Source organism: Pimephales promelas, chromosome 11 (assembly GCF_988280905.1).
Source record: "Pimephales promelas chromosome 11, fPimPro1.hap1.1, whole genome shotgun sequence".
NCBI lineage: Eukaryota > Metazoa > Chordata > Actinopteri > Cypriniformes > Leuciscidae > Pimephales > Pimephales promelas.
Window position 1 is genome coordinate 8,365,315 of NC_142779.1, and position 72,089 is coordinate 8,437,403.

General features: G+C 37.2%; 2 protein-coding genes across 2 annotated transcripts; both read left to right on the plus strand.

Annotated features, from left to right (window-relative positions):
• Positions 1–17,114: 17,114 nt before the first annotated feature.
• Positions 17,115–25,428, plus strand: cdc25b (cell division cycle 25B). Its single transcript, XM_039672569.2, has 15 exons — positions 17,115–17,648; positions 17,877–17,959; positions 19,147–19,198; positions 20,449–20,490; positions 20,583–20,616; positions 21,510–21,620; positions 22,108–22,221; positions 22,305–22,436; positions 22,516–22,599; positions 22,707–22,892; positions 22,978–23,064; positions 23,533–23,595; positions 23,758–23,856; positions 23,954–24,205; positions 24,333–25,428. The coding sequence occupies exons 1-15, from the start codon at positions 17,431–17,433 to the stop codon at positions 24,471–24,473; spliced, it is 1,698 nt and encodes a 565-aa protein (XP_039528503.2). The 5' UTR covers positions 17,115–17,430; the 3' UTR covers positions 24,474–25,428.
• Positions 25,429–28,012: 2,584 nt separating this feature from the next.
• Positions 28,013–31,617, plus strand: ap5s1 (adaptor related protein complex 5 subunit sigma 1). The gene is made up of 3 exons (XM_039672712.2): positions 28,013–28,312; positions 29,034–29,325; positions 31,046–31,617. The coding sequence occupies exons 1-3, from the start codon at positions 28,143–28,145 to the stop codon at positions 31,172–31,174; spliced, it is 591 nt and encodes a 196-aa protein (XP_039528646.1). The 5' UTR covers positions 28,013–28,142; the 3' UTR covers positions 31,175–31,617.
• The last annotated feature ends 40,472 nt before the right edge of the window (positions 31,618–72,089 follow it).

Consider the following 72,089-nt stretch of genomic DNA (forward strand, 5'->3'; position numbering starts at 1 on the left):
GCATCAACCAAAATCAAGGATGAGTTCTGGTTTGTGTATTGGAGCCAGACAGAGAATACACTGGTGGGCTTTTTTTGTGTTGGAGCTCTTTTCATAGTCAAAGCGAAGAACAGTGGCTGCATGCCCCTCCTTCAACAACATCCAAGACTGAAACTCCACGCACCACCCGAAGCTGTCATATCTAACCTTTCATCAAAATCATTATCTGACATAAAAACACGGATGTGCGGAACAAGACCATTTTCTTTGAATCTTATTCTGTTTCATTATTTGGATCGATCTAATATAGGAACGATTCCAGCAAAAAGTCAGTTGAGATGAAACATCCTATATTAGAGGACTTTAAGCTTTTCATTTTTTTTCAACTTTTGAAATATCACCAGTTAATGCATCTACTTAAAGGGATACTCCACTTTTTTTTTTTTTTTTTTGCAAATAGGCTCATTTTACAACTCCCTCAGGGTTAACATTTGAGGAATATCGGTAGCCAGACAGTTTTTGGTCTCATTGACTTCCATAGTATATATATTTTTTCCTACTATGGAAGTCAATGAGACCAGAAAATGTCTGGCTACTGATATTCTTCTAAATATCTTAAAATCGGCTGAATGGATGTGAAAACTATAAAACCCAACTGTTTAACTCTGGGGGAGTTGTAAAATGAGCCTATTTCCTGTATCCCTTTAAGGTTCATAGACTACAATATGAGTTCAGCCTGTTACCATGATGCTTCTGTCTTCACATAAAAGGTTTTGATATAATGCTAAGTGTTTTATTTTGCTTTGTAACAGAGGCAAGTGATATTATTATTACCTCAGACGTGAAAACTGAGCAATTCTCTCCCCTGATTATCTCACCTCAGTCAATAGGCTTGGAGATATCTTCTCTACACAGGAGTTACACAATGCTGCAGAATGGACCATCCAGTTTCTTTTCTTTTACTCTGGTAGGAACCATCAGGGTCATCAAGGAGAAAAAAGGCAAATTAGACAATCTAGCTGCCGTTTCAAGCAGTTTAACTGGACGGCCCATGCGTCTAGCTTCAATACACATTTCAGCCCTGTCATGATGTATATGTGCTTCATTTGAATTGATTTTATTCAGTCATATGATTGTTTTTGAATTCAAGCATTCAAACATATTGTCTAACGTCAGTCGATCTAGTAATGACATCAAGTTGCCACTTTGAATTTGAAACTTACTTTCTTGATGCTGTCATTTTGGACTGTATATGTATTCCCTTTGGTCATTTGATTGTACCTTATAAATCCTCTTTTATTAGACATGTTTCGATGATTTATAGGCCTAACTTAAAACAATTGAGAGTGAGACCAAAGTCATGATGGTTTATTGTCATTTCTCTACACCATCTAATATGATATAGCGTCAACAAGCTTGAGACCACATTCTATATTTCCCAGTGTAAAAACTGCAGAAAGGTTAGCATGACATGAGGTAAATGTCTTGCCCCTGGAGAGAGTGATATTGTGTGTGTGTGTGTGTGTGTGTGTGTATTGAGGCTGTCTGGCACTGTTTGACCCCACCTTGACTTGATGGTCCAGCATTTTCAGTGGGACCAATTGTCATTTCGGAAGCTTGATTTCTCTTTCTAGAGCTGCCGTTCCTACACTGGGCCGTTGTCCCAATCGTTCTGGCCATGCAACTAATGTCCCATTATCCTTCCACCTCTTTGTCTCATTCTCGTCTGCTCATCAGGAGCAACAATAGAACATGGATGGAGCTGAGGACTAATGAGGTTACTTGATTGCTTTTTTTTTTTGAACAGTGATTGCTTAGAAACCAAAATCAGATCATTGGTTAAAAGACTTCATATATATATATTATATATATTCTTGTCTTTTTAATTATGTATTGGTCTGAGGAATATTTCTAATGTATATATCAAATATGTGAGTAGAACCAGACTTAATTGTGCAGCTTCAATGTATTGACTTAAATGTAAAAATGTTATGTCCAAAGGGGAAATTGGTTTTTAATGAGCCTGCAAGTTTGATTAAACCATCACAATACATAAATATTTTAAACATTTTGAATATTTTAAATATTTTTGTTTCTTTGTAATATTTCATTACTTCTCTCTTGTTTTTGCATGTGTTCATTATTTCTTTGTCAGACATCCTGGCCAAAAAATGATGTTCTCACAATTCTGCATGTTTCAAAACAACTGACTCCAAGCACAACTATACGCAACAACATTTTGAACAAATTGAAATAAAGGGTTAAGATGTCAATCTTACATTGGTCAGACATCACTTTTGGCCACATTTAAATATATTTAATTTAGCAGAATTATTACACGAGACCATGAATGATTGACATTCTCATCCTCAATTCACAATCAACCACAAAAATATTACACTTAGCATCACAGTATATAATAAATACCAGAGTTTGATTTAACAACCAAAATAACCTGTACTCATAAAGACAAAACATATATATATATACCTGAAAAATGAGTCTGATCTGATCATGTTTGTTGGTTTATTGCCATTACCGGCTTCAACACAAGAGTTAATGTTGTTATATGTCACAGCCTCTGTTACACTTGGCTACATGCCTTTTTACACAGTGGTGTAAGACGGTGTGAAATTTTCACTTGAGGTGAACATTGTGGCAACAGAATGTGATGTTTGGTGTAATCTCAATAAATCAATAATGGAATGTGTGATCTATCGATAGCTTGTTTCCAAGCAGCACGCAGGTGGTCTTGAGGAGCAGCGGCCGCTTTATGGTGGTGTTTTAGAGGGGGTGCTGGAATTATATGGGGCATTTTAGGGGGGTATTTGGGAAAGTTATGCATGGTGACACTCTTTAATGGAGGTGAGAATTGGTGGGTTGGACTTTGACACTTGATCAGTGTTTACACTTCCTGTCACAGAGAGTGAGAGGGAGACAGAGAAAAGAGAGTAAATAGTGTCAGAATAGTACTGAGATCAACCCTGGACTATAAGGAAGGTCACGGATGTATTTTTGTAAACAACCTGCTAGAGAGACTTAGACAACACTGCTTAAAGGAACAGTTCACCCCAAAAAAGGGCCATTTTGTCATTTACTCACCCTCATGTCATTCCAATAAGTTTATTTCTTCTGCTAAAAACAAAAGAAGATATTTTAAAGAATTGTTGGGAACCGGAAAGGCATACTTTGGAAGTCAATGAGGCCCATAATCTGTCCAAACATTCTTTAAGATATCTTCTTTTGTGTTCAGCAGCAGAAGAAAGAAACTCATACAGGTTTGAAACAACATGAGGGTGTAAACGATGACAATGATTTTCATTTTTTTGGGTGAATTATCCATTTAAAATATAAGTGCTTATTGCACACAATGACACAATGGACAAAAATCTCAGAAACCGTCACAAATAATAACATTTTTAGATTAAATCTAGATCTAGATGTTATATCAAGGACCTTTTATGTACCATGGGGTCGGTAAGATGATTTTTAAATATCATTAATATCTCACCATTATATTAATCTTATTTAAGATTAAGATTTTAGGCTTATTTAATCAAAAATATAACAATATTGTGAAATGATATTTCAATTAAAAAATTACTGTTTTCTATTTTAAAATGCCTTAAAATGTTGGCCTAATTTTTTCCTGTGATAGCAAAGCTATTTTTTCAGCATCATTACTCCAGTCTTCAGTGTCACATTTTCTGCTGAAGAAACATTCTTACTATTATCGAAGTTTTGCTGCTCAATATTTTTTGTGGAAAATGTGATACATTTATTTAGGATTCTTTGATGAATAGAAAGTATTTATTCGAAATAGAAATCTTCATATAAATGTTTTAATTATTTTTTTATTAATTTAATGCACCCTTGCGCGATACATTTTTTACATTTCTTTCGAAATAAATAAATTAATACAATTGAAATAATTTAAATTCACTTAAAATAGTTAACTTATACAATGTAGCCTAATTTATTAAAATAAATATTTTATTTTTTAATCATTTGGAATTTTCTCTTGTTTTATTTTACTCTCTGAAAAGAGAATGATCTTTAAAAATGATTGATAGTAGCCTACATTAATTTCAGTCTTAACTTATAAACTTGGCAGGTAGCCTATAATATAGCCCAATGTAGCCAATTGTTATTTTTTTATAATGAAATAAAATCATGTATATTTTTGACTCATTTTATAGTGAATGTGGATTTTTAATTTATTTATTTTAATTTTTTTTTTTTTAGAGAAGGTCCACCAGGTCATCTAAGGTGAAAAATGTTCCTCAAGCAGCCATAATAAATCATTGCTCATGTTTGTCTTGTAAAATCCCACGGCAGTCAGTATACTACAATCTGGAGCTGGTTGCTATCAAACACACTTCCACACAGCCTATCACAATAACAGATAAAATCAGTCTTGTTTAGCCTGTATTTGCAGCCAACCCGTACTTGACGCAATGCAACCTTCCATAGAGAACAAAGCCACTATGTGAATGCTGTTTTTACTGGTGTCCCTCATAAGAGGACAAGATCAAAGGACTGTAACCATGGAGATCACTCACACAAAGACACACATGTGGTCCTGGGAAAGTGGAGTAGTTTTCTGTGTTACAGCTTATTTTATAATAGTTGACTGTGTTCCTCAGTGCTCATAGTGAGGCCCTTCAGGCAAACTAAAATAACACTCGCCTCTATACTGGCCTCTAGTGGTCCCTTAGAAGAGGAGAGTGCGCTCAGATATGCCATTTTCTATTTAGGTTGTCCTGATTTTGTTCAAACTAATACACACAATTATATTAGAATACGTTAATACGCGTCATGTTAATTTCACATAGCAATATGATCCAAGTGGCACAAATTCACTGCATTATATAAGAAGATGGGGCACATTTTTAACTCTTATGAAGCGATTATGAACTTCACTTGAATGGTTGAGGGAGTTTAAGTTTGGTCTCATTTTAAAGAAGACCCATGGCAGAATTTTTGTTGAAGTGAAACAAGTTTTAAAAAGTAAAAAAAAAAAAAAAAAGTTCAGGTAAAAGTTAGGTAATGCAAATGATTATATTTTTATATAAAATATATTTTATGAAACATTTTGAACTCACAAACTGCTACCGCAACCAGTGGCGGTTCTACTTTGAATTACACCCAGGGCGAGACCCCCTTCGAGCGCCCCCCCCCCTCTCTAAGAAAAAAAAAACTTTGCATATTATAGGCTACTGTAAAAACTCATAATTAAAGTTGATTTTAGTTGATCATTATGAAAAGTATTAGATAATATGGTATATCACATACACAGAATCGTGTTCAAAAAGCCTATACATAGTGAAATCAATTCACCAAGTTAATAACATTAAAGATTTGTTTTAAAGGAGTGTCTTTCATTTTACCTACTAAACTTAAAAAAAGGTTAACACACAAAAAAAGGGTTTTATATAAAGATAAACCTCATATTTCAGCATTTAAATCATCTCTATAAAAAGAATGAGTCAATAAAGATACATTCCTGACATTTCTACCCTAACATTTATAATGCACAGTAGCTTATCTTTTATTATTAATAGTAAAATTCGTACCGATTTTCCCATGGCTGTCGTTGCTATAGAACCATGCACTCATTACACTGCGCTCTCCACAACGACAAAGGAGTTTTAGTAGCTAATGTATTTCCACCACAGAAAAACGCTTGCTGTAGCTCTGCTAAAAGATTTATTTACGGAGAAGAGAAAAAACACCCAAGTGTTTGGGTGCACGTGCACTCCCATACTGAAAAGTTTATGAGCGCGCGTCCCGTGCGCCTATTTGAAACATAGAGGATTTGAAATAACGACCTCGAGCGCGCAAAAGACGCGATACGTGAACTAATCAGGAGATCCCCTTGACATCGCTTCTGCGCACGGCACCTTCTCAGCAAGCAGGGCGCCATTGCCAATAATTGAATCGAAATAAAAAATAGAAAAACTTCGCGGCACAGAGTATTTTTTTAACTGCTCGTGCCGCCCCCCACGTGACATGAAGAAATGCCGCCCCGGGCGACTGCCCGGTTCGCCCGTGCCTAGAACCGCTACTGACCGCAACCGTTGGCGGTGCCGCCGGCGCTGGCCCTTTCACCTTTTTTTTTCTCAATATATAGATTTTTAATTGACTCCTATTTAAAGCAATCTCTAACATTATTTAATGCATTGTTATTTTTCATTGTAAACAAATTTATTGATCAAATTTACAAATTGAAAATGAAAGATAAGGCATAGGCTATATTTGATAAGACTGGGCTAGTGACCTGCAGATATTCAGCCCATTCTCACCCCCAAGGCGTCACTTAACTGACGCCTTGGGAAGCATTTGGACATGCTTCAATATCTGACGCTTTAGGCGCCCTTTAGCGTCAGTAAGATGACGCCCTAGGATCGCGTGTACCCTACCCCCACCCCACACCTAAACCTAACCGCGTCCTCTAACAGACGCTTTCCTTTAGCGTCAGTTAGATGACGCCGTAGGATCGCGTCATGTAAGTGACGCTAAAGGGCGCCTAAAACGTCAAATATTGAAGCATGGTCAAAGGGGACGCCTTGGGGTGAGAATGCGTTGAGATATTGCAATATGCAGATTTAAATATACCATTGCCCCCCACTGTCAATTTGATGTGTGTGTGTGTGTGTGTGTGTGTGTTTAATAAAATCATTTAGACACTACAATTATATTTATCTTTCTTTCTAACTAATCTTTCCTTTCTAACCAATTTCTTTCTTTCTAACTGGTCCATCTTTCTTTCCTTCTTTCTAACAAATCCATATTTCTTTCTAACTAAACTTTTTGCAATTTGATGAACTGAATGAGAAATTCAATTCTGTTGTGAACAATTCCCAAGTAGTTTGGAGGTTTGTCCGTGTTGTTTTGAGAATGTAATTTCTATTTCAAGAAATGAGTCAAACCAATGGAGAAAAACTGTAAGAGGCATTGATATTTCTTAATCTTACTACTGGAGCAAGTTTTCTAAGTAAAAAAATCAGCTGATTAAACAACAAGAATAAACTATATGCAAAAGCGGCAGCCCTTCAGGTCCAATTAGTGTCTAAATTCACTCACTCGTTTCACTCCCTCAAGTAAATAGCCTAAAATAGTGGACTAAAGTAGGGAATAGTGAATGAGGTTGTTGGACACAGCCAGGGATTCATCCCTGAACTAAATGTTTTTTTTTGGACAAATCGTTTAACAAGCAATGTCGAAGAATAATTCATACCACTTAGTAAATTTTAACATCTACAATTTTGAATGCATAAATACTGACACAAACCTCATTTGAATTTGATTATTGTGTTTAGATTGTTTTTATTTATTTAAATTATTTGAAAATTCATGGTAATAAAGATTTCTATTTAATAATCTATCTTCAAAAATGTCTGTCTTGCAACTATAGGCCTATTTGTTGCACTTTCTGGATCACACAACCAGATTAGAATGAATTGCAGTCATCTTTCAGCTAGGCCTTTTAGAAAGCTCCGCCTCCTGATCCCTAACCCTAGATATGAATCCAACTCCGCCCCCTGGATCTTGTGTACTGCAGTGAGGTGCTACTGGAGACCACTGTCACAATATGGTCACAACAAGGAAAATACTATGGTTGCACTATGGATGGCAGCAAACCTGTTGTAATATCTCTTACAAACGTCGTTATGGTTCACTGTAAGTTGCTAATACTGACGTCAGAGCTTGCTAACCTGGTACATTTAGATGGTAGCCTATATTGCATCGTACATTTTTTATTCACAAAAACAAATTTCTCAAGACTTTGCCTAGTTTTGATATCTTTATTGCTGAGATTTCCCTTATTGTAAAATCTCTTAAATTCATCAATACATCAAACAGTAAGAACTTCTTTTCACGGGCTGGTTCACAAGAATCTTGTCCTAAAGATGATCTATTTCTAGAAACAATTTTTTTTTTTTTGTGACAATAAATAACCATTTGTTTTTGTCATTTGACATTACATCTTAAATATATTTGTAAAATGTAAGGCACAGGTTAATAATATTCATGGTGTATTAAAAAGCCTTTGTTCTTAGTAAATATTTCATTTTAATAGCACTTATATAATAATAATAAGATTATGAAGACGTTAAGTTAGGAACAAATTATTTTATTACTGAAGGTCAAACTTACTCGAACACCTAATTCAGCAATACTGTCATTATTCATAAATGTTGAAATTTCATTGACTATTAAAGCAAAATTCACTTACATGAGGTAAAACTTGGTATAATATCATTAACTACTAGAGACCCAGCTAAAATGTTCATTATCAGACAATGAAAATTATAATTATTTCTAGAATCACATAAATACACAAAAACAGAAACACTTTTTTTTGGACACGCAGTAATTAAAAAAATGTGGTTGAGATCAAGGACGCCCCCTGTTGGCCACCAACCGATCTCGCTGACAGAACCCCTGAAAGACGCCCAGTGCTCGTGAAGAGATACACAGTCGGTGACGTCCAATACAGGTAAAAGTTAGGTAAAGGTGAGGTACGTGATCGACGGTGGAGTAAATATTCATATCAGTTCCTCGTGGAATTGCGGACATTTTTTTTGATGGATTTTAGTGTCAGTGGATTTTATGTCACTACACAGACTGACCAGTGTAGTGACATATCAAGTCCTTCCTCTAAATCGGGTCGCTTATGCTGGTTGGAGGTGGGATTATCCCAAATTAAATGTCGCATCAGATCCGGTGACTTCCACCTGGGTGAGTTCCAGGCGATCCGACGTGATGTCGTGTCATTCACATGTCGACCACATGATGTCGCCACAACACAACGAGAGCTTATCGTGTTTTTGTCAGTTATGGCAAAACAGAGTAAAAACTACATAAAATCGCATTAAAAATAGCTGACGAAAAGCAAAAGCCAAGTTTGGGGTTGAACGATGTACCCCGAGTTCGAATGTCCGACTTTGTGTGGCTTTCCAGACCTTATTCTTAAAAACGAGTTGGGGAAATCTAAATTCCTAGATGTCTGGAACGCAGCATCAGGCCTCAAGCGATTAGCTACTTTTAATAGGTTCTATTAGTACCTCGACGTTTCACAACTTTTCTACACCCAACCTTCTCGAAAGTACATCCTCTGTATCTATCCCTCAACTAGCCTACTTTACATTTACCACTTGCTTAAATGTTTTGTGTTTGATCCTTTCACACATCTCCACTGGCTACCAATAGCTTCTAGACACATATCAAGACAAAATGTACTGACAACTGAGTCAAACTTCACGATGTGCGAAGTTTCATGTTCTTTCATTGATTGCTGTTTATCATTTCATTCAGTCTTTGCTCCACCTCCCTTATATTCCACAATAAACACTGAGACCAGATTTACTGATAAGAATGACAACAGCTTGCTATGTGTGTCTGTTCAAACACAAGAGTGTGTTTGTTCATTCTGCTATGCCCAAAACATACCTACCTGACAACATCACATTTATGGTAACATTATTATAACATTATTAGTTTTCTAATACAGCTTTTCTGTTGTCATGATTGAGTTTGATTCATGTTGTTGTGAGTTTTCTCCTGAGATGAGTAGCTACTGTAGGCTATGTCAGATAGGCTATGTGTTCACTTCGGGAACAGTGCCCCTCCTGCAACCAAGGTGTTGAGCCTTTGTGGAAGTTAATTGTGAAAGATTATTGTTGTTTAAGCACAAACTGAAAGTTCATTGTAATTTCATTCAAGGGTGTTTATGAAACCTTCTCACCACAAAACTGCCACTCCTATTCTCTTCCTGGGTGGTAAGATCTGCCTTGAAACAAAATAAAATAAAGGTCACTCATCCCCTGATGAGTGTAGAACTTACATTTATTTTTTTTGCAAATAGACCACTTACTAGCCTATAAATATTTACTAAAATAAAAAAACAAGATCTCAAACATTCTGTTGTATGAACTAGCATGTCATTTACATGAAAACCCCACCTTTGTTTGTATTGATTTATGTATTTAACTAAATTAAGCAGTCTGCAGGAGTCTTGTTCTTAAGCCCTTCTTCACAAACTTAAGAATTATGAAAATGTTAATGTGTTTAACTATGTGTAAATAATAATGTAATAAAACATTTAAGTGTAGGCCTACAGGCCTACAGAGAATACACTTTCATGTCTATGTTTCCTAACACTTTGCAATTTGTAATGTCAAATTAAAAGGTCTTATATTTAATTATAAATATTAAAATTTAGCTGTGCTATTCAATATACATTACACAATATACGTATATTTTAAATGTAAAGATTTTATGTAAGTTTTTTATTAAAAGTTTTATGACAAACTATGATGTTGGCTTGACAAAGCCTTGTCTAAAAGTTTTAAATAACTTTGAAAAGATAATAAATAAAGTAAATAAAATCTTGTTTACATGTTTTAGCATGATTTAGGACATTAAATGTGTTTCTATTATGCATTAGCACATTGCTGTTATACATGTTTTATCATGTTTCTAGTATGATTTAACACTATTCAAATGTTTTAAAATGTGTAGCATGATGCTAGCACGTTTAACATGTTGGTAGCATGGTTTATTATGGTGCTATCATGTTAGCATTATTAAGTAGCCTATATTGATAGGATGTTAAAATGCTGCTAACACGATTAACCTCAGTGCTAGAATGTTTCTGACACGATTTAACACATTGAGAACATGCTGCTATATGTTTTAACATGTTCCTAGCTTGATCTGGCTTGCTATCACATTTCTAGCATGAGCACATTGCTGATATGTTTTAGCTTGTTGCCAGCATAGACAGTAAAAACATAGCATGATTTAGCACATTGCTAGCATAATTTAACATATTACTAACACATTTAGCATAATTTAGCACATTTCGACACATTCACATTTTGCTAGCATTATTTAGCACAATGTTAGCACGCTTTAACATGTTGCTAGCATGAATTAACACAGTATGTTTTGCATGTTGCTTGATTGATGTTTTAGCTCGAAAACTAGGAGTAGATAGGCTACTGTTTAAAACTTAGTCACAGAAGAAGATAAAGAATAATAAGAAGAAATGTCAGTATGCTGGCTTCGTCAAGCCAACATAATACATTTCAAATTTATCTTTACAAATGTGTAATTATTACAAATGAATAAATTAACACTTTACACTTTAACCATATTCCAAAGACAATAGTAATTCTGAAATTACATATGTATGGGGTCAAAATAAACTCCAAAGTTAATTGCCTTTAAAATAAACAATAATACATTTTGTTTACTTGGAATTAACATGCAATTAAGTGTCTGAAAACATTATATTCTGTTTGCACTATTAATACTCTTTTAAAAAATTGATAACTGTTAGCCTAAATCTTTAGGGGCATTAGTACAACTGGCCAGAGCAGTTAAGAGTCCAGCATCAAATGACATGCATATTGAAATATTGATCTGCAGGTGAGATATGGATTATTAATGACTGGATAAGAACTGCTGAGATCAGGATAACACACAGAGGCATTTGCAAGTCTTTATGTTTTGTGGGCCTACATTAAACATTCCTGGGCAAACACAGAGCTGTATCACAGCAGTGCTGACACTCCACTTCACACACAATTACAGGACTGGGCTGTGCCCAGCGTTTGCAAACATCCCATTTTAAATCACTACGGGTACCACTGTATGCATTTTAAATGAGGACAATCAGTGTTTATAGACCATCAATATGCGTCACATGCAGGACCCCCACAGAAGTCTTTACAAAGCGGCTTAAAATCAGCCTCACAGGCTGACTGGGGGTTTGATAAGGAAGTATCAAACTCTTTGACAAAACCATTTCCCATAATGCAGTTTATCATTAAAAGAAAACTGTTTTAAAATGTGTTTTTTAACTGTTCATTTTGGTCATCAGGAATTTTAAAATTTAGAACACTCGAAATGGATTTTAAAATCCTAAACAAATTGTGGACTGCTGCTGTGGAAACTGTGAAGGTGTGTTATCAGATCAGTAGAAGATCATTACAATATTGCCATAAACATTTCATGTTTAACATTCATCAGCTGTGTCACCTTTGAACCCCCCTCACATTCTTTCTGTTAATCTCCAGCTGTCACTGTCTTTGATCAGCTGTATAGGCCTGTCTATTTCACATCTCTTCCTCTTTCTAGCCTTGTCGTCTCCTTTCCGTCTCATGTCTGTTGGAACCCGTTGGCCTCTACGCCTCCCTCCAAACAAACCCCCTACTCTCTTTTTTCCCCGACGCTCTCCTCCCCCTTCAGTCTTTTGTCCCTGCTCCTTTTCGTATTCCCTCCAGAACGGCAGCCTAAGGCTGACTTATTTTCTCCTTTTCTCCCCGCAGGCCCATCTGTTCTCAGGAGACTCAAGGGACAGATGTTGTCGCCTGTCTCATTCTCCCCATCGACTCTGTCTCAGCGCTTTTCCCTCTTTCTCTTTCATGCTGACCTGAAAGCAGTGGTCAGCAGTGGTCACTGTGTACAGAAAAAAAATGTGTCAGAATTCTCATTTCGGGAAGGACTGAGAAATGTATGTTTGAGATACCCAAGTACACTTAATTGTATTGAATGTGCACTTCAAAACTCAAATGTAAATTTTTTAAGAAACTGTATGCATATAATATAATTACTTACTTTACAGGCTACATTTTAGATGATGTTTGGTGTCATTGTTACAGTGTAATTATATATTTAAGTACTGAGTAATAATAATCATCTACATGTACTTACCATAGGATTAGGAGTTTTGTTTCGGGTTAGTTGCATGTAATTATGCATAATTAATAGATATTACTATAGCAACTAAATGTAACATATGTAACAATGACACTGTACAATAAAGTGTTACCTAATGTTTTAATAATCTTGTGTTGTGCTTCAAAGAACACTTATTTTAATGTGTTCACATTTGATTGTGATTTCAACTGTAGTGTGTTATTCAATATTACATTTCAAGCTAATATATGGCTATATTGCAACTCTTAAAATGTGTAAATGCATGATATACACATTTAAATAAAAGTACTTTAAAAATTATTTTACTTTATCATAAAAGCTTGTCAGTACATTCAGCAGTACACATTAACCATATTTCAAAGAAAATAGAAGATGAACTTAAGTTAAGTGGGTCAAAAAACACCCTAAATTTCAGCCAGCTGCATTTAATATAAATTTCCGAAAAACAACATTTCGGAAAAGTGTCTGAAAAACATTACATTTAGTTCACACTTATAAAGAAAGCTAAAGCGTACTTCTTCTTCAAAATTGTACATTTGCTGCAAAAACTAAAATGCATTTAACATTTTTTTTTATTTCCTCTCATTGTTATTTCAAACAGTGTTTAATAGAACAAATTAGGTCAAGCTGCCTCTTTTCGTTCGCCAATTGGATCTGATTAAATGTATTCAAAAGGTTTTTGAATTCGAGATCTTTACCAAAGATCAATTAAGTACCAGTCACATTTCTTCTATCTTCAGTAAATAAGGTGTGGGTGAGGCGGTTGAGGGATTTAGGGCATTCAGTTCCTGCTCCATGCATGTGTTAATGCAAGACCCTTTGCACCATTTGGGCTTTGGGACTGTTCCTGATGGCTCAGGGTGGTAATGCTGCATGTTTCACCGCAAAGGACATTAATGACAGAGCAATACACTCCCCACATTAGAGCTATGCAAATGCTTATATTCACACTCAGTCATTCACTGAGGCAGTAGTCTCAAATGTGAAGGGTTTAGGCCAGACCACCTGTCACATCATGTGGATGTGAACAATCACTTGCACGTGAACAAGACTAAAGCTGACGTTTTAGGAGTTTCATTATTCTGTGTACATTATTTTACTTTGTGCACCAGGGTAACTATATTTTAGGTTGTGGTAAATTGGTGGCTAACTTGAATTTGAATGATCTGCTAAGCTCATGGTCACACATCATCATATGATTCACATTTTACGAATTAATAAGAAATCACCACCTCGCAAAATAGTTATGTTATCCCGTGAGATTCGTTGATAGAGTACCGTCTTCGTTTTTTTGAATGAGCCTCAGCTTTACTCTTTATCCAGGAAGTTCATTAAAGCAAACAGACATTCATAATGGGTCAACGCACATGCACAATGTATTCATAATCTATTGTGTTGCGGACCACCAGTTTAGCACTTCTTTCAGACCTTAGTGCTGTTAGGTACTTAAATATTGTGAGAAATATATCATCAGCATTCCTTTCAGGTGTAAATACTTTTATGATTCAATTCCAAGAGATTACTTGACATCTTTAATTGAGCAGCTCTCATTGGTCTTTCTTATAATGGTCTTTCTTAGACCCTGGGCAATTTAAAAAAATCCAAATGTAAAGATTATATCACTGCTGGTATAATTGTGTCTTAACTGAGGCTGACCTATCCCGCCCTGAGGAACCCCACATGTCCTTTTGTGAATCCTCACAGCAGGTGTGTTTACCTGTTAGCAAACGTCAGCTTGTAAAACTGTCTGGGCAAGTTCTCTGAGATCCTTTAAAACAAGCCTGTTTGTCCAGTTTGCTGCAGTTTAAGATGAATTTTTGAGTTTTCCATAATAGGCTCAGATCGGGCTGTCTAATATATTGTGATTTATATGCTATTTATGTATGTTCAGACTAGCTTATAGATGAAGACACACATTTAGTCTGTAGAGTGAATCAAGATGATCTCATTGTCTGATGATGTCTGCCAATGAGTGCTTTTTAAGTCTTGAGTCTTGACTCTTGTATATTTCACCCAAAATTGAAAATTCTGTCATCATTTACTTACCCTCAACTTTTTCCAAACCTGTATGAATTTATTTCTTCTGCTGGAGCCATAAGAATATATTTTGAAGGATATAAGTAACTGAACAGTTGATGGCAAAGTTCCATTTGAAATTCACACAGGTTTGGCACAACTTGAGGGTGAGTAAATGATTCACTTTTGGGTGAACTATCACTTTAAGAATATGTTAATATATTTTTAAGAATATTTTAATGTATTGTATAATATAATTTATTTGGTGGCTGAATTTTCAGCAGTATTCAGTGTCACATGCCATTGGTCCATTTTTGCAGAAACTGAAAAAAAAATCAGGAATCTTTGATGAATAAAGTTCAAAAGTATAGCATTTGTTTGATATATATATATATATATATATATGTGTGTGTGTGTGTGTGTGTGTGTGTATATTATTTAATGCATCCTTGCATTTTATACTTCATTAAAAAAACAACAACTTTTGATGGTAGTGCATGTTACAGATTTGCGAGGCAAATGAACATTACGACTAAACAAACACACAACATGAGGAATGCATTTGATTAGTTTATCTAGAAATGGCCAAAAACGTGAGATGATATTTCATAATTCTTTGATTAATCATTTTTATTACATCTCTCTTAATGATTGTGCCTGTCTTGACTAAATATATAACAGAAGAATGTAAAGAAACAAAAAATACTAAATGGCATGCATGTAAATCAAAATCAATGAGCTTTCCCAACCTATTCCCAAAGTCCCATTGTGCTAGAATTGGAGGGAAGTGGCGAGGGTGACTGGGAGGTTATCACGAGTAATAGAAACAGTCAGGTTGTTTTGTCTTTCTAATATGGCTGTCACAGTTCATCGTTTCCATGAAAGATCTAAAAAAGTAAAACATTCGACAGTTCCACAGTTTGCATTAAATTCAAATGGGAATATTGCCTATTGTGTGAAGTAGGCTACTTTTATTGTAAGAGCCCTTGTTTGGAGTGAGGGGCTAGTGTTAGAAAGTGTCTGTGTGTCTCAACAATCTCCTCAAGCAATCATAAGGCTGTATCTGCTGTCTTAGTTTGCGATGGATGTGTGAGGTGAGATATTGGATATTTTGGGTGTGGACTGAATGGTAAGTGACAACGTTTTTATCTCTTATAGCCTATATGTGGTGGGCGGCTGACTGTATTTAGTGTATATCTCACCACATAGGCAAGGGATGGGGGGTTTACATATTCCTCATTCTCATTTCTCAAATCATGTGAAATTAAATATGTCTTCTACCCTGAAAGAGGCCACTTGTTGCATAAATAATGTGTCACCACCCTTACCCCATCATCATACACAAACATAAAGTATTGGTAACGAAAATGTACTTTGCTTTTAGTTTAAGTATACCTTACCTTAACTTTTATTAGTATTTCTTAAGGAAAATACTTATAGGAAGGAACTTGTCAAATTCCTATTTTGGTAAAAAAAAAATAACACACAATATTTACAATAGACTACTACATTGCCGTGTTCAGTCAGCCCTTTTCATTTAGCCAAATGTGTCACTATCTATATTTTTCATGAAGTAAAAACTGAGAAGCTGAGAATTTCAGTCATTAACATTTTAGTAGGCTAATTTAAATGCTCACCTCACTGCCTCCATATGACAAACATTAGTTTAATTTGAAGGTTGTTATAGGCCAGGAACAGGTAAACCCAGATTAAAATGTTTCCATGAGGGAAAGTGTATACATATATTTTCATATATTTCACTTCCCATCCTTTTACATAACCCTAATTAATATGACGTAGGGAACTGCAAGCACGAAAATTGTATTTTTTTTTTTTTAGATGGACGATAATATTACACCGCTGCTGAAAAGGCAAATAATTCCATTTTAGTTATCTAGTTAAATAGTATGTGAATTACCAACAAAGTAAAACTAAATTTACCAAAAATATACATTTTATAATTTTTAAAGTCTATGCTTTTGTATTATACAAACATATTATTTATTTCTTTGTTCAGGCGATTTGAGTGGTAAGTTCCGCGCCAGGACCTTGACATATGATTGGCTTTCTTAAAAAAAGAGGGCGTTGCCAAGCTGCAGCTTGAACTGTTCCGCGGGAAATCTTTCCTTTCTCTACGGGTTTACATTTCTTTATCCCGCCCTATCTATGTAAACATAAACCCCATTGGATGCGTTTATAGCAGTGCTGTTGTTACCTTCGTTTTCATTGGATATCACATTTGCCTGTCATTCTTTGGACCACCTACGTTACCTCAGAGAACAATGCGGAAAAAAGAGGAAGCGCAGCTCATTGGAGGAATCGGATGTAACAGCGATGCTCATTGGCTACTCGGATTGCCGCTTGTGGACTGCATGTTTTGAACATAAATAAGAGCTGCGTTCAGCACTCTTCAAAAGAGTTTGGTAAGGTCAGAGAGAGTGCGCGATCTAATCGACAGCTCTCTGACAACAAAGATCTGTGAAGATGGATTTTTAACACCCCCTTTTACCGTGTCTCGTGTTACTGGCGTCGTTATTATGCAGCATTCTGCACGTTGTTTCTTTCAACCCGAAATAAGATCAATTTAAGCCCCTGTCCGTGTTGCTGAGCGTTTGCTAACTTGGCTTAACCCTTTGTCGTCTTGATCGCTCTTGACTGGATCATATTTTCTAGAAGTATCCGACGATCTGCTTCCCTTCAGAAATGGATTTTGATAGTGTTCCAGGCGACATCAGCCCTGTATGTGATCCGTTCAGCACCGGGCCCGAATCAGTCCTCCGACCTCTCCGGTTATCCTTATCGGAGCTCGGGGTGAGGGGCTCCCCCTGCTTGAATAACCTGGCCTCCCCCGGACCCATGGCAGTGCTGTCCCCCGTGACTAACCTGGCTCTAAACCTGAATAATCTCGATGTTCTTGGAGGGTGAGTGGGCTTGGGCTGTTTCTTTTGCTCGAGTAAAAATAAACAACTTCAATAGTAACGTTATTTCCTGGAAATATTCGAGGGCAGATTGCATTTATTGACGTTTTACTGTCCTTGTTATCGAGGCCGGATGTATTCGTGTTTATTTTGTGCTGAAACATACGTAATGCGGTAAGTTCAAGTTACATTTCAGTTCTCTAAACTCTTTACTTTGACTTTTTTTTGCAGGCAATGTGAGACACCAAAGCGGAAGAGAACCTTGCCCCTTCTGAAGATCCCTTCCTTCGCCTCTGATGCCTCCTCCGATGCAGGTTAGTCTGAGAAACCGGCAATATAAACTTTATAGATATAGTGACTTCTGAGAGTATGTATGGCAAGCCATTTTACCCATTATTACGTTAAACGAGCCAGTATCTATTAGTAACTTACCACTTATGCTGTTTATTACAAAGCAGCTCAGCATGACTTAGTTCTTCACCCAAAAATGTAAATTTTGTGATTTACTTGCCATCAAATTGTTCCAAACCTGTATGAATTTCTTTCTTCTGAACACAGAAGATCTTGTGAATGTTGGTAAACAAGCAGTTGATGGACCCCATTGACTTTCATAGTATGTAAAATAAATACTATTGAAGTCAATGGGGCCCATCAACTCTTTGGTTACAGACATACTTAAAAATATATATATATATATATATTGGTTCAGCAGTAGAAAAGTGCATAGCTACAAGTTTGGAATAACTTGCGGGTGTGTAAATGACAATTTTTGAGGGAACTATCCTTTAAATTAGATGGTTTGGTAGTGGTTCCATATTACTGCCACTTAATTGATTAAGCAGTTCAATGTCTTTTTTTCATTTTAGTACTAAATACACTTACGTACACTTTTTAGATATTTGCAACCATTCGAAGAGTTGCTAGTATCTATTCCAGTTGTCAGTGTAGACAGAATTGCTAATCCAGTTTCTTGAAAATTTAATGAGGTGGCAATTTTGTATGAAAATGTGTTTTGATTTTTACAGGATCTTGATTGGAGGAAAAAAAAGCATCCATCAGTTTTTCATAAACAAATCCTATGGATGTCATTTAGCCAGCACTCCCCCAAAATCGTTACAAATGGCATGAGTGTGTTGGAATGGCTACTTTCTAAATTGATTCATTAATGCATTACATATAAGAATTAAAAAAAAAGAAGGTACTTGTTACTAGCAACACCTCTTGCGTTAAAATTAGTGTCATAAATTGGTACTAGTATTAAATAAAAGCTGGAATTGGCACAAGCAAGCACCAATTTGAATGTATACTAGTTGGGCATAATTGATCATTAATAAAGTTCTACTAACAAAAGTGTTAGTTTAAAGGAATGTTAAAGTGATTTGCTGGACTGTGTGTGACAGGTGGAGTGTGAGCTGTAATCTGTATAGTGTATGCCTGCTGTATTATTAACCACTTGTGCATCATCCCCCACTCACCTGTCTCTCCTCCCCCTTCTCCTCAGGTCTTGGTTTAGATTCTCCCAGCCCTTTGGACTCTCTGGATGCTGAGCAGAAGTGAGTATAATTCTTCTGCCTGTTGGTCATCATATCTGACATGTGATCTGAAGCTTGGCTTGAGGATTATATATCTAATCTACTCTTTGCCGTTAGATGGCCCTACATCTGCTCAATGTGTCTGTTTTTGCGGATTACCTAGATTATGCTGGCTTTCATCACAAATCACAGGATATCTGAGCACGGCACTGTCATTAAAGGGATGATTCACCTAAAAATGAAATTTGAATTTAATATTTATTCATGCTTAAGTTCCAAACCAGGATGATTTTCTTTTGAGGCACAGAATATGAGATGTCATGCAGTCTGACTTTCTCTTTGACTGATTTGTACCAATTTTTTTTTGTTTCTGATTGCTGATATGAGGTGTATATATTTATTTGTAAAAGATGGTAAAAAACACTTGCGTAACAATTACTGAAGTGTAATTTATATTTGACATTTACTGAATTAGAAATGTTTTAAAAAAGGAAAATGAACAAGTAATTTTAGTTCAGATTGCAACAATTTGATTCTGCAAAAGGCAATAGGTTGGCCTTGGTGATGTATGCAAAAATATACTTTTAGGTGAACCATCCTTTAAGTTGACAGATGTTTGCAAAGTCTCTGATATCGGATATACCCAGTATGCATTGAATCTGATCATCCCGGCTCTCTGGTAATCTACAGTGTGTGACTGCGCCTTTCCCAGACATTTGGTGTCGTTGGGAATCCATTTATCTGCAGCCAGGCCTACAGCTGTTTGTGTTCCTCACACATCAGTGTGTGTTGAATGGCGTGTTGCTGAAGGGGGGGCTGGGTGAATAGTGGCACGCTTTTCATGCTCTGTGAGAGCAGGCCGAATAGAGCAGTAATATGTGTGTGTGAGGTAGCCAGGGTTACTAGAGAACCCCCTCTTTAACTCTAATTCCCCCCTCTTCCTATGCTATGAAAGAGACACACTCCTTACCTCCTCCCCCTCAAAACCAGCATTTACTCTCCCCCAGCTCCTTTCTTCCAACAAAAGAGGTTTGCAGAGGGGGGTTGTGTTGTCTGTGGGCATATGGTAAATTGGAAGGAACCCCCCCCCCCCTCCAATTCCGCTTAGGGCTGTTTTGCATACAGGTGGGCATCGCGGTGTATTTGTTATATATAGAGTAGTGAGGGGTCTAGTATGGGAGATGAATTGTCGTCTGGGCTAGTTTAGCTGGGGGTGAGAGGAGACTGAATACACTTGGAACCGTTCAACAGCATTTTCTTTTTCATCACAGGTTTGAGAAGGCCATGCAGGATGCCACACGAGCGGTTAATGAGTAAGTGGCCATTCACTACAAAGCGGAGGATGCATATGTCTGTTTTGAAAGCTGTACTTTAATTTAATTGCATGTTCTTTCTGTTTATACAGAAAAATGCCTATTCGCAGGATACACTCTTTGCCAGTAAGTTATTTCTCTTCTCTAGACTTTTTTTTTTAAATAAAGATTATTTAAGTCTTTTATGCTCACCAAGGCTTCATTTATTATTATTATTAACTGGTTCGGAACTGGTGCTGGTTCAAAATTGGTTCGGAGTTGGTTGAACTTGCGATCCCGTTCAGAACCTGTTTGTTTTTCCACTGACTAGAGCGCCCAGGGAACGACGTCGTTGTGTCACTGTGCACGTCGCTAGAAACGCTTGCAAGTACATTGCTTTGGGATTATCTCTAACTCGTGTACCAAGAAAACTTTAAAAACAATTGAAATAGCTATGTAAGTCTTTTAATCTTTTCGTTTGATATGTAACATTAATCTTTTGTGATAAGTTATGTACCCCTGTCTTGTGTCTTTTTTCTTTCCATTTATTTGTTCTATATTGTGACGGTTTTCTTCTTTGCTTATGTTTCAAATAAAAAATAAATAAATAAATAAATAAAAACGTTTGCGTGTTTCTGCAGTTTCTCCTGGCTTTGCGATGGTCAGAAAATATGTTTAGAACACATCTAAACCCGCCCCAGCCCCCGACGTAAACATGACGTGCTAAAAGAACGGTTCTAGTCCAGCAAAGAGTTGGTGCCGCTTTGGAACCAGTTTTCCCGGCCGTGAACCGGTTCTTTGGCTGTCGAAACACAAAGAACTGGTTCGCGCGCAGGCACCGCCTCCGAACCGGCTCTCAAAATGCTTTGGTGGAAAAGGGGCTCAATAGAGATGTTCCGGTACCCTTTTTCCCTTCCCAATATGATTCCAATCCCTGGACTCAGGGTATCGGCCGATACCGAGTACTGATGCGATACATAAACATTTGTTTTCTCCTCATTAAAATAACATGATCCTTTCTTCCCCCCCAATCTTTGTAGCTGCCATTTTTGGGTCACAGTCCTAATTTGAAGAGTAAAGAATTGGATCCCTCGCGCTATGGAGTGTGGACTCGTGGGCATGGCTGCGACAACAAAGAGAACCTGGCCGAGGTTGGTTTTTGCCATTTTATTTTGTAGTTTTAGAGGCAGCATATTTATCGAATTATGCTCAATTGCTTTTTGCTGTACTAAAGTATTTTAAGGTCCATGCATTTAAACTGATTTTGTTGGAAAGTCGTGGGAATTAAAGGGATATTCCACTTTTTTGGGAAATAGGCTCGTTTTACCACTCTCCCAGAGTTAAACAGTTGGCTTTTATCGTTTTCAAATCCATTCAGCCGATTTTCGGATATTTAAAAGAATATCAGTAACCAGACAGTTTCTGGTCTCATTGACTTCCATAGTATATTTTTTTCCTGCTATTGGAGTCAATGGGACCAGAAACTGCCTGGTTACTGATATTCTTCTAAATATCATAAAATCGTCTGAATACATTCGAAAACGGTAAAACTGTTTAACTCTGGGGGAGTGGTAAAATGTGGAGTATCCCTTTATAAATGTGATTTTTATTTTTCTCTTATGACAATCTTTTTAACAGGACCATTTTGAGTTCAAGAAGCCTTCCATGCCTGCGTCACGCTTCCGTACGCGGTCCACTGGGGGTGCCAAGGATGCTTTTGCCTGCCGACCCAACTCTGCTCCTGCTTTAATGGTACGACATGTATCCCTGGAAGAGGTCATAGATGGAATGTGGTTCTTAAGTTGTAACGATTAAAAGCTTTGTTCTGTTTCCAGCTTTCCCCTACATCATCCTTTCAGCCTGACTCTTCAGATGAGAGCAGTCCCTTTATATTGCGTCGCCCCTCTCTCTCCTGTCTACACGATGATGACGATGATGGCTTCTTGGAGGGGCTTGATGATATGGAGGTGACCTTTCTAGTCTCTTGTTTTATTCTTACAATTTCCTTTTGATTTTTCAATAACCTTAATGCGTTTATTTGTGTAGAATGACTCTGAGGTTCCTCTTGGAATGGACAGTCTTCTCACAGCTCCTCTGGTGGCTAAACAAAGTACTGAGTATACGGATTCGGTATGTTACACTCATTTAGCAAACGGTTATTTGTTTATCTCTCTTTAATTGGCTTTTTATGGTTATTGCATCATAGTTACCAACCAAACCCACTTTATTGCCCTTAGCCTGTTATTCGCTGCCGTCCACGTGGGCTGTTCCGTTCTCCCTCCATGCCAAGCCCGGGAGGGCGTATCCCATTGAAGAGACCCGAGAGGCCTCAAGATGAGAACACGCCAGTCAGAGTGAAGAGGAGGCGGAGCCTAGCAGGGACACAAGTTGCACTTGCAGAACAAGATGATGTTATACATCAGGTCAGTCCACACTGGAAAAAATAACTCAAAACAAATGGATCAGCAGACACAATTTGATTCCTAACTTTGCCCCTTACCCTTATAGGTTCAAAGATCCAAGTCGTTTAATCACTCTCAAATTGAAAGAATGTTGGATTCAGATCCTAGTAATATGATTGGAGATTTCACCAAGGTAAGTGTAAGCCAGGTTTTTTTTTATGGTTGTCAAAAGTACCAGTACCTCAATACTAAATTTTAACAAAAGTGGTGATATCATCCAGGGACCCACTGATGGGTGGTTGCTTTCAAGCGCTTCTATGTAAGCATCCTGTGAAGAGCGTCAAAGCTTTCTAATTAGATGGTTTTGAAGCGTTGATCATAGTAGCCAATCACAGACATATGTTAAGTGTGTGAACGAAATGGCCAATTGGAGTTTATTCACTGCATGCTTGCACTGAAATTGTAACCGTATTTAAATGTGCAATTTGAACGTGAAACTGTAATGATATACCGACAGTAATATAACCACAGCAACAGATGGGACAAAACAATCTGATCCTATAAAACTAGATAGTCTTTGAGTGTAACTGCAAAGTATTAGACCTGTAACATGTTGCAATGTGTTTCATTATTACTTACCATTCACTCTTTTTATATGAAGGCTCCTGCGCTACCCACGGTAGAAGGAAAACACCAAGAATTGAAGTACATCACTCCAGAGATTGTAAGTTTTAGCATTTTAGAATTAGCATATACATTTCAAATGCAAGTCCATACAAAAGAAGCAGTTGCATGGTGACGAACAGACCAGCAAAATTTGGCGTTGTCAATACGAAGTATGTGCATTGGCATCTTTCACAATCTCATTCTCTGTCTTTATTTTCAGATGGTTAAAGCAATGAACGGACAATACAATCATCTGGTTGAGAGGCTGTTTGTCATCGACTGCCGTTATCCTTATGAATATGATGGCGGCCATATTAAGGTGAGACTGATGCTTGTGATTTAACTTTGACGCAAGTTGCATCCAGTAGTATTTGTGTGAGGCAAATTTTGATGACTCATCTTTGCCTATCTTTCAGGGTGCTCTTAACCTCCATCAAGAGGATCAAATTGAAGACTACTTTTTGCAGAAACCTATTCTCTCGGAATGCCCAGATAAGCGTGTCCTGCTGGTTTTTCACTGTGAATTTTCATCTGAACGCGGACCACGGATGTGCCGCTATGTTCGGAAAAGAGATCGAGATTTGAATGAGAAGCAGTACCCCAACCTCCATTACCCTGAACTCTATATCCTGAAGGGAGGCTACAAAGACTTTTTCCCACTTCACAAGGTATGCGCAGTTTCACAATCTTTGTATTCCTATATCGAAGTTGTTTTCTCTATTTATTTATCTATATAATTTTGTTTCTTAATTTCAAGCTGCTAATGTGTGCTTTGTTTTCTTTTCCCTTCTGCAGTCGGCGTGTGAACCTCAGGCTTATAGGCCGATGCATCATGAAGACTATAAAGAAGATCTGAGAAAGTTCCGTCTTAGGAGCCGCACTTGGGCCGGAGAACGCAGCAAGAGGGACATGTACAGCCGTCTCAAAAAACTTTGAGACGCATGTGCTCACAATCCCTCATAATTCTACTGCCTTTACTTGCTCAAATGCTGCCCTCACACATGAGATTGCAGAGTCCTGAATAGGTGTTTTTTGGGACTTGTTCTGAGGTTTTGGTATTGATTTAGTATTGCAAACTCAAATGAGGCAGAGAGGTTTCCATGTATCTCACCTAGTTTGGTTTGATAAACTGCCATTATTCACCACCCTCATCTCGAATTTGAAGCACACCGCTATATGTCACTGCCATCTATTACACATACACTTTTTTTTTTTTTCACATACAAAGTTTTATTTTTATTTACTAACCTGTATTTTTATTCCCCCACTGGTCTGTCCTAACCAATGTCAGTTTTCAATTATTTACTCTTTTAACTTGCTTTTTTCCCCTCCTAATGAGCACTTTTTAAAGTTGTTGAAGTGAATAAGTGCTTTTATGCGTTCATTTTGCCCCCTTTCTCACATTTGATCAGTTGCCCAATGATAGTAGGATAATGCCCAAGGATAACCAATTAATATTCCATTTATTGTATAAATTTGTTTAAGCATTCTGAATGTCTCAATTATGTATATTTCCATATCACAGAATAATGAATTTAATTATTTTTACCCCCTAAATTTGAGACGTATGTAAAGCTCCCTGGTGACGTTTGTTTCACTGTCATTTTTTTTTTTTTTGACTGACAGCTTTAACTCAGGGGCAGAATCCTGACTTTTGCTGCTGGTCAGCAAGTGATGACCATATTAGTGTTCACAAATGTTCTAAGACGAGATTTAGTTCTAATTGTCCATAAACCAGTGACAATTGAGTTACAATTCTCTCTCCCGCAAGCGTGTTTTGTCAATTTTATCTTTCTGAGTGTGTTTTATTGGTCATGTGTGACTGAGAGGCTGGTTTATGCATTCCTGAATAAACTTGGAGTTTGGGGTAATAACTCTTTGTTGAATCATGTCTTTATCTCTTAGCTTTGTGTGCTGTTATTCATTGGTAAAGGGGGTTGAGTGAGTCACTTGTTTTTCAAATATACCGGTCTTGTAGGGACCTTGTGGTTTGCCAAGCACCAGCACGTGTTCCTGCACACGTGTGCATTCCAAAGCCATTCCACAAAGGAGGAGGCGGCCGTTCCCTAACGGCCTGGTAGACTGTCAGACCTGTTCATGCACGACTGTTTTTGGGGACATATCAGTATGAGCAAAGAAGAAATTTAAAGTTTTACAAACATTAAAAAAACTGAATCCCATAGCTTTTTTGTGTAGTTGATGGAGGTCAAGAAAAGGTTTGGTCCTCAGCCATGCAGTTTTATTCAAATGTAGATCTTTGTGAATTAAACTGTTTTGTTAAGCAGGAAATGGATGCACACCCAACACTATCAGTTAATATGGATTGGGAATCTTTATAACAGATGTGATATGATCTTGTGAATTTGGACTTTCAAAAGTTATTTTTTGATGAAATGTTCCACATTTTAAGGCAAAACTATTACATGTAATGAATGCTCAGTTTTGCGAGTACTTCAAATTAATGGATTATTTAATTACAATTTATCACTACATATCTATTAGTTATCGATAGTTAACCACTAAATGAAAATGGTCGTTTACTCGCCTTCAAGTTGTTCCAAACCTGTATGAGTTTCTTCTGCTGAATGCAAAAGAAATTTCAAAGAACGTTGGTAACCAGAGAGTTGACGGTAGCCCATGTCTTTCTCAGTGTGTTTTTCCTTGTTATTGAAGCCAAAGATTGTCAACTGTTTTAACATATTTTTTTTATTTTTGGGGCGAACTATCCCTTTAAGGCAGTTTTCTCAAACATATTTTTCTAATGCACTGAGCCAGACATCTCCACTCGACCAAAATTTAGTTATATTATTGACTATATTCTGAAGGCTTACAGAGGGATTTTTTGGATTCATGGAGTGATTAAACAACTTTTCAGAAAACTTGTAATACAAAATAATCTGGTAAGCTGCTTTAAGTGAACTCTTTGCAATAAGGTGCCTGTGTAATGTATATATTAATTTAAATGCTTTAAAATGATCCATTCAGTATGTTTTGTGTGCTGGAGTTAATGTCTAATTTTTTCCTGTTAATTTAAATTTTGAAGGCTGAAACTGCATGAGTAACCAATATGAGTAAGAGGATCTTACGCATACTGAGTTTCCATTGACAATGTGTTTCTGTTTTAATTAACCCGCCTCTGAATCTAAAAATTACAAGAATTGGTTGCCAGAGGCTGGAGACTTGCCATCATTGTAACCACATCCTAGTGCTTTTGCTGCAGTAAGATCCTCTAAATGTGGCCTTGGCTTTTGTTTCTTGTCTTCCTGTATCTTCACTAAAACCTTTTATTTTTTTATCCAGTATCAGCTGGGGAGGCTATCAGTCTAGTCTCAGTCTTGTTTCTTCTAACATAAGAACATTGATTCTTCTTTTGTGATCTTGCAGTAAAGGTTGTGTGCTGGATGTTACACTATTGTTTGTGGTGTGTTTATGTAAGGTCAGTGTTGCAGGAAGTGGGGGAAGATGTGTGTCGTCCTCCCTCATGGTTTAAGTGAGCATGACGAGCAGTTGTTAAGCAAAACAGCTGTTCTTTGTGTGTGTCCAAGTGCATGTGTTCCAATACATCCAACTTAATCTGCATGCGTTGCTTCATTGTTTAACATGTACACATTGGAGAATATCTCTGTATATATTCGAGCTTGTTGGGCAAAGAACTATATGAAGGTACAGATTTGTTACAATTCACAAATAGCATACGGTACCTCAAAGATCACACTGAAGAAGGTAAATCCAGATTAGTTACTGTAGATCTGCATATTTTGTAAAGACCTTTGGTGGTGGCATAAGAACAGTATGATAAATAATAATAATAATATTAATATTAAAATAATACAAATAAAAATTATATATATATATATATATATAATTTAAAAAATAATAATAATAACAATTCATATATTAACATAATATATTAATTAATATTAATACATATTAATATTATTATTTTATTTTTATTTTCATGTATTAAATGTGCTGCATATACTGTTCCTATGCCACCACCATAAATAAAAAACGCAAATGTATATCCTAAGATAAAGGTGAGTAGTGTATATATATATATATATGAAGAGTTCAGATGCAAAAGCCTCTAAGTGCCATTTAAAATTTTCTTCTAAAATGATCATTTTTATCAAGCTTGTAAATTTAAGTTCAGTAATTTCATTTAAATGGCAATGAAGATTACCTATTAATTGTAATTTAAGTGAAATTACTGAACTTAAATATACAAGCTTGATAAAAATGACCATTCTAGAAGAAAATTTCAAATGGCATTTAGAGGCTTTTGCATCTGAACTCTTCATATATATATATAGGTCTTGAACTTGTATGGCTAAAGCACATCAGAATCACTCAAATCAATATTTATGTCCCAAACAAAGTCTAGTTAGAACAGTTAGACGCATCAGTTCAACAGCACCCAAGGGCGCCATCTAGAGTTGAAAGCGGAACTGCGCAATAATCAGCTGATTCACAGTCATGTGACCAAATACGGAAATAATAATGCAGAGTTTGTCCACAATGGCAGAATGACACTTTTCCCTATTGAAAGCAAGTCTGCTAATTGTGTCTGTATTCTTATGGTCTTCATGAAATGTTAAATCAGATATGGTGCTGTGTTTCTTAATCCACACGGTGTGCCCGGTGAGCGCCCTGTCCGCAGGCGAGATCCGGATACTGTACGCGCGTGTATTCGGACCAGAGACCGGAGATGGTCGTGATTACACACCGGAGCAGAGGCGACTGATGCAGAAAGAGAAACTCCACGTGGTAGCGAGGTGAGATGATAAAACAATTTACCAGTCACAGAGAAGATTTCCAGAACTGCCCGCCCGACAATTAACCATAAATTAAATAACAATGATTACAAAAACGTAACCCATTCAGTTTGGTACAGTCAAACCTACTAATGTTTATGTAAAGCATTAATAACAAAGGTAACAAAAAGAAAAACTTTAGTTTCATGCAAACTTGAATACCAAGGCTGCACCCGAAATCCTTACTCTTGAGCATGTACTTGTTTTGAGTAAAGTAGGCTTTATTGTGACTGCCAAGAAAGTACTATATTATTAATTTAATCAGGACATAGGCTACTACATTCGCCATGTTTTCATTGTCATGTGACACCAGGGTCAGTGGGGCTGCTTCACTGATCTATATAGAAGAATGACATTATGTCATTATATAGATGGAATATATACAATGCACTCGCTTGGCCCCATGGGATACATAAAGTGTCCATATCCTACGCACACATCAGAATCTCGCCGGAAGTAGTCCTTCATCCGGGTTCATTTGGCCTGCTCTTTTATGAGTTCTGAATTCGGACACACTACTCTTGTCACATACTGTTTAGCCTACTTTATAGTAGAGAAGTATGTTATTGTGGATGCAACCCAAGTATCTGCATTATCAATTACGATGGTATTTTGTCAGTACTATGGTACATGTTTGTATGATGAACAATAATTTCTTTTTTTTGGCCTTCCTCTCTCCTAGACAGGTGAGGAGTGCGGTGGCTCTGAGTAGGGAAGCCTCAGGCAGTCTGAGCACTGAAGCTGTGCTGGGTGAGGAGGCTGTTGCTCTGGGGGAAGCTGACAAGGGGGTGTTTTCCCTGGGCAATGCAGAGCTGTTTCCCGACCGGAGTGTTGTTCTGTGGCTGGGGGTGCAGTCACTAGCATTCACTCTTGTCTGCAGACCACACGAGAACCTTCTGCTCGCAGAGGGAGCGCTTCGCAACATTGCACGTCACTGCCTGGAGGAGCTTCGTCTGCTGGGACCTGGTGCTGAGGTAAGGTTTTCTAGGACTAAAGACCTGTTAAAACTAAGGACGATAAGGATAACGATATAGTTCTAAAAATTGTTTTAGATATCTTTTTTTTTTTTTAGCAAAGTCCACACCACAACTATAATCATGACGGCACAAAGGAACTATACCCTTGAAATCACGTTATTTTCCCAGCTGATGAATGATATAAACACTGACAGTCAATCAGCATTCATTCTGCTTTTAAAGTGCCATACAAAAATAAATAGAACTACTATGCACTGGTGTGGATGGTGATGTAGTTATCATTAGAGTTATCTTTATAGTTAGCGTTAAGTTATTTTTTCAATAAAGGAAGATAACTATAATGATAAAGATATAGTTTTAAAAATCATTCTGAATTCAAAAGAATAGCCACACCACAACAATAACTTGTTTGGCACCCTTTTTAGTGCTTTTTAAAATGATCCATCCTGCTTTAAAGAGCTTGAGCATTTAAAGCGGCAAACAAAAAAAGTATTATAAAGTTTATAATAAACAGAACATTGAAGTTGGTGTTTCTGCTAAAATAGTTATCGGTATATGTATAGTTATCGGTCTTGGTGTGAACAGGCTTTTATGAGTATTAGCTTGCTCTGGTAAACGTGACTATTACTACTGAAGTACTTGGGGTTCAAGACTTAATGAAGCTAAACCTAAACTGAATGAAATTGTTAGCATAACTTTGAGTGATCTTGTGGCTTGTTGAGGAGAGGTGTGCTATAACAGCCAAAAATGAATGCTGTTCGGTTGTTTGCCACTAATTGCATCTCTTAATTGATTCCTTTCCTCTATCATTTGGGAAAAATATTCACATTATAATCATTTTATGTCACTTTTTAATACCCTTACATATGTGACATCCAGTAGTTCTTGTAGTATCTTGTCTGTGCGCATGCATGTACATGTTTGTTTGTGTTGTCTGTTTGGGTGCAGCTGTAAATGTATCCAATTAATGGAGGATACACTCGTCTGTAAGATTCTGTAACGTTTTTGAAATAATTTTCTATTTGATACAATAAAACCAGTAATAATGCAAAATATTATTACAATTTAAAATCTTTCAAAATAATGACAGCTGAAAATATATATATATTTTTCTCAACAGTTATTAGGTCCTTGATGTATAAAAGCATTCATTTCTTTTAAAGAAATCTTGCTGACTCAACTTTCGAATGGCCCTGTAAAAACAAAACAAAAAAACGTTATTCTTGTTGTGTGTTTGAGTGACTGTCTGTGCCTGAGATGTTTTGTGTTTTCATTATGTCATTAAAATGACTCATGCCATTTTAAGATTCTGAAAATGACTTTTTTTATTGCTGAACTGAACCTCTATTGAATTCCCATAATCTTATGAAGAAGTAGACGGAGTGTAATATTTTCTTATGTCTGCTGGCCTAGTTTCTTTCCACCAATATGCCTGAAAGTGGACACAATTGAAATAAGTAAATGCGTCTCATTATGTATGAGATACATGTTGATTACACTGTAATCGTTACATCCATAGAAAAGCAACCCAATGAGCTCAGGGGTGTTTTCTTCAGACGTTTACTCCAGAGTTATATACTCTATATAGATATATATATCTATATAGAGTTATAGACTTATTGTCAGGCAGTGAACAAGGAAACACATTCAAAACAGGCAGACCACCAAGCTATTGATTATTTGACACTACTCTGGCTGACTTAGCTGTCATTTTCAGGTGTTGCTGAAAAGCGATCGAGTGGACGCATTGTTGCACAGACTCCTTCCTCATGGTCAGCTCCTCTTCCTCAACCACCGTTTTGCCTTCAGCCTGGATAAAGAGATAGCGAGCTACGTGAGCAAATAAAAGCGTGTGTTTTTGGTTGAATCACATTGGGGGGCCCTATATTCAGAGGGTAATGTGTATAAATATGCCTGATAAATACAGGATGTTCCGATTTGGAGGAACTAATTCTCCTTTGAAGGCGAATTGCACACTTCCACGGTTCAAAGAAGGCGGCATTTGAAAAGTAGATGTACCCACAGTGCATTTTGAACTTTTTTTGCCTTTGAGGAAACCACACCAAAAAAGCAGTACAGCTTATAATATCTCGGTTAGATATTATTCAGGTGTATTCAAGTAAAGGCATTTACACATTTCATCGTGCGGGCAGAATGACTTTGGAGTACCTGATAAACTGTCCCCAAATGTCAATTGATTACATTGTTCATTGAGTTTCAAGTTAACTAAAGTCTGAATTTATGTTGTTATACTGTCTGGATGGGTCAAAATAAAACCATTGCATTATTCACTTGCTCTCCTCTAGAGGGCAGTGTTGCTTTTTACTAATTGCTATGTTCTGCTTCTGTCCAAGTGCTTGGCAATTAGAATAATCCTGTAACACTTTTGTCTAAAATAATTCAGTAGTTCGCAGCTGTGTGTCTGCCAACAGATCTGAGATGTCTTATTGACAAGGCCTTATGTCACATTCATATCTAGGCCAACAGAGCAATAACGCAATTCATGAAAATGCATTTTTAGCGCTGCTTTCCTCTGATTTAATAACGAGTTGCCTGTGTCATCATGCTGCGCTGGGAATGAAGGGAGGGTGAGGTTGTCCTCTTATAGTAAGTGTGAGGCTAGTCATAACTCACAAGTGGTTCAATATGTTAACTGGTGGGGGTGAGGGTTTTCTGGTTTCCTTGTGTCAGAAGTATTCCTCTCACATCTAGCAGGACAAAAGCCCATTAAGGCTATACACTATAACTGTGAAGTGTTGTTGAGCCATTCACATCGAAAGAACCTATAACGCATTAGCATGGCATTACCAGGCCATTTGTATTGAAGGTGTGTGTGCTCACAGATGTGCTCAAATCTCACGCAGCATTTCTGGACATTGCTTGTTTTTTTGTGAAAGAAAGAATTATTTTGTTTTTCATTACCAATTTTCACAACTCTCTTACCATAAAGGCTCTCTCTTTGCAGCATTCACGAGTTGTGATTGTGTTGCTCCACATGATGTTAAGATTTGGGATCTTGTTAAAAATTACCACCTTTAAAGCTCATGGGAAGTTTGACTTGTGATTTCACCATGCACTTGCCAGTCAGATATAGATTATTTTATATGGTTTTACAGATTCTCTTTATAGCTCTTTATATTCCTCTCACAGACACATTGTTGTCTTTTCAAAAATGCTAGACAATTTGTCCTTTATGGCTACTCTGTGGTTCCCACTGTCTAAAAAAACCACAAAAATATTTAGTGTGTTACTCATTCCAATATATTCATCATTCATCACAAGAGGTTCAAAAAGCCTTGGTTTTAAATGTATGCTTGCAAAACACAAATGCAATTATTACAGAAATCATAGAGCGTTTCTCGGCACATTTGGATCCACTTCAGCTGTGAAATCTGTTATTCAGATGTCTGAGGCTTCTGTCCTAAATTGGGGAATATTTTTCTCCCAGGTCTTGATGAAAGCCTCAAGTAATCACAATTAAATTGTGCTTCAGTTTGTGCTGAGTCTCAGGTCTAACCGTAGTAGTGTTATTACTACTGTCTCACACTCGTTTACCGCCTTCTCTAAAAAAAATCTCTAAAATGTAGGTGTACGTTTCCCTCGAGAATATTTTTTTAAATTGAACCTTCAAATAAACCTTGCATAATGGATATAATCCTATAGCTAAATGAAGCATATGAAATGTTGACAAAATTAATTCATTTTTATGTTTATTTTATATAAATCAATGCTTCATCAATAGCCACTGTGAAATAAATTTCTGCCTTAAATTTTTAAGTACAATCAACTTTTTACGTTTAAGTCAATTCAACTTAAAATACATTGAACTGACTTTAAAAATTTAAAACAATTGCTTAACTTTTTAAAGCAATGTAAAAACACGTGTTGTCATAACTCACTGATCATGTACTTTTTACAGTGTAAGATATAACAAACATTAGTTTAATCCTGGCAGAACTTATATCCTGGGCTATATTTACATCCAAAGTTATTCCAATTAAAAATCCGTTGAGACAGGAAACAGTTTTCACATTAAACATCTTTTTTTTCAGTAGATTTAGAGTTTTTAAAGATCATAGTGGTTCCAGGTTTCCTACTGTTTTTCTTTTTTCTTTTGTTGTGTAAATGACTGATGCATGCTTCCTCTGCCATTTTCTACATCACAACTCCTACATACTTCCCCTGAAAGGTAGGATGTCTTTTTTAGTGTTTTAGAATAATGAAATACAATATTCAGCATTCAAGAACAAACAAAGTTATGCTGTTACTGTGTGTTTGAGGTTCAGACTGTGAGTCCACAAGTGAGCTTCAAACTAAATTTGAATTCCGTTTTATTTAGACTCGTATTCCTGAAGACAGTGGGCGTCTTTGAATGGTTCCACTGACCATTTTTATCAATGAAAGCCAATTGGGACTTTAGGGAGACATTAGTGGAATATTTGTTGTGAAGAGTTAAAAGGGGGAGAAAAAAAAAAGAATGAAATAAGTCTCAGCTGTCAGATCTTCCCACCTCCATTTCCTGGTTTACTCCAGTGTCGTGATTCTTTTTTTTTTTCTTTTGTAAGTGAACAGCAGGATTTTCCTTTCAGAAGGCGGCAGAGACAGAATCATTTATTCAACACTTTGAACAAAGATGTCTGCTCAGAAACTAGATTTTATGTAAACATCCATAGAGGGTTTGGAGTTGTTGCATAGATGCTGCAGGGTTATTATCTAACCAAAACCAAAAGGAGAAAAACATCATGAAATAATATATACTAACTAATAAATGTAATAACAAAACTTAAAGTGTAAATAAAGCAGTCATTTTTTTTTATAACAAACATATCCTATGTTTTGTTATGGTGTAGGTTTTGTAGTGCTATCTTACTACAACTTGTGATGTCACAGAGTTTGTTGGCACTTAAAGGGATAGTTCACTTTTAAATTAATTTTTGATATGTTTTAGCTTACCTCAAAGGCATCCAAGATGTAGGTGACTTTGTTTCCACAGTATTATCAATTTTGATATTTTTAGGTCAAACCGTTCTTGTCTGTCAGTCATATAATAGAGCTTTATGGGGTCCACCTCAAAGAGGCATGCACAGAGAAGTCCAAATTAAAAGTGATTTAATAACTCGTAAGTACATATTGATGGCCTAAGACACAAAACGAGTGGTTTGTGTGAGAAAACGAACGGTATTTATTTAGTTTTTACCTCATGTAACCATGTCCTAGTGATCTGAGGGCGTGAACGCTTTGGTCTGCGCAATGGCCGGAAGTGATCTCTCGTGTACGTCACTCATTGTTTACACAGAGATTTCGGAAACGTTTCGGAAACATTATTATTAACTAGTATCTTTTTATTATTAATGCTTAGTTTCGATATTTCTGTCCTTCATTTTTTATTTTTTTTTTTGCTTTTATTTGTATACTCTAAAAAATGTTGGGTTGTTTCAACCCAAATGTTGGGTTAAATGTAATTAAAAAATGTACCGTTGAAAGTTGAAGTTGGGTTAACATTTTAAATGACGTTTTTAACCTAACATTTGGGTTTGTCCATATTTGACCCAAATTTGGGTTGAAACAACCCATTTTTTAGAGTGTAGATGCTGGAATCGTTGCTAGTAATAGATAAACTCATATCTGCCACCAAATAGAATGGGCTCCATTGCTGATAAAAAGTAGATGAACAAAAATAAAAGGGGACTCAAGGGCTGTGTCCGTAAGCGCATAAGTAGGTTCTTATTTTATATAAAAGTACTTCACAACCGCTAAAAAAGTATGTTCTATATAATATGAGTGTGGGTATGAATGTAATGAATGAACTCGCCTTACTGTCATTATGTGCCCTGCAGCGTCAGATACGTTGCTTCACTGCCATTCATAAATCCTATTTAATTTCTTGATGAATGTGAAAGAATAAATGCACTATTATTGTTTTATGCACACAGCTTGACTCATTTTTTCACATTGCTGATTCAACATAACATTACCTTTATTTGAATACCTATATAATAGGCTACATATTAACATAACTTAAGTTATATTTACATTTAATTATTTAGACGCTTTTATCTGAAGCTAGTTACATAAAACAACGCAAGTAGATCAGTCAGTGATTAAAATAATTGACAGATAATTTATTTTTGACATGATTTTAGATACAATTGTACGTGATGTAACTCATACTAATGAATTTAAAACCCGTTATTGTCATCCATACAGGCTCATATTAACATTATTTTATTAAAAAAAAAAACGGCTTCGTTTGACTGAGCGGATAGATGGACTCAAATCAGTAAAGAGACTATTTTTCCCTCATCACTGAGCATACATAAATCAAAGTTTCTTCCCATCAATATGAAAACAGAAATCATAGCAAAGTCATAAAACAAGCTTTCTTGTCGCAGCCTCAGATTTGACTGAAAATGTCACTTGTCATTTCAGAGTTATTTGGGGAAATTTGTGCAAAGTTCATCCACAGCACAATGCAAGTAGATTGAAAAAGTGATTGAGTGAGTATGGAATATCTGCTTTGCTGCACTTTTGGCTTTGTGAGCAAGCCTGCAGGGGTTTTTATGAGACTCTTGACCAGTCCAAAAGTGAAACTCCCATGATATATAACCTTGACCTGAGAAATGACACCATAATTCTCCCTTCAAAACATTTCAATCATCATTTTGCCATGCCAGTCCCCCAGATGGGAATTTTCTGAAATTTAAGGAACACTATGTAACTTTTGGCCCTCTAGCGGATAAGAAACAAAACTGCATGCATTTTGCAGAAGAACATTGTTTTAGTTGCGCGTTGGCTCTATAATGTGACTGCGTTCGTATCATACTGCACCCAAAACATTCACTTAGGCTTAAGAGAAATTTAACCAGTTTAGATGGAAATGATCTCAAGCCGACTAAAACATAAAATCGCGCTGAGTGGGGAAACCCAAAAAATTACTTTAAATGTAATGTTTTAACCGCACGGACCCTGGTGCTTCTGAGACACCAAACAGAACATTTATTGTGAATTCAGATGAGCGTAGAACAATGCTGTTTGAGAAGCTCTCTCTCTCTCTCTCTCCCTCTCTCTGTGTGAATACCTCCTTATCTGTTTGTTCAAGTGCAGTATCCCTGTAAAAGACAGCTGATTTCTGTCACTTTTTTAGTAGCTGTTTCTTCTGACAGTGATGGTTCATTTTGAACTCTTTTCTCTGCTGGATAAAGGACAAGCATTTGGGTTTTTGCTAAACTTCAGTCATTTTTCTGATTTAAGCTGAGATCTTTTTGTACAGTTACTGGAACCGTGTTCCTCGGGGGCTCTGTGCGCTGTTTGCTACTCTAGAGATGATGTCCTCACAACTCAGAATGACATCGGTAGGGGACACAGACATTCTGATTATTCATCCCTTTGTACATCTACACTCCCGCATCATTTTTCCTATCCGTCAAGCATGCGGAGGAGAAGCAGAGACGTTGTGCGGTAGACTGAAACAGAATGATCTTTTAGAGGAAGACGGAGAGTCCCGGTCTTCCTCCCAGCTCATTTTCTGCTCAACACATACACAATGTAGGAAGAAAAAAGACTGTGCCCATGTGCATGTCTTTTTGTGTGAGGAGGAGAGAGCGAGAGAATGAGAGCATGTGTGATGTTTATCTCTGAATAAATAAATCATTTTCTGATTCACAGATGGCTCACTGCAGCAGTGGATGAGGATGGTCTGTCTGGATGTGTGGTTGTGTGTGTGTGTGTGTGTTTGTCCAACCGATGTCACATTATTCCTGATGGATTTTGTTCCTGTTAGGTGACATGGAGCCATCTGGGGGATCCTGCACTGAGTGTGTGTGTATGTATGTAAGGTGAAACAGAGGAAACAAGGAAAATGAACAGCTATACTTACCAGCGTTGACTCTGAAATGTCACAATTTAAAGGCCATAAGAAGTTATGAATGTATTTGCATTATATAAAAGAATAACAAAGCAAGTGGCATTAAAAGCAAAAGTAAATGAAATACACTATATAGCATATACTGTTAAGTGTATGTATTTGTTATGGAAATAGTATACTTTAAAAGAGCATGGGAATATGCAAACTGAATGTGAAGTTTTAATTTAATTTTATTACAGTTATGAACATTAAATGCAATTAGCAAAAATGCAATTAGCTTAACATTTGTGACCACTCTGGGACTTTTTTTATATAAAATGGGAATCCATTTTAATAAATTTTCCATGGAAATCCAACAGTACCACTGGAATTAAAAACATTATTTCAAGCTTACCGTTTTGAATCGAGCTAAGGCAAGCAGATCATTTTGAACACTGGCTGGTTATGTACTTGCTCAAATATTTATTTTGGATAAATTTTAACCCAGAAAACTTATGGACTGCAGCTTTAATGAAACTCGAGGAAGTAAATCTGTCAGAGCTTCCACCCTTTTATAAGTCTATACTGCAGACTTGCAGAACTGTTTTTAGAGTTGAGCGAGACTCCAGAGGAACCGTTGTTTTTCAACCCAATGGTCCAGATTAGACTTGTTGTGCCCCGTGAGTGTGAGGAGATGTTTGCTGAGGAATGGCGTTCAGAAACGTGAACATTACTTGGATGACAGGGGTTGGAAATCCATTGAGGGACTTCAAGAGATGAGGGGGTTAAAGTCCTTGCGTCTTGTTTCAAAATTGAAATGAAAAATCTATACCAAGCAGCTGCAGGACTTGGATAGGACTGAGACAAACACGGGACATGAGAACTGGTCAAGATTTAATATACATTTTAGAAATAAACATTTCCCCTGTCATGAGTGAAGAAGATGAAGGTGAAGTTGCAGACTCTTTTTTTTTTATTTTTATTTTTTATATCTTTCAAGACCCCTCAGCTTTTTTAAAAATGTGTCTAAGAAATCAATATACTCCACTACAGTTAAAGTCTCACATCGAAAGTCATTGAAGAGGCAAAAAGCTGGCCAGAACTGTTACAAGTTACAAGTGTGGCACAGGTGGCGGACCCATATAAACCCCAAAGCGTACTGCTGGCGGATTATTCACAGGGCTATAGCTACAGACCGACATTTGGCACACCTGAATCCGGCAGTAGTTGGGGAATGTAGATTTTGTGGCGAGCAGGAGGTGCAACAGATTACAAGACCTTTTTGTTTTGCTTAAGACTTGGTTTAGAAGTTTTAAGGAGGATTTTTCCAATAAAGTGTTTATTGGGGGAATAAAATACAGTTTTTCAATGAGGAGGAAACGGTTTATTAAATTATTTGACTAGCACAACTAAACTTGCAATTTGGAGAAAAAGAAAGAACAAAGGTCTACAACTTGCTACAATAGATCGTGAAATTACATTTAGAGGGTTGGTAGAGAGAATTTAATTTGCTTACAGACTTACAAATAATGTGGTTTTCTTTTGTGATGTATGGTGTTTTAATGAGGTACTATGTATAGTACAAGATTATCAGCTCATTGTGAATTTTTAATTATAAAGAAATTTATTTAAAAAAAAAAACATTATGATTTTTTAATAACTGCCATATGTAACGTGATGTTAGGTTCATAGAATAATTAAGTGCTTTTCACACACGCGCACAGCTGCACACACACACACACACGGAATATGCCATGGTTAGCATAATTGTGTCATTAGTGTCAGCATCCAGTCTGTCTGCAATGTCACATTACTATCAATAGAGGATGGCAGAGAAAGAAAGAGAGACTCCAAATATCCTAGTCATTGAGCACAACATATACCTCAAGACATACACTCTCTGTATAAGTGTCTCTCTTGGACACTCTACAGGTGGAGTGATGGGAATAACTTCTTTCTCTGAAGAAGCACTCACTTGCCCAGTTTTGCAAGAACGTATGTGTTGAACAGATCCATTGAGTTCTCATCCTTGTCTTAAAAAGGCTTAACCTCAGAAGGAAAGCCACATAGCGCTTCTGACTGTAAAAAAAATATTTTCATGATTTGTAATCACAACATTTTTTCTTTTGTCAAATCAACTTAAATAATTGATGTAGTTCATATAACATAATATTTTGAGTTTATGATGATTAAATCAATCCTCTTCATTGTATTACCTCAATTTTTCCATTTCAATGAACTTAAAATTTTAAGGCAACCAGGTTACTTAATTTTTTAAGTTAAACCAACAATATTTTTTTACAGTGTAATTGTGTCTTCTTTGGCAATGAAAGGCCTTTGGCTGTTTAATAGATGTGATGTGTGTTCTGCCAAGTGGTAGTTCTGAAACTTACCGACAGTGTTAGTACTGTAGATGTTTTGATTTTGTGTACATCTGATTTATTAAGGTGTCATATTGGCATTATATTGGCCATCTGCCACTCTGGACGTTAGATATTGGTATTGTCTTGGCCATTTTAAAAGAAATGACCACTAGTTTTTTAGAGTGTTTGTGTGGAAGCTGTGGGTGGTTCCTGTGAAGAGTGAAATGGGTGTTCTTCGAAAATATGAATAAGGAATGAGGGTGTGAATGTGGTCTTTGGTGAAGTGGTTGTATTTTTTCATGCTTGGAGGATGTGGCTGAGTTTCCAATGTAATGCTTAGGCTTGCTCTGGATCTCAACCTTCCCTCAAAAAATGAGTTTCAACTGTCAACAAATAAACCAGAAACGACTAAATCAAGGTTAAAAAAGTCCAGCAGTGGTTCTGTAAAATATATATTTGAAAGAACTCTTTGGTAAGAAAAAAGATAGTTCAGGGACAAGTCCAATTTTAAAAAATGTGTACAAGACATTGTAAATTAAATGGCTATTTTGTAGTAGAAACATAAAAAATAAAAAAAGGAACTAATGTGCTGCACAAACCTAGACATTTTGTCAAATATGTCACCTTTTTAACACATTTTTTTGAATGGGAAGTGTACCTTGGTTTAACTAATCAAGGTGTTCATAATCATATATTTAAAAACATAACGTGTGTTTCCAATTCATGTTCTATTCTAAGGAATTTTCTAGTATGTTTCTAAATGTTTTCTGAATGTCAATAATGTCCAGTTTAACATGTACACAAGTTTTTTTGAACATTAACAGAACATTATCTTATCATTTTGCAAAAAACATTTTTAACATGAATGTTCAACTAAAATGTTCAGCTGAAAATTGCGTTCACACCTAAAAAAAAAAATAACCCACATCATCCATAAAAAAAAAAAAGGCGCTTAAAATCCTCAGATTTGAAGGATCCTAATTAACCAAAGAAAACAAGTGTGGAATTGGACACTTCATGTTCTCAACTGTCACAGCAATATTGGGATGCATCTCAATCAGCTCTGTAGCATCCTAGGTTGTTAATGGTTATAGTGTGTACACAAATTGAGGGGTAACGCTTCCTTTTACAGTGCAGTACTAATATAATATAAGGTAAGTACATGGAACAGGGGTAGGTTTCAGCGTTAGTACTAGTTATTACCCAGTAATTGTAGTTACTAAAATAAGTACAAAGTATTTACATGGGTAACTGGACTTTAAAAGGAAGCGACTCACTGACGACTCTATTTCCAGCAACACGGCAACTTCTTCATTGTACAACATACTAGTGTTTATGAACAAAAGGAGAATCTGACTTATTTTTTTTAGCATTGTTTAAATTACATTATAATAATTATTTTGCTTGTTACATATATCTGAAACATTTTGGCTGTACATAAATTATAAATGTTTGCTAGATTGTTCATTACCTAAGGATGTACTGTATGTTTATGCTAAATTATGATTTTTAAAAACATCTATTAATTGTGATTATGTAAGTTGGCTTGCGTGATTTATTTTTGAGTTTTTAGGGAGCGAATGTTTCAGTGCACAATGACTTTGTCATTGAGTCGAGACGGCACTTAAAATGGCCGACTCCTTTATCAGTGCCCTTACTACTGAACTAGGGAGCTGACTGAGACGCATCATTGGAAATACCCCACTTTTTTTTTTTTTTTTATTTAATATAAGTCGATGCTGCCATTCGTAACTTGAATGTGTAAGGTTTCTGGTGTCATCCACTTAGAGTTATTTTAGCTGCAAACAGCCATTGCTTGAAAGTGGTACTTGTTATCATATACATCAATGTATAATTCTTATTATGTCGTCTTATGACTAATATTATTTATTTATCATACCCCTCCCATCAAAACTTCTTGGCAGCTCAAAAAGTGTTTTGCTGTTACTTTTCAGGGCAGAAAAGGCTCATAGACACGCTCACACACTCAAACGCCGATACAGTAATGGAGTGTAATGGTGTGTGTCTGCAGGATATCGGCCCTTCGGATTCCATTAAGTGAGAATATGCTGATATCAGATACCAGGGGCTGATGGGATATGTAGGCGTGGCCAGCGAATGCTAGCATTCATCAAAGCACTCTCATGTTGTTCAGCTTGAAATATAATTAATGTTAAAGGTTGGTAATTGATTTATGGCTATGTAATGGCTGCTCTGAGGATGCTTTTTCCATAGTGCGAGAGCTCCTGTGCAGTGCAGGGATGCATTAAAACACAGCTGTTGTCTGGAGAGCTCTTCATTAGCCTCAAGCACATTTTAATTTCAGACTTGACCACGCTCTACCGTACAGCATATAATGCTCATGCCTTCACAACTGAAACTTGGTTAATGTGTGTTTGAAGAGTAATTAAAAGAGCTGAGAGTGTGATGACTAATGAATTGATCACCGCAAGCGTTATTTCAGGTTTCATACTGAGCATGACATTGAGGTTTTTCTTTTAAACTCAGGCCAGCTACACTAAAGCACTCTTCCTAGACAGAAATCCGTTGGATATACATTTAAATGCATGGTTGTTGAGTTTTACAGATGTTGGTGTTGTTAATGAGACTGGACCGGAATGTGTTGTGCAGTATCTTCTTCCCAGACAACCAAGAAATAGATGAGGATGATGATGTCACTATATCTGCAACTTGTTTATGAAGAATGAACCCAGCCATTTATTACTCTTGGGTGAATGGGCTGTAGGCACACCAGATGGCAGACTATTCAAATATACTGTTCAGTCTAAAAGCAGGTGTTAATATTCATGCCTCTGCATATTTCACCCAGACGTGTTAGTTTAATTATGAGCCATTATTGCAGTTAAAGGGTCTTCTAAACCATGCTCTCCTCCTTGCCGCCTTGCCACATCACACACTCACAATCACAGTGTGCTCCATAATTACGGCAAGATTACTCTCATTAACGTCCAACGGTGCTTATGCCATGCCCTGTTACGGTATGCAGCCACATGTGAGACTTCTTCAAGCAACGCACATTTCATCCGTAGGTCATAATTTCTAACCCAGTGTGACAGAAAAAAAAACAAAAGGCTTATTTTTTTTTTCAAAGCGCTTGCATAAGGTTAGAAAGATGGAATGATGGATTGGTTCTGTTCTGCTGTGTCTATCATCACCATGAGACCTTGTGACTAGGGTGACCACCTGCTAATAAGCCCAAGGGGGGACAAGGGGTATTTTTCTGAGGGACAATGTGGGACAACATTGCTTGGCGCAGCGGTGCCCCCACCCCACGGGCAGACTCTGATAGTGGTTTACCCATATCTAGAATTGTTACTATTGCCTTACTGTTTGTACATGAATAATTGTTCAAAAAAAAAAAAAAAGCACATACCTTAGCACATACATTAATAATGCCCTATTCCCTAAACATGTGTAATTGCTGATATATGCTCATGAATAGGCCAACCAATGTGTATTTTTTTCTAAATAAAATTAATATTTTGAACATTCAATGAATTTAGGCTACAGATGCACTTCCACTTACGATTTACTTTAGCTATTTAATTTTATTTATTTTTCATTACAATTAATTCACTTTAAATAAATAAAAATATAAAATTATAGGATTAACAGGAATTATAGTTGCTCAACACCACAGGAACAGTTTTTAAAAAAGTCGAAAAAAAGTCTAAACTCACAACTCCAGAGGTTCACGGAACGAGAAGCTGCGCTGTCATGACAACAATGAAAAAGTTGACATCAACCTAGTCAGCAGGTCACGTGGGAGTGGCAACCAGTCTTAGGGAAGTTCTCACTTTCTGAACTAGTTCAAAGTTCAGTTCACACATTTTAAAATGAACTAGTTCAGTTCAAAGTTTGCACAGAAATGTAAGATTTTTCCCATCTTCACCGACCTCGTTATAAAATCCGTTTAAATTATCATACGACGCCTTTGTCGACGGCAGCCGTGGTGGCTTGTGTTGCCAGATTGGGTTTTTTTTTCGCTAAATATTAAGCCCTGTTTACAGTGAGTTTTAGCCGGGTTTTCGCCTGGAAGGCTCTACAGAAATCTGGCACCCCATTGAATGAAGTTAAACTGAGAGAGCGTGCGTTCACAGACACCAGAATGAACGCGTTCACACGTTCATCAGGACAGGCAATAAAACAATACGTGCAGTTCACCCAAAATATGAACGAGTTCATGAACGTGAACGTGTTCAGGCACAACGTTTGGCTGCCTGGGTCTTGAGGATATAGACTGAGCGACTTTTTTTTTTTTTTTTTTTTGAGCAAGCATTGATTACAGGGCCGGCGCTAGCCATTTGGGTGCCCTAAGCACAAATGCTTGGTGGTGCCCCCTTAACAACCCCCTCCCCCCAACCCCAACCACCCACTCACCCAAGGAATAACAACCATTAAGAATTTCTTAGTTAGGTTCTCTTTACTTCCAAAATAACTGCTGCAAATAAATACATTTACATTAACAATGGCACCAAATATGAAAAGAAATAAATAATAAAAAGGTTAAAATTATAAATACCAAAAAACACCACAATTACTAAAAACACATATTTGGAACTGGCTACAGCTGCTGGTTGATGGTTCTTCCTCCTGGCCTTGAGTTGCTCCTTGCATGTATTTTAGCATTGACCCTGCATTCAGAAATACAAGACAAAATATTCAGGGATTCTACTGAATCAATAACCATCATACAAAAATATTGCACACATTAGTCTTTTATATAATATAGGCCAGGGGTGCCCAATCCTGCTCCTGGCGATCGACTGTCCTGCACAGTTCATCTCAAACCCTAATCAAACACACCTGAAGTAGCCAATTAAGGTCTTTAGGATCACATTCAGGTGTGTTTGATTAGGGTTGGAGATGAACTGTGCAGGACAGTCGATCGCCAGGAGCAGGGCACCCCTGATATAGGCCTATGTTTCACTGGAACATTTAAAATTCAAAACTTTATTCTACCTTTAAAAGAGGTCTGATGAGGCACAGTATAATAATTCTGTACATAATTTGTAGGGCTGGGAAAAGATGAATCGCGATTAATCGCATCCAAAATAAAAGTTTGTGTCTACATTAATGATATAGGCCTATGTGTGTGTGTACTGTGTATAGTTATTTTGTATATGTATTTAAGAAATATTTGTTATTTATATATAAAATATTTTAATATATATATATATATATATATAATATAAATTATCTATAAATATATACAGTATATACATGCAAATATTTCTTAAATATATATGTGCAATTGTGCATATGTGTGTATATTATATATACAAAATAATTATACACAGTACTCATGTAGAAACTTTTATTTTGGATGTGATTAAGCTTTTCCCAGCCCTAATAATTTGACACCTCCATATGAAAATATACAAACAGTGAGATTGTGTTTTTTTTTTCTAATAGCAGTTTCACCAATAGATGTCGCCCTTGGGCCTTTTACCGCATTATCCGATAGAACAACAACGAAAAAACATATCTAAGCGATCTTCCTTTTCTTCTCAAACAAACTAACTGCATCTTAAACAGCCCAAGTAAAAAAAAAATTCCCGGGGAGAAACCCCCGGACCCCCGTTAAAATAAAAAATTCTAAATGCAGGGCAAAGCCCTTGATCATTTGCACAACTAGCGACGCCCCTCTGGACATGCATACATGAAGCAAGGGTGCCTACAAAACTAACACTTTTATTTTAAAACATTGTCTTACCTGCAAACGAGTATCATCCCACTGTCTCTTCTTTTTCCTTTTTTCCGCCCCCGACTCTTGGTGCCTTTTCGAGGCCATGTCTGATGTCGATCAGGTGTCTGCCAAATTTGACACTGATTGAGGAACAGACCACTGCGCGGTGGGGAAGGGGGGGCACCAGAGGGAGACTGGCACAGGAGATTCACCTTTTTCTCCACTAATTTGGTCTAGGCCTATATTACTTTTGTATTGCTTTTGTATATTAACATGCTTTAGACATATTGTATTTGTTATTTATACTAGTAGCCTATTGTGATGATTTTTCACGACCCAGATTTTTTGGTGCCCCCCCCCAAGCACTTGGTGCCCTACGCGCAGTGCGTGGTGTGCGTGTGCGGAGCGCCGGCCCTGATTGATTATGCGTGACACGGTCTCAATTTGCGGGACGCATGAATTGGGCTTCAAACGCTGTGCGCGCACGCGCTACGCGGGACGGGTGGTCACCCTACTTGTGACTCACAGTTGAAAAGCGCATCGGTCACTACAGAATTATCGATCATCTGTTGCAGTCTACTGCACACATTAAGATTTGTACCTTTCTTGTTTGGCACAGCTTTGTTTTAATTTCTGATCTGACCGGACTCAAAAACAGCCAGGACAGGTCCCCTGTTCCCAAATGCTGTTCACCATCATCAGCCCTGGAGCCTCAGTGGTCCATAATCTAGAGCTGCATCCAAATTCTTGCTCTTTTACAGTGTAGCATGGAGAACTCCAGCGCAAAATGAACCTTTGGTCTAATAAAAAATCGGTACCTAGTCAATTTATTTTCATGATAATCAAATGTAAAGAGATTTATCTCAACTGTTTAGCGTATAATGCTAGTACTGGGGGCATTTACTAAGTAAAAAGAAATCGCTAATTTATACCACTAACAAGCCTCAAAATAGCCCCACACTAACACAATAATATAATGAGGGTCCATACATGCAAAACGAAGCATTGAGAACTTTGTAAGTGCACAGACCGTTTCATAAGAAGATACTTTATAAAGACAGTTCACTTTGTGTATACAGACAGGAGCCGTCTTGATAAGTCGATCCCTGAACGCCGTTCATACAGTTCAGAAGTTCGCTGAAGTTCATACAGTTCAGCTCACTCAGCACGATGTTCGTGGTTCGACTGGTCGTGACTGTTTTCCAAGAAGTGAACTGTCTTTATAAAGTATCTTCTTATTAAATGGTCTGTACACTTACAATATTCTCAATGCTTCGTTTTGCATGGACCCTTATTATGTTACTGTGTTAGTATGGGGCTATTTTGAGCCTTGTTAGTGGTATAAACTAGCGATTTCTTTTTACCTAGTAAATGCCCCCATTACGTTATAAGCTAAACAGTTTTTAGAGATAAAACTCTTTACATTCGATTATCATGAAAACAAATCTCAGAGAACGATTGACTAGGTAGCGATGTCTTATTAGACCAAAGGTTCATTTTGCACTAGAGTTCTCCTTTAATCCAGTGAAGCACTTCCAGCAGGCTCCTCAGCTGGTATGACCAAAGTGTATGCCATCTGAGTAATTGTTTCCCTATGTATCAAGAATATTGATTATTCGGATCCTGCTCATTTGACATACTCCATTTTGCACACTACACTGTAAAAAATATTTTCAAGATTTGTTATCACAACATATTTTCTTTTGTCAAATCAACTTTATAATCATTTATTTAGTTCAGATAACATATTATTTTGAGTTTCTGATGGTTAAATTAATCTCCTTCATTGTATTAACTCACTTTTTCCAGTTCAATGAACTTAAAATTTTAAGGCAACCAGGTTACTTACTTTTTTAAGTTAAACCATCAATATTTTTTTTTCAAGTGTGTGTATCAGGAAAGTACGCAAAATCTAATGCAGAAGTCTATCATTTACTTGCATTGCTCAGAGTTTGCTCTTCAACACTTTTAGTAAAAGCACAAGAGAAGTCAAGAAGATCAAAGAATTTGATGAAGGATAATAGTGACCTGTGAAACTAGATCATCCGCACTGCATTGCAGAGGGTTTAGATCTGAGATTATGGCTCAGTTGCCTTTCAAGGAACTGTTTTGTAGTCATGCTTTGGCACTGAAACAATGCAGGACATCTTTCCTAGTTTGGATATTGTTATCTGATTTAGTGTGAGGTGCTGAAGAACCCACAGAGCTTGTTAGCTCATCTTTAACACCCTGGGCATGATTCTGTCTAAGTAGGTGTTTAACGACAGAGAACAGAGGAAGGGAATTAGAGGAAGTAGAGGAAGCAGAAGTGAGTGGCAAAAGGATGTTAGTGAAAGAGCATTGCTGGATACCCAAATCTGTTGAAGAACAAAGTATTCTCATTAACAAGCACCACAAAGTTATAAATTGGTTTGTAGCTGGCAATGATCCTTATTTTACATCGTTCTGCTGGTGTTTGCAATCCACCTGATCCCAGAAGTGTTTCATTGTACTGAAGCTCTTTATCTCCACATGTAGTATCTGTTTATCTCTTTAGACCTGAAAACCTCCTCGTCCTCTAGCAGGTCTTTTGGGCCCACACCTTGTTGGAAAAGCACATAGTCTCTCTCTCTCTCTCTCTCTCTCTCTCTCTCTCTCTCTCTCTCTCTCTCTCTCTCTCTCTCTCTCTCTCTCTCTGATTATACTGATTAAAACAGCACGGCATCTAAATATTCACAAAGAGCCTGTTATGTTTCACCTGACAATACACACATCGACAATAGTTGCATATAAATAAATAGGCTATGGATAGAGGTGACTGGAAGCATCGAGGAGCTGGAAGAATGTCAGAGAGAAAGACAAGGGATTGTCAGACTAGAATGTTTTATGCTTTTTTTCCATACCAGTCAGTCATTCATAGCTGTGAAAGGCTGTCCATGTCCTCAAAGGGATACTTCAGGATTTAGCTTTAAGCTTTGTATTAGTAGAAAACCTGTAGTATTTTCGAATTACCATGCTTTCCACCCTCAGAGACGAGAGATTTATGTATTTTTTTTGCATGGAAAAAAATCCTCAGATGACGCAAAAATCGTCATTTTGCCCCATCGGAGGATTTTTTTGGCCAGAGGCTAAAGACTACAGTCAGTAGTAGGGGCTGTCCTGCATGATCTCAACCGCCCCATAGATTTCACTTACAGAATGTAAACATAGTGTCAGCCATCTTTTTTTGGAAGCTTAGCTGGTAGGCTCTTGTTCTGTGGAGAAGGCTGATTAGTAGGGGTTTTCCCGGACACGTCCGTTGATGTCCGGGATTCAGCTTTTGCTTTCTGCAGTCGCCATTCATTGATTACATGCACACCTTTTTGTTTCAATCTAGCTGAATTCATTCTGATTGGTGAATCTTAATGTAGTGTTTACGTGTCTCACAGGTGTCGCTCATCGGTAATCACGCCACCGGTCATAGTAAACATAATGAATGGCGACTATAGAACGCAAATGCCGAATCTCTGACATTTTGGGCGATCTTGAAACACATTTTCGGGCAGACTCATCACAGAGACTCGCTAGTAGCCTAGACTTGTTGTTTAACTGCTGCGCTCTGTTACCAGTAGGCGTGGCCACCTAGGGCAGCGAAGCAAGTGCATTCTGGGAGTTGTTGTCTTTCATCCACATAAGCCAAAAATACATTTTCTGGCTTTTCTCTAGAAAGCTCCAAATTCAAAAATAATTTCTACATAATTTCTTCTACATAACATTCATCTTTCCAGAGGTGAAGTATCCCTTTAAGACATACACAATTATCATGCTGAAGCATAGCTTCAAAACTAACAGCTCAAGAGACCTTGCAGCAGTTATATAGACACTTTATACAAATTCTTTTCCCAGAAAACTTTCATGCAGTTTCAACATGTTTGAAGAAGTTGAGCAGCGATGATCAGAGGCCTACAACGTGAATCACAGCTCTTGGAAGTCTGACAGACAGCCGTAAAGCTTCAGCCATCAGCTGCTTTCAGCTCTACATCGTATCTCATGGATATTCAAGCTCACTCAGTCACCATAGCTTGGTCTCTATGCATATATGCTTCTAACCCCAGTCATTATTTCAGATAATTCTCATTAAAGGCCCTAAGCACAACTTCAGACATATGTAATTGGGTCACAGTGAAACTTCTCCACCACACAACCAGAGACCCCAGCTGCTTGAACACATCAATATGATTACGGCAATATGAGGTAGTCTGATCTCTTGGGAACTGGAACCTTTTGCAGGATCGATAAAGCAGTCTGACCTGAGCTATATGTTTACATAAGGATTTATACTCTTGGCTCAGCCACTCATAAATCCTGAAAATAAGCCTGTATGCCCCTGAAAGCACAACGACTGAGCAGTCCTACTATTTTTACTCCGCGTGCTTTCCTTACTCAGCTTATGGGCCGACATCAAAGCTACAGACCTGTTCTGCTGTCACTGTCTTTATTCTGGTAACATTCTCATTCGGCATGAACATCCACTGACGTATTATGTGGTATATAAGACGTTTCACCAAAACTCACCTTCACACCTGCAATCTATTAATGCTTTTTGCTCTGAGGGCATAAAAAAAGAACAAAAGATCTTTCGGTTCTATCACCCCGACCATCTGCCCATCAGGAGCTGAAGGTGAGAGAGAGAGAGAGACACAGGAGGGGCAGTGCCAGTAGCAGACCATCTGAAGTTTCCCGATATTGTATAGCAAAATGCATACTTAATGTGATGTGTGTAAAATCTGTCATTATTTTTTGCAGTTTCATCATGCTATTGACACAGAAGTGATTTTTTTTTTTAACTTTTAACTACTATCTAATGCTGGAAGAGTGCATTTTCCTCAAACTACTGAAGCACGATGTTTAATAAGTAGAAACGAAGTGCATTAGGTGTCAGATCCACAAGTATTGATCAATAGAAACAGTCAGAATAATATTATTATTAAAGGGATCATGAAATGGCTTTTACATTTTTTTTTATATTGTTGTTTAAGGTCAACTTAAGACGTTCGCTTGGTTTTTACATTAAAAAACGTCAAAATGAATAACTAATAAGCTATTTTCTACCCTAGTTTTGAGCCCAGCTCAAAAACGCTCGGTTTTTATGGGCGACCCGCATTGAAGACTTGGAAGTAAACGCCCACTGCTGTGAGTGGATAACAGTTTTGCATATTATAATGAGCCAGTTTGTCATCACGAGGTAGGCAGGCCTATGTTATTTAGCTATGCGTGTAAAGCGCGAATCGGTGGGCGGGGCTAAACCGCCCGTTGAAGTAGGCGTTGATCTTCTTCTGCAGGGGTGGGGTTTTATCCTCTTTGACGTCATAGTTCTCCACTTTGAAAAACGAGTCGTTTGCTGAGCCTGGTGTCAATAAAAGCTTTTATTGGACTAACAAGGACATTTTTAGTTCTGAAACTTACAGGATATTCTTATAATATGATGATCTCTTAGATGTCAAAGCTCAAGGAAAATTTGATTTCTCAGTTCATCACCCCTTTAATGTTAAAACAGTTGTGCTGCTTAACATTTCTTTTTACACTGCTCCTTTCCATACACTGTAAAGGCGGGATGATTCACACTGATGAGCTTGAAAAATGTAGTTGGGTAATTATATTGTATATAATTTGCGGGCATCAGAGAGTATCAATATGTGGGGTATTGAAATCGCTTTTGAATGCACGCTCGCTTTTTACTTTCGCTTTCCAATTTGCAATCACGCGTACTCTGTGTACTGGGAGCAGCGGTGCTGACCACTCGTTTTACAAGATACGAATAAGATATTTGTCAATGAGGCTCAGGATCTGTTATGCACCAATTCCCCCAACATCCTCCTGTCAGTCGTCTCTCATTACCATCTTCGCATGATACGTGAAATCTGATGTATACTGTAATGTAATGGACTACCACAGCAAGCTTACCCATGTCGCTTTAGGGGCTCTGTAGAATGTGTTATTTATTTTCTGTGCCTTTCTGAATTTGGATTCAGACTAAACAAGTTTGGGGTGAACTATCCCTTTAATCCTGTCTAATAATGCCTGCAACCCATATTAAGCTTTGCAAACTCCTTTTGTCAAATTTGCTGCATTGTCAATTTAAGCTGCGTGTTCACTGGATAGGGAAGTCTTTGTAATCCCACTTGTGTGTGTGGCAGTTGGTCAGGTTGGCCAGGCATCTGTAACAGCCTTATAGGGAGGTGTGTCATGGTCGTCGGTGAAGTAGAGAGAAGCCTTGAAAAGCAAAATCTGGCAATGAGACATGTTGCTGCTGTATTCAATCCAGAGAAAGGGGATGACATAATGCAACAGAACAGAAGCGCACATACACCAGGAAACAAGGACACGACAGTTTCAAGTGTGAGGTGAAACAGGTTCAGACCTGTGCCTTGTGCATTTGTATAGCAAAAGCTGTTTACTGGCTATCCAGCTGTTGTAACAGGATGAAATCCAAACTGCAGTGGAGGGTTGGATGCATCAAGAGTCTGACATATAGAAACCTCATCATCATCATCCTCAAACATCAGTGCGGCTGAGAGGCTGACAGACTTGCGCTGCAGCTCTAGTCTCTGATATGAGAGAACTGTTTCTGACAGCTTCACCTTCTGCTTCCCAGGACCTGGCAACACACACAAGACTGTCTGTATCTATGTCTATACATCTTCATTCAGGTATAGATTTGAATCTTTGTTAGTTGCACACGCCCCACAGCTTGCCTTGTCTATTATTAAATGTCTTCAAAAAATGGAATGGTGTGAATTGAATCGGTATCATTCCATATTGTAATACATTCCCTGGTGCAGTTTAGATGACAGGGCGCATTAATTTTTTAGAAATAAAATGAATGAAACAATGAGAATTAAATTGTTATTGTTCTATGTCGTTAGGCACTCCCGAGTCTGATTTAGATGGCAGGATATGCTATAGTAATGAAGCGACAGGAGATAAAAAAATGTGTGAGTGCCCACCAGAAAGATAATCACCTTTCACAAGTGCTTTCTGACATGCAACCAGAGGACTGACATCTAAAGGACCACCACCAACTGCATAAATATTACACTGGCTCAAAAAACGCTTTAATTGTCACTCAGTGCGGCTGGAAACAGACACCAGGACCTGTGTGAAACTAATGTACTCTATTGATGCATTATTCATGGGCAACACTGTTCTCTTGACGCATGTGTCTTGCTGGTGCTCATGGCCAATGCCTGAGAATTAAAGATTAATGCGAGTTCCTCGTTTCCTCTCGCTCATGGACGATTAACTACAATTGAATCATAGTCGTGGTGTTTTCATTTCCCTTTAGTTCCCTTTCCTTTGGCAGTCACTTACCATATCAGTTGGAAATCTTTAGCCAACTCGAGTAAAAGCTGCAGAAACACCGAATCCTGTCAGAGATAGTCTAGAATAGACAAACTTTTGACTATTTGTATGAAGTCATTCTAGCCAAGACCCTTCCAATTACTAAGTGTCTGATAGAGATTAGTAACCACTCACATTTTTTTAGCTCGCTGTCTAGGGCTGGGTCTTTCTGAAATGCATTTTGCAAAAAAACAAATTAGGATGATCATCATACTTGACAGCTATGGTTTGATTAAAAGTAACTCTGGTGTGTTTGCTCTGTTAGTGAACCTTCTTTTAAATAAGTGTGAACGCTGCTATCTGAACCCTGGTGTGCACGAAACAAGCGGGCTGAGACAGAGACCACAGAAAAGATGGGTAAGGTCTGGTAAGGTTCAAATAAAATATGAACGCAACATGGACCAAAGATATCTAAACAACCACAGATACCCTAAAAAGGACAGAATTCTGAAGCACACCCATTTGTTCTCGTCGTAAGAGCTATGTTGCCCATTACAGTTTGGTACAGGCGTCAGAAATGGAGGAATTCCTGCTGCTGTTGACTTCATGACCCATTTTATAAACTCTTCACCAGTTCTCAAATGGACTGTGTGCCATCTGATATGTTTAGGATATTGTCTATTTGTATTCTACAAGATCAATTTAGTATTGAATCTAATAATGCAATCTTCTCACTTCCTGTTATAGCAAAGAAAACATGTCAAAAAGCTGGATAGCATGAAGGCACTGCAGATAGGAACTTGAAAAAACATGTTGTTACTCCATCAGAAGCTCTTTACCAATGCTCCAAACAAAGGTGGAGCATCAGAAGGCATTTACATTTATTCATTTCGCTGACACTTTTTATCCAAAGTGACTTACAATTGCTATAGATATATGTCAGAGGTCGCACGCCTCTGGAGCAACTGGGGGTTAAGTGTCTTGCTCAGGGACACATTGGTGTCTCGAAGTGGATTTGAACCCGGGTCTCTCACACCAAAGGCATGTGTCTTATCCACTGCGCCATCACCACCCTGCAGAAAGGCATTAATTGTCATGTTAAATGTTCCTCACACTTAACATCCAAGGCAAGCTACTGAGTTCAAATTAAATTCCAACATTCAACACAGATAATTGGTATCATTCCCTTTTGATTTCACTGCACAATGATTTTCCCACGAAGGGGTGTCCATAGATTTAGGGAGGCATCTATCTTGAAGAGAACTGTGGTAGTATCATTGACTCTTACAGTGTATCTTAGATCGAACTGATCGATCTTACACACAAGATAATAGCCTTTCAAAGTGAAAGAATTTTGTTATTGGTTCTAAGCACGTTGTTAAAATCTGATTTTGTGTAGTCCACAAATCATTGATCAACTTTGTTCTTGAATGTCAGATGACTACGTCTTGACACCAACAGGGTTTGATGTTATTGACGGGTCGACAAATTTGATTTGGGCTTTTCATCGTACACGAGTTGGTGAATGATTTGAATTGATTTGACCGCTTAAATTTCACTCTGTGATTGTACCATTTCAGAATAATTGCATTATATCACTGGAGTTAAACTTTTATTAACCTTTATGTCCTTTTTGAAGCTTAATACCGTTATATATCATCATTAACATTCTCTCCATGGACAAAAACAGCTGAAACATATTTTTTGTTGTGCCGAAGAAAGGAAGTCATACAGGTTTTGAACTACTTGAGGGAAAGTAAATGATGAAGGAATGCACTTTTTTGGATGAACTGTTACTTTAAAGCAGCATTCTGTCATTTTTGAAATTTTGCTCTCGGGGTCCCCCACAGTTGGGAAACTGTATTGTCTTCTTCTTCTGTCATAAAATCTGTCATGGTTACACTAGGGAATACACGCGTGCATTTGTTGACAAGCGATGCCCCCGAACTCTGCAGACGGAAGGAGTTCTGACATCTTGGGCAGACTCCAGTGTTGCTTGTGAAATGTCTTCATCCCAGGTACATTGGCATATATTTCAGCATGTCTTATGAATATAGTGTCATGGGCCTTTTTTCAAACGTCAAAAGATCATGTCGCACGTTTACAAGCCAGCGTCTTCATAGTAACGTTAGCCTATTGGCTACTGTTTTACATAATGGATATGCTAATTCAATTCAATGTGTGTTGGTAGATAATAGCCATGTCGTCAATATTATAATATCAAGCTACCATAGATGAATCTGCAAATTTGAAAAAATCGATTTGCATTATAGCCTGATGCAAGACACTTTCACCAGAAAAATAAGTAACAAACATGACTATCAGCCTGCGGATTTAGGATCGTTATCCTGACCGATTATTTTGTTCCTTTAATCATGTATTATTTACTTGCAAGAATGGAGCCCCTACCAAACTCAGTAATCAGTATACTTTCACATCTCGAGCTGGCGCGAGCTGCCCGCCCCGGCTCTATGGGGATGCTTGAGTGTCTTAAGTGCCCTCAAAAGAAAGCAACAACACATTACCAACAGTAAACTGATCGCTCGCGCGTTCTGTTTCTGACGCACTTCACATTTGGTTTTACTTGCTGCTTCAGCCATGACAACATACAGAGGTATAAAAAAAATTAAAAAAACGCTCGTTGGGCTCTCGCGTCGGAATTTGAGTGACGTATGCCGTAAAGCAGTCGAATTTTGTAGTTCTTTTTGTGCTCGGGTTCCTACCCGCTCCCCGAAGTTACAGAGTGCCAGTAAATGCGATAATAGACCACGTCAGGCTATGGCAGACCTGACCTATTGTAAGTCGATGTACCATCTCAAGGCTTTTGGAAAAATATTATAAAGGTTGGAAAAACTACATAGTGCTGCTTTAAGAGTAAGTAATGAAGATTGTATGGAGCCACCTCCTGGTGGCTTGCAAAAATGTAGTGCAGGCATACTTTTACCTTAAAATAGAGATTTTACTCTCAAGGCTTTTCTTTCAAACTGGAGTTTTCTTTAACTTTAGAAATATTCAATCAAACATTTTATTTGAAGGCACAGTAGGTTTTACTCAGCTTGATGAGACCTGCAAGTTGAATTTTTGCATTTTAAAAATGGCGCTTTATATAGCTGCAGTACGGAAAAACTATTATTACAGACTTTTAATGCGAGTGTATAAAGAAGCGGAAGCAGAACAGACGGATATATCTGCAAGCACAAGAAAGACGGAGGAAAAGAAATTCCCAGCATGTCTCTTATGCATGTGTGTGGTTTTTGGATCAGACTGTGATGATTATCATAAACCCCATAGCATCACTAATTATAATTACTTACACCTGAATATCTGTTATGTCTGAAAGGGTGTGCAAGCACAAGTGAGTCATATTTAGGTAACACAAGATGTGTTGTGGGCACTCTCATGTGTTAAAGATTCTTTTTTTTTTAATGAATATTTAAAATAGCCAAAATAGGTGGCAAAAACACATCCAATGTAAAAAAAAAAATGTTTTAACCAAGTAGTTTGGAGGTGAAAGTTGACGCTGCAATAAAGTAATACAAAGGTAACTCAAAAATGTACTTTGCTACCTGTAATGTAATCAGTTAATTTGAAATGTCAAGCAAATGTCGAGATCAGCATTACATCTTCATATCACAGCTGCGCAAATAATTGATGCATCTGAACATTATGTGATCGTCATGTGGCAGGAAATGTGAACGCTTCATGTTCTCCTCCATCCTGATGCAAACACACACACACAGTCACTTTCAGCCCTGAGTGCAAAGGAGAAGCTAATCCAATCACCTCGGCTGAACTTTCTCATCTTCTGGCACTAAAACGTGTTTCCTCCTCCCTTCTTTTGAACGTGCCTCAGCTATTAATACAACCCTCGCACACACAGAAGACAGCGTGTGTGGTTCTCTTGGTGCACTGTGCTGGCCGCTTCCTCGCTAGGTCCACCTGGTCTGTTAGAGAGACCCTGACTTCTCTCGGTTAAAAACATCTGCCTGAGAGGGTCTAAATGAAGACAGGATGATTTAGAGCAGGAGAGAGAGAAAGATGTAGTCCATTAACCCTGCGGAGTGTGTGTTCAGACAGATTAAAAGAGAGAACAGAGGGGAGAGAGATGGAGAGAGAGAAAAAGGATGGTGTTGCTGTTGGTAGAGGAATTAGACTGAACTGACACTCTCTCTCCTCCCTGCAGCAAACACTTCACACTTGAACAATAAATAACACTTTTGTACACACATCAGCCCTCTCCAATGGACACTACAATCCCTCTATACACACTGCCTGCATTTATGGGATACACAATGTTTTCGTGTTACTGTTATCGAGAGAGAACAAACACGGGATCTGCCGGCCTTTTAAATTCACTGACATCTGCTTCCTTTGGAAACCAAGCACTTAAAAATCACTCTAGAGGAACATTTACCATCTGGGAGTGGACGGTGCTTTGACTGGGACAGGAATGGTGTACATCATGGTCAGAGTCCTGAAAGTAAATACATTTCGTAACACTTTAGTTTGGGGTCCAGTTCTCACTATTAAGTATAGGTTGCATTTTATTTTACAGTCCTGTTCCCCATGTAGCCTACATATAGTAACTACAATAATGTAATAACTGTACTAACATGAACCTACCCCTAAACCTAACCTTAACCCATGTAGTTACCTTATATTACCCAGTACTTTCTGAGGTAAGTACACTGCGTACAGTACGTGCACATACTGTAATAGAAAGTGTAACCAAATTTAGAGTTGGTTTAACTTTAAAAAAAGTAAGTAACTTGGTTGACTTAAAAGTTTGAGTTCATTTAAATGAATATTAATTCAATGAAGAAAACTCAAAATATTATGTTGTCTGGACCACATAGATGATCTAAATTGATTTGACCAAAAAATACACTTTTACAGTGTGCTTATTAGCATGCACACTGTAAAAAGAATGTGTTCATGATTTGTAATCACAACATTTTTTCTTTTGTCAAATCAACTTACATAATTAATGTGGTTCAGATAATATTTTGAGTTTCTGATGATTAAATCAATCTCGGTTTTTCCATTTCAATGAACTTAAAATTTTAAAGGATTAGTTCACTTTTGAAAAAACTTTTGCTGATAATTTACTCACCCCCATGTCATCCAAGATGTCCATGTCTTTCTTTCCTCAGTCGAAAAGAAATTTAGGTTTTTGATGAAAACATTCCAGGATTTTTCTCCATATAATGGACTTCAATGGGAACCGGATGGTTCAAGGTCCAAAAGATAGTGTTAATAACTGTTTCAGATGCAGCTTCAAATGTCTTTAAACGACATCAGACGATGAATAAGGGTCTTATCATGCGAAACGATCGGTTATTTCAAAGCTTATTCCAAAAATGTAACTTTTCTAAGGACAAATGCTAGCCTTTCTCCATTCTGTGAGGCGCGTTTGTAACGTCACGTAATATGTAATTACGTTCAAAAGGTCACGGGCGACGTAGCCGGAAGTACAGAATCAAAATCGTCCGACATCGCTGTTTTACCTTTTAATTCCTTTTTTGTAAATGCCGTTTGAGTTAGTTTTCACGTTCAACCTATGCGTTCAACTTGTAAACACTCTGACTCTGTACTTCTGGCTACGTCGCCCGTGACCTTTTGAACGTAATTACGTACTACGTGACGTTGCAAACGCGCCTCACAGAATGGAGAAAGGCTAGCATTTGTCCTTAGAAAAGTTACATTTTTGGAATAAGCATTGAAATAACCGATCGTTTCACATGATAAGACCCTTATTCATCGTCTGGTGTCGTTTAAAGACATTTGAAGCTGCATCTGAAACTGTTATTAACACTATCTTTTGGACCTGAACCATCCGGTTCCCATTGAAGTCCATTATATGGAGAAAAATCCTGGAATGTTTTCATCAAAAACCTAAATTTCTTTTCGACTGAGGAAAGAAAGATATGGACATCTTCGATGACATGGGGGTGAGTAAATTAACAGCAAAAGTTTTTTCAAAAGTGAACTAATCCTTTAAGGCTACCAGGTTACTTCATTTTTTAAGTTAAACCAACATTATTTTTGTACAGTGCATATTACTAGATATTTGCTGTTTATTCGTACTTATAAAGCGCATTTTAATACCTTATTCTGCATGACCACATTCTATATCCCTAAACCCTAATCTAAAGTGTGACCAAACTTTCAAGATGATCCTGACTAAAAGATATATTATCCGGTCTTATCAGTGCCTGAGTCAGTCTTTATGTTTACTGTATATTTATTCAAAACTAACAATTGCATTTGACTTAGGTGCTTTGCAATTATATTATTAGTTCGTTGTGAGCTTGGAATTTAAGCAAAAAAAAAAAAAAAAGGATTAAAGGAGTAGTTCACTTTTAAAAAACTTTTGCTGATAATTTACTCACCCCCATGTCATGTCAATATATCCATGTCTTTCTTTCTTAATTCGAAAAGAAATTAAGGTTTTTGCTGAAAACATTCCAGGATTTTCTCCATAGAATGGACTTCAATGGGAACCAAACAGTTCAAGGTCCAAAAGAGAGTTTCACTGCAGCTTTAAAGGGCTTTAAACGACACCAGACGATGAATAAGGGTCTTATCTAGCGAAACGATCAGCCATTTCAAAAATAGATTAAAAAGTTTAAGTTTTATAAGCACAAATGCTCGCCTTGCTCTGTTCTGTGATGAGTGTTCATGACTCTCCTGTTCAAACTCAAAATGAACAAATCTTTTTTCGAGTCATGACTCAAAGGGTCCTAGATAAGACCCTTATTTGTCGTCTGGTATCTTTTAAAGCCCTTTGAAGTTGCACTGAAACTCTCATTTGGACCTTGAACCGTTTGGCTCCCAATAAAGTCCATTATATGAAGAAAATCCTGGAAGGTTTTCAACAAAAACCTTAATTTCTTTTCGACTGGAGAAAGACGTGGATATCTTGGATGACATGGGGGTGAGTAAATTATCAGAAAAAGTTTTTTTAAAAGTGAACTACTCTTTTAAGTTACAGTTTTTAATAATCGGTAAGATCTCTCGATACTCAATAGTCACTTTTTCGAAACTCTTCCGTGAGGAAACAGCAGTTATTATCACAGCTTCGGGACAAAATGAATTCAAAGACTACATCTTTCAAATTACAAATATTTTTTTTTCCACATTTAGACACATCCACAAACCACCGCCAAAACTCTATTTACGTACAGGCCAATGGGCATGTTTACATAGGCTTTACAAAACTGTTAAACTTGATTTCAAAACCGTCTATAAACTGATAATACCAGTATTATTTGCCAGTGTTTTCCAAATGGACAACGAAATTAATTTCGAAAAAGGACTGCAGCTGCAGTCGGGATGAAACATCATTGCAGTAGCCAATGTGAACGAGTGAGTCCAAAGCGCATCAAAACTAGGTTTGTTGTTAGACGCATGCGAGGTACACACCCACTGATGCCAGGCCGACACTTTCTAATTAAACCTGCTGTGTGTCGTGCGGTGGAGATGAAAGAGCTCTTTTTCCTTTTCTGTGGGATTCTCGTTCACAGTCTTCACGTGCTTTGCAGCAAGGCCGGGCTAGAGTTGAAAAAGCTGCATGTCTACGATTGTGAATGTCGCTAGGAGATAGTTCCTCACATCTGCATTATACTACAAACAAACAAAGGAACAAGCAGAAGAGAACAGAGCATCTCATTACACGGCTTTATGCTGGACGATATATTGCGCTGTGTAAATATATGCGCACTGTATGTGCTGAAGCAGCCTTCATCTCTCTCCTGATATTACCCCTGTAACTACCATCAGAGGACATGAAAAAGGAGAAAATTAGAGAGGTTGAGGAGGAGGAGGAGGATGGAGAGAGATGGAAGAAGAAAAAAGCTTTTGAGAGAAAATAAATGGATTTGGACCCAACCCAAGATTAAACTTGTGCTTTAGTCCACACTGAAAAGAGGTGAGTGGACAGGAGAAAAGAGCTGTGGACACAGAGTGATAGAGTGGAGAAGCTATTCAAAGGCTTGCGGGCCATCTTTATTCAGATGGTGGTGATGATTGAATGGACGTTCACTCTCATTTTTGTCTGTTATTCATGCTGACCATTTCTTCCCCTTGTGTCTCCTTCTCTTTTTCCTTTTGTGAATGTGTGTGAGAAGCATGCTGTGAGGCATTTTTACCCATCAAATGACATCTGTACGTTTTTCACGCAGAGCGAAACCTCAGGCTCTAAAATGCATGTCCGTCAGCTATGTGAGTTTAAATGGCTGTAAATGCTTTTGTGTTTGACAGAGATATGAATTATATCCTTGTTTGTATCAGGAGAAAAGGAAAGCAGAATCAAAGGAATCAAAGGTTCCGGATAATTCAGCAGGAGCGCACACTATGGAGGATATTCTCTAAGAATGAATACAGCACCTGCTGATGGCATCGTTTATTTGCATGAGATGTCGCCTCATTCACTAAAGGAATTATGCAAATCAGGTAGTGGCGCAAACGTGGCCACAAATTTAGTGCTAAATTGAATTTGCACAGTGCAATTCCTGGGCTTGTGGGTTGGTTGTGGAGGATGCAGTGGATTATCGCTATATATACTTCACTGGGACTGTATATCTTCTCTCCACTGCAATCCAAACTCAAATTCCGATATGATAATAAGTGTTTCGGTATGAGGTAGACCAATCACAACAGACTGGGCTGTCTGTCCAATCAGAGGAAAGTAAGCTTGCCGATAGGAGGGGTCTAGAAAAACTGAACCTCCAAACAAACCATTTTCAGACTCTTATAGAGTATATTATGAGAAAATTTAAGTTTTTTTAAATTTATTTATTTTTTAAACTTGGATGTAGAAGACCCCTAAAACAAAATTAGGAACTTTTAAAACAATATAGTGACATTTTAAGAAATATCATTGAAGTGTGCACTTATATGGGATCAGTCTTCCAGAAAAATGTTTAGAATCTGCACTTTTTTAAAAATACTATCTTTTTTATACATGGAGCAGAACACACTCCCACATGCCATCATATTATGTCACATGACCAGCATTTGTTACTATTAAACTACTTTAAATTTAAACTAGATTTCAATTACAAATAAATGCTGTTCTTCTCAACTTACTATTCATCAAAAAATCCTGAAAAAGATTTATCACGGTTTCCACAAAAGAATTAAGCAGCAAAACAGTTTTCAATATTGACGATAATATGAAATGCACCAAATCAGGATGTTTGAATGATTTCTGAAGAATCATTGTGAAACATTTCACACACCATTTCATTGTAAAAAATTCAATAATAAATATTCACCTTACAAAGTTCTTTTCCAGAACATTCACTTTGTTTAAGAATACCACCAGGCAATTTTCGGTCCTTTTTATTTGTAAAATGTTTCCAATAAATATAAGCCATGGAAATACAATGCATTAAAATGCAAGAGTTGTAAAATGAGCCTATTTCCAAAAAAAAAAAAAAAAGGGGAGTATCCCTTTAACCACCACATACAAAACCGATGCAACTTTTTATTAAATTCATCCTAATGGTGTTTAATTTTATTTTCTCGCTTCTGTGAACTGTTTGATGTCCATTTTCCTCATGTTTGCTTTGATTTGGGAAGTAGTCATTCTCTAAAGAGGGCAGAGAACGATTGTTCGTGTGTGTGTGTGTGTGTGATGTTTCATCCAAGCAGAATAAAGGTGTTAGATGATTTGAATAATGTCAGAACGGAAGGAGGATATGAATTTAGATATAGCCCTTTCCCAGAGGTTTCACCCTCCAATGGTTGTATATGTGACGATGACTAAATGTGTGTTTGTTTGTGTGTGTGCGTGTTGGTATGTGGGAGCAAATTAATTTGCAGACAACACCACATCACTGGGAGCAAATTAATTTGCATACAACACCGCATCAAATTAGTTTGCAACAAATGTTTTTCAGAGTGAAGACAATGATAGACATTCATGGAGATTTTTTTTAATATTCATCAATAGTGTCAGACATCAAATACCTGCTGTCAGAGAGAGAGAGAGAGGGATGAACCGCAACAGTGCCACTTTGAGTGTTCTGTTAAATCCTAACTTATCTGCAGTTTGGAAGGAAAACTTTTTCCTTTGTTTGTCATCTAGTGATTATCATCACAGGTTTTTAATATTCCATTTTTGTTTATTGCTTTTGCCCTGTTCATTAGTTTTGTACAGGTATAAAGGCATATAATTAACCTGTACCCTCATTACCTTTTTCACACATCCTGAGCAGTGTGTTTTCATGTCAACACCCATTAACAGGTTACAGTATTCTCACTGCAGACGTGAAAAAAAAAATCATCAACACAACTTTTGCAATATACTGTGTATACAGTATATATACTGTATAATATACTGACTTTTTATAAGACAGCATGAAACATTGGAGTGAACTATATTCAAAAAATCATCTGATACAAGTTCAACGTGAATTGACAAGCACACAAACAGCACTTTATATTCACTTAATCTGACTGGTTGCTTTAAGCCGTTTAAAGCTGCACTTTGGGATTTGGGTTCTGTGCAAATTAATTAATTTTGAATGTAAATTTTCTTTCCCCTCCTCATGCGAACTTTAGTTCTCAATAGCTCATTCCTCATAACCATTTTATAATTTATGCCTGTGATTAAAGGAAATATTGAATGTAATAGCCTAGAAATCATTTTATTTTCTATACGGGCTGCAGTTTTGTGTCTGCAATGCTATTGCAGTTAGCCTACGTTGCAGTAACTCTAATTCACCGCAGGCGGGATGAGTGAAACAGGCCTGAGTTTGAGAGATTTAAAATGTGTCTCTGTTAATCTTACCCATAATAGATCAGTATAGGGCAGTGAATGAGATCTCATGCACAAATCATGATTATAGCATCACAAAGAATATTAAAATAGTTGGAGAAGAGTGAATATAAAATGATATAAAATATGATGTAATTCCCCAAAGTTTTGAAACATTTCAGCCAGACATTTCAATAGAGTTCATTTACAGATAATCAAGTGTCTGCAGCACTGGATAGTCTCAGGCGGCACAAATCCAGACTGCTCACTGACTGCCTGATGCGTATTGATCAAAAAATCGCAATCTCCGATTTGATTGGCTGGCTTTAACTCTTACTCTTACTTTAGATAATCATACAGTAGGATAAGTAAACTGACTCCTCAACTAAAGGAGTGAAAAAAAAATGCTTCCAATATTGCTTTTGAGGCCGTTGAAGCATTGAAATACCCTGATAAATCTAGCCGAATTTGGCAGGTATCAATATAGACGGGTTACAAAACATGCCATCATTCTCAAAACTTTACCTGGATATATTAAATATGAATTCACGTTCAACAAGGTTTTTTTTTTAACTGGATTAATATAATATAAATCATTTTTGGTATTCATTTAGTTAGCATCACATTTATCTTCTGAGACTTTTATTTTTACTTCTTATTTATTTATTTCTATTGTTTCTGTCTTCATCTCCTGAGTTTACTTCCTGTGTCTTGAGTTTGTTTCCATGGTTTTCTATGCTATATCTGTTAGTTTTTAAAACTAGCTTTGTACATTGATGTCCTTTGCCTAAACTGCACTAAGTGAACTGGTCAAGTGTCATTTGTCTAAGGATGGTCCTCAACAGTTTTGGGGGGAAAGCATTACAAGTAACGCGAGTTACGTACGATTACTTTTCCCAAGTAACTACATTTTCTGTATTGGTTACTGTACTTCTTGACTAAATGTGAGCATGATTCAGATTCAGTATTCCTCAAAATTCCTAAAAACACTGAAATGCAGTGACCTGCAATAATTACATATGTTTGGTAACACAAATACACTTTATTTAATCTTACTTTATTAACCAATGTCTTTGCTGCGGACCCTAGGCACGATTATCCTGTGTTTTTTTTGTTCTGGGACTCTTATTTTGATAGTTCTGTTCTGTTGTTTCTGTTTTCATCTCCTGAGTTCCTGTGTTGTGAGTATATTCCAATGGGTTTTGATTATTTTCACACCTGTTTCCACTTGAATTCATTATTTCTGTGTATTTATATCCTTCTTTTGTTAATCCTAATAAATTCTAATAATAATAATAATAATGTCCGATTAACATAACTGTCCCACCCCACTCGCAACGTCGCAAATCTTGTTGACTTAAAAACTTAAAACTTGACTTAAAAAAAAAATCCATTCGGGAATCAGGGATTTAGAAAAATAAAAAAAAAATATTCTTGAACACTATTTAATTCTATATTTGTCAGAAACAGTAAAACATGCTAATAATGATTGACAGAGATTGTAATGTTTGCTTTTTTAGAGAAGCTGTCTTGACAAGTCATTTTAACGCAATGGGGCAAAGGTCGAATCCTTGCACTAAATTTACACCTCAATATATTACAAATCAGACACTATGACAACATTACACTTCATTACCGTTCCCATGATCCTTCACTGCACCCTGGGTGACCCTGGGGATGTGTTTGTCTAACGGAGCATAGACTCTGAAAACAATATTCTGATGTTCTCAGGATCCGAAACATGCTATGTTGTGATATCGCACTTTGATTCAACTTTTTTGTGTCGTATGTGTTTGTGTTATTTCACGTTGTGTTTAGGAATAATATTTAAATTGAGCACATGTTAGCCTCCAGGGAAACATTTAACTCTGACAAATGTCGAGAGAGAGAGAGAGAGACAGAGAGAGAAGAAAGCTGAAACAGTCAAATATATTGTTACATTTTATGTTTAGGCTTATTTCATTCTATGAATGTTTATTTAGTGCTGCTGTTGCAAAGCACACTCCTTCACTACAAACAGGCCAAGTGCACTTGCGCTGTGTTTAAATCAGATCCGGTGCTCACAGGACCACAAAAGAAGTGTTCACACAATGAGAGGAATGAGAGTCAGGCTAATTAATTTTGCACATATTATGTAATTGGTCTCTGAATGGTCATTATACACCGAATCACATTAGCTCTAAGTACAACAGAACTGATCCACACATGCATAATGAATGAACCCCTGCCAGACGGCATAGAGCACTTCCATCTACTGCCTTATCACTCTGTTTGCTCTCATCTGGTCTGTTTTTACTGGCTCAAGATTCACTGTGCTATTTATGAGATGCTTCGAAAGCATTTCTAAAATAACACAGCTCCTTAGACTCAAATGTGAAATGACATTTTATGAAGAGCATGTTTTCCTTGTAGGGAACCCCTGTCATAGGGCCCTTCTCTGGTTTATAGCAGGATCAACTGAAAAACATTTCATTGAAGAATTATGAAATAAGTGTTGAGACAAATGCTCGAAATTCACTATTTTGCTCTGAGGAAACATACTAGACTTTGTTCAATAAGCTGAGTTGATATGGAAGAAAAGTGTTTTTTAATTGCCTCATGTTTGCTGTTTTCAAAAGAAAGTGAGTGTGTGTGAGAGAAAAACATGCTTTTTGTCTTTTAACTAAACTTTGTTTTTTGACCTCTTGCCTTGCAGCGAACCAAAGACTTTTCAAAAACTGAAAAGCTGTCTTTGTAAAAAGCTGTTAATCGATTTCCTTTGATCATAGGTCATATGAAAATGATTCCCTCCTCTAACAGTGAAAAGTGTGTCTATTATCAAAGCACAGGACAAGAAAAATGCTCAAATGTTTTTCTTGCCCTAACCAAGCACTTGTACAAAAGTGCATCAAAGCTATGATCATTTGCCATCTTTTGTCTCCTGATAATATAAAATTTAGCTTGACTTTCTTTATTACTGAGTCAGAACCTCAAACTGAATGGCATATTAGAAAAGATGTAACAAACATTGCCTGCGAAGTGCTCTGGTAAAACAAAATATCCACATTAAAAAGCACAATTAAACATGCCTCTCTGGTATAACAAAAAGAGTGGCTAATTAAATGCATAAACTTCAAATTAATAATGTTTTCTTTTTTAAGGCTGGTCTTATGTTTTTTTGAGTCAAATGCATAAAACTTCCCTGTGGTCAATTTGATCTCTTAAAACTCATCTTTGATCACCAAAATTACATATTTAAACTTTTTTTCCTTGATTTTTTTTTTTAAATAGCTTGGATCTAACTCTCTACACCTTTGCCTCATTTAGTATATGTGGTTCCATGAATATGCAAATTAGCCCTGTATCCACTCGCTCCAGCTCAGAGATCCACTCTTTGATGATCACATGTTGATATGATTGGGTAGTTTGCTAGGTAGTTTGTGGTGTCAGAAACACCAGCGATTTCTTGTTTTTGAGTCTTTGGTTCACTGCAGTTTTAAGGAGAAATTACGCAATGGTTTTGACTTTAATTTGCGGATAGTTTGTGTTAAAGCATATTAAAAACACCACATAGACATGTAAACAACATTAAAAGCATGATTTTCACCACAAACTTTAAGCTTAAAGGTGCAATAGGTAGGTGACCTAGGAAATGCTAACTTTAGCCTGCTAGCATTGAACGCTTATCCCACCCTCCCTGCAAATTGCCGTCCTACAGTACGCCTCCTCCAAAACACATGATCTTGCACAGACCAGAAGCGAGACGACCAGAGTTAATGGATTACGTCATGTATCATTCACCCTTGAGAACTTGTGCAGTGAGAAACATTACAATAACGGACATAAACAACTGTTTGCCTGCCAAACTAGCGCCAACACCCTGAATCTGCCCTACCTAAAGGTTATGGCCAGGAGCCGCTAATCCTTATTTTGAGGGTCGCTTCTGACACAAGTGTCTGATGATAAATGACTACTTAATTTCTATTGGATGTGTGTGTGGTAGAGAGAGCGATTTTTGTATTCCAACAAAGCTCTGGCATGTTTCCTTTAGTAAAATAATGAGAGATCTGTGACATTCCAGTTTCAAACATTGGTGCCAGTCCTTTAGTCTCTACAGAGCTCCAGGGAGTATGGCAGAGTGCTGGCCCAAACCAGAATAAAAAAAAACAACCCAAAGGCCTTTGGTTTATTCGGGTTTGATAGAACCCTGGCTGTTAGGGAAATGGACCACATCCCAGATGGCTGTTGGTTTGATCCCTTGAGAGTCAGCTTGTCTGACGTGCTAGTAGCACCTTCCTTTTCCGACTGCGTCTGTGTCCTTGAACGAGGCACTTAAATCCCATTTTACTCTGAGAGTAATGTTGCATGGCTGACCCTCTGCTCCGATCCCCTCTTGACATGTAACTGTGAAAGAAAAGACCAAGAATTCCCTGTACTCCATTACACTTTTAAACCAGACTCATCTCAGTTCAGCAACTCAGTATGTACAAACTTGCAGCTGAAAAAGATCAAACACAGCAAGTGTGTTTCACAATTCTAAATGCTAGGTGGCAAATGTCTAGATGTTATTTTGGGTAATGTCGCCCTCTCTTTAAAGACATTGTGATAGGAGAAATCAAACTTTCCTTGAGCTTTTGACATAAAAGTGTCTTTTGTACTATTAAAAGGATCTGCAAGTTTCATATTAAAACGCCTGCATTGCAGTAAAAATAGAGTATTTATTTAATCAAGCTCCAAAAAAGCTTGTTTGGGTATTTTGGGCAAATATACATATATGCCAACACATTCTCATCCTAGGGCATCATACAGTGACGCTTTTGTCAATGCGTATACATCCAACGCACATGGCACCCTTTAGCGTCAATATAACATGCTTCGGTTATGGTAGGTTTAGGTCTGGGGTAGGGTTAGGGTAAGACCACTAGGAGGCGTCTTCTGCCCCATATATATTTATCTGCGTCTCATATTTACGCTATAGTGTGCCATGTGCGTTGGATGTATACGCATTGTCAAAAGCGTCAGTATGTGACGCCTTGGGATGAGAATGGGCTGATGCATATGGCTGCATTTTTACCTCCCAGAGAACTACTAAGAACTATATTCCGGTTCATAATTAATATGACTAATGCAAAATGTATAATTAATTCTAAAGTGAAGATCATGGTAACCCACTATGACTCAAGTATTACCAAATGCTTCAGAAGGAATTACATATTATTTGGTATTCTAAAGTGAAAAGCATGATAGTTATGACTGAAGAAAGCTTTGGAAGGTTTTGTAAAGAATCGAATATAATGACTTAAGTGGTACTATAACCTTCTAAAGGAATTACTAATTATTTGAATCAGTATTCAAAAGTGAAGATCATGGTAATCCACCACTGACTCAAGTGTTTTGGAATTACTACCTTACAAAAACCTTAAAGCTTACATTGACTTCAGTCATAGGGAGTTATTGTGCCAAAGAATTAGTCATTCCTTTAGAAGTTTTTACTAGTTGGTTACCATTACCTTCACTTTAGAATTAATTATATATTATGTATTAATTATATATTATGTATCCTAGACTAGAGGTATGAAAAAATGTAGCCTATATTGATTAGCTAATAGCGAACCACATTCGACTATGCACTACTTTCTAATTTGTTTACCAGAGTTTCTTGTTATTTTTCGAAATATATTAAAAATAAATAGTTTAAATTAAAATACATTTGGGTAAATAAAAATAAAAAATAAATAAACATATTTTAAAGTATATTCTGGCCTATATACATGAATTTAGATATATTTGTTATATATTTTTTAGAAAGAACGCAAATTAAGAAATGCAAGTAACATTTTTTTTAGAATACATACATATATGTTGAAATCTATTTTACCACTGTATATCAACGCATTCTCACCCCAAGGCGTCACCTTTGACCATGCTTCAATATTTGACGTTTTAGGCGCCCTTTAGCGTCACTTACATGACGCGATCCTACGGCGTCATCTAACTGACGCTAAAGGAAAGCGTCTGTTAGAGGACGCGGTTAGGTTTAGGTGTGGGGTGGGGGTAGGGTACACGCGATCCTAGGGCGTCATCTAACTGACGCTAAAAGGCGCCTAAAGCGTCAGCATGTCCAAATGCTTCCCAAGGCGTCAGTTAAGTGACGCCTTGGGGGTGAGAATGGGCTGTGTATATTGTCTATTTTTTTGTATATTTTGAAATATATTTATCAATAAATCTAAAAGCTGTTCTTCTCAAGGATCTTTTTGCCTTTATTGTGGTACAGACATCTTTTCTGTCCTTTTTCAAAAATGTTTGTCATGAAAAAAAGTGTAGCTATGTTTGAAATGCTTTGGCATGTGTAAAGCAGTCAGTGCTGGAGATTATTTACAATTTGAACAAATCAAACTTGACCGTGAAATAAATGATATGGAATGAGAGGCAGAAGTTCTAGAACGGATCTCTTAGCATTGACCTGGCAAAATCTGCTCCTACTGCGTATTTCCGATGATGAACTGCAACGCTTTTGTGATGCCAATCAGTACTTCTCTTATTTTCTGCCCGAACAAACGTGTGTGAGCCATTATTTCCAGCATATTATATTTGGAGCTTAAACGTGGCTTCTATGCAGTATAAAAAACAGCCCTAGGTAGGCTAATTTAACAATAATATTAGTTCATGACTGCATGAAGAATGTAATAGGGTCATGAACCCTCCCCCCTTTCCAGTCCCCCACCAAATCGCCATGTACGTCAAAGAATATTGCATGTCTGCTATTTTTGTGTGCATGTTTGTCCTAGACTGCCTAATGGAAAAGGTTTGTTAAGAGTTTGTGGCAGTGATCTTGAAGGAGTCCAGTCTTGTTTCTGTGGGAAACGAGAGAGACCACTCAGCCAACCAAGTGTTCATCACCATGGCAGGTACTCAACTCTCCAGCCAATCAGAGATAATTAACCGCCATGTTCTATCTCAAGTGCACACCGAAACATCACATGGAGTGAGGGAAGGAGAAAAAAATGACAGCGAAGGGAGAAAGACAGGTCAAACACACAGACAGCATCTTTTGAGACCACAGTCTAAAATCTTCTTTAACTGTCAGGAGCCTCACAACATCTAACACACACTAACTGTACCTCCATAGAAGTCAATAAACCAATTTCGGCTTCAAAACTACCTGTTAAAAAGCTGAATTTTGTTTACAGGCTCAGAAAAGGTATGATAAAAACATGTTGAGGATTATTTCCACACACATTATGACATGTAAATATATAGTGACCTTTTTATTTTACAAAACATGGTCTCGTGCAAGAAAGTCATCAGTGGAGAGTTTTGGGCAAAACGTTTGAAAACCCACTTTTAAGACAACTAAATTATCAAATATACAAATGCTTTTTTTGTTGCATTTATTCGACACTGAAATTAAAAATGTAAAGCTGCTACTTTTTTCCAATCAACTTGGCTGTATAAGTGATTTCGACTTAAATTATATTTAACTGAAAATTACAAAATGAGTTGAATCTAGTATAACTTAAAAGAAAAACTGCTTTCAGTTCATGTAATGAAAATGTTAAATGCTGTCATAACTTGTTGATCATGTACAGTGAAGATGCATAATAATCAAACTGGGCCGTGTCGACGCCTCTGGATGTGTGCAAGCTAAAAGCGGAGTTTCAAAGAGAAGACAAGTTAGTGTTCAAAGAACAATTCAGACAGAGAAAAAGGGACAAAGACAGAGTGGGAATGAAAGAGTCGTATATATATATAGAAAGATGAAAGAGAGGGCAAAAATCCACCCCTCTTCTCTCGCGGTGCCTTCAGCGGCCTGCCAAGCTTCTTGCCACACAGCCATCAATAATGCAGTCCCAGTTCAATAGCTCCAAACTCAGGCGTACATACGTCAATCTCACCCCCCACCGGGAGAAGGATATATCGCAGAGGAACCGAGGTGAACAGATTAAAGAGGGACAAGGAGGAGCAAGAACGGGAAAGAAATGAGAGGCTTTAATTTGCAATGATTTTGCCCTGGTCTTTGAGTTCAAGTCCTGCTTTAAAGAGTTTCTCCAGGGCATGGAAATCGCAGTTTAAATTGTAGCGCATTTTAGATCAGTGATTGTACTGATCACATTATAAATGTGTTTGCCAGAAGCAAACATTTGCATTTCAACTTGTTTGAGCAGGCTGTGTGAGTTTCTCGAGGAACATACTGTGTCTAAGTGGCCACTGATGTAAAGCCAAGTGATCATAGCTCTTGGGCCCACTTAATCCTCCATCTCTTCAGCAGACACACACGCGGACACACACAAATATGTACTTAATATTTGCATGCATTTACAGAAGCCCAAAGTTTTGGGGTCAGTAAGATAAAAAGAAATAAAAAAGAAAGACTTTTTTATTCAGCAGGGATGCATTAAATTGATCGAGTGTCAGTAAAGACATTTATAATGATACGAAATATACTGATTTTAAATAAATAAATTCTTTTGAACTTTTTATTATTTTGAACTGTTAAAAAATTCCTAAAAAAACATGTATCATGGTTTCCAGAACAATATTAGACAGAACAACTGGTTTCAAAATTGATAATAATAAGAAATGTTTATTGAGTAGCAAATCAGCATATTATAATGATTTCTGAAGGAAAGTAAGGATGCTATAAATTCAGCTTTGTCGTCACAGGAATACACAATTTACAGTATTTTTGGTCAAATTAATTCAAAATACTGTACTTTATTGTAATGTTTATGCTTAGTTTTGATTTAATTTTCATTGTGTTCAGTTCCTGTTTTCCCTGATTTTGTTATCTAGACCCAGGAA

Bases quoted from the DNA above. Each gene is read 5' to 3' on its own strand.
- cdc25b (XM_039672569.2), top strand. From the start codon at position 17,431: ATGGATTTTGATAGTGTTCCAGGCGACATCAGCCCTGTATGTGATCCG. The intron at 22,600-22,706 runs GTATGTTACACT...TATTGCCCTTAG, and splicing joins GTACTGAGTATACGGATTCG to CCTGTTATTCGCTGCCGTCC. The intron at 24,206-24,332 runs GTATGCGCAGTT...TCCCTTCTGCAG, and splicing joins ACTTTTTCCCACTTCACAAG to TCGGCGTGTGAACCTCAGGC.
- ap5s1 (XM_039672712.2), top strand. From the start codon at position 28,143: ATGGTGCTGTGTTTCTTAATCCACACGGTGTGCCCGGTGAGCGCCCTG. The intron at 28,313-29,033 runs GTGAGATGATAA...CCTCTCTCCTAG, and splicing joins AAACTCCACGTGGTAGCGAG to ACAGGTGAGGAGTGCGGTGG. The intron at 29,326-31,045 runs GTAAGGTTTTCT...TGTCATTTTCAG, and splicing joins TGCTGGGACCTGGTGCTGAG to GTGTTGCTGAAAAGCGATCG.